The sequence below is a fragment of the Lactuca sativa genome, chromosome 5 (genome assembly GCF_002870075.4).
Source record: "Lactuca sativa cultivar Salinas chromosome 5, Lsat_Salinas_v11, whole genome shotgun sequence".
Classification (NCBI taxonomy): domain Eukaryota; kingdom Viridiplantae; phylum Streptophyta; class Magnoliopsida; order Asterales; family Asteraceae; genus Lactuca; species Lactuca sativa.
Window position 1 is genome coordinate 39,657,469 of NC_056627.2, and position 72,089 is coordinate 39,729,557.

Below are 72,089 nucleotides of genomic sequence, written 5' to 3' on the forward strand. Positions count from 1 at the left end.
ATGTCCATTGCAGTTTGGGAGTTTGACTTACCAGACAAATTTGCTTGACCAGCACGCCAAATCATTGCTGATTCAGCAGCTATGAGGGTCACGTCGTGATCCATCATATAGTACTCTCTAACGAACTCACTATATGATTCAGGAAGTGACTGAAGAACCCAGTCAACAGCCAACTCTCCAAAAACTCGACACCCAACATCCTTAACCTATCAATGTGTGACTTCATCTCTAAGACATGTGCACACACAGGTTTCCCATCTTCGTGCTTAATTTCGAACAGGGCTTGAGCGAGCTTGAACTTTTCAAGCCTTTGAACTTGTAAGGTAGGGAGAACAATTGGAGGAGGTGAAGCATGATCTCTTGTTCCTCGATCGAATCGTGGAATATCATCTTCATGTGGAAAGCTTGTTCCACGGGATTTGGTAAGACCATAGTTGTCATACTTTGACATCTACAAAACGATAGAAAATTAAAGTTAAGTTGACTAGAATCCTTGATGTGACATCCAAATGAAACATCGAGGCTAGGATCCAACACAATACTCTATAACCTAGATCTTTTGAGATTCATTGAACTTTTCAATAGCATGTTTAAATCTCGATATGCCCCTCGATTTGTGACTGGGATGCCGAGGATCACAAAACAGGGTGTGAATAACCATGCAAACTTACATGGTGCCCCCAATGTTATAGTCACCTATTCGATGTGCCGGTTAACCACACACGCTCCACCGAACTATGACAAACATTGAGTCACCCTTTGCTACCTTTTCTTAGAACCATTTAGTGTACCGGTTAACCACACACGCTCCACTAACGTCTTCACAAGGGCACAAAGTGTAATTTCATGAAATTGCATCAATTCACTTTTGCCTAAAGTAACTAGGATTGGGGATTTTGTAAAACATTTAGTTACTTTAAACTTCATTATACTTTTAATGGAAAGGGTTTTGTCCTATCCTACCCGTTCGGCTAACGACCCTCCAATAGTCAATAGTGCCGTGGGTAAGAGTGGATACCCATTCAATAGCCATTTTATAGGCAATTTCCTTAAACACCCCTTATAGACCAGCTTCATGAATGAGGCCTACTAACGGTAAGACTGACACCTTACTCATATATATATATATATATATATATATATATATATATATATATATATATATATATATATATATATAATATTAGACTTTTAATGTTACATATATATATTGTATAAGGTGTATTTTACAGGTTTAAAATACTAGGTGATCTAATTTAATAAATTATACCTTTAATTTAATTAAATGTAAACGAAAACTTTATGGGTTTATTAAATCTCTTTCAAAGTACTAGCATTTTAGAATTTAACATTTTCAAAATTAAACTTTTAATCAACTTTTAAATTCCAAAACTTGAGGGCATGTTTAGAAACATTTCAAAACATTAGGGTTTAACTTTTTTAAATTTCAAAAACAAAACTTTTAAGTTCAAATGTAAACTATAAAACCTAAAGGGAGTAATTTGAAACTTTTCCAAACTTTATCAAGAATATTCTAGATAAAAAAATTCAAATAAGGCAATTAACAATTAATTGGTGGTTAACTAATTTGACCTAGTCCAAATTCTTGCAAGATAATTCATCAAATAACTCAAATAATTAAACATTATCTTATAAGGCAACAAATATTTGATTAATTGGTAATTATCTTCTATTTTGGTAAGGTTATTGTAACGCCTAGGTTTCAGGGCTAAGCATTTTTGTCAATGTAATAGTCTAGATCAACTCTTGTAACTCTTTTTGAAGTAATAAAGATGAAATATTTGAGTATTATGTGAATTATTTGTGTTTATGTGTTTATTATTTAATTATAAATGTATAATTAATAAAGAATAAAAATAAGCATCAAAATTAAAGTGTGAGATAATCCCGATATCTCTACATAAAGATGTAGAATATGTCTCAAGGTTTCCGTACATATAAAGAACGCCGAAATCCGAGTTATAATGAAGAAGTTATGGCCCGTCGAAGTTTTACGGCAAAACCGACACGACACCGGGAAGCGTAAATAGTGAATTTACGATAGAGCGATATTTCGCCTTAGAAATCTAAACGAAAGTTGTAGAATATGTTAAACTAAGAGCGTCGATAAAAAGAACGTCCAAATCTGACTTCGTATGAGGAAGTTATGATTTTTCTAAGATTCGGCATAGTAGTGAACGGCCCGAAACTCGAATTTTAGTTCGAGTGGTTTTTGGCCTACGCGACCTAAATGAGAGTTGAAGATCTCATTAATAGGAACTCAACGGTACAAATATGGACGAAAACGGAGTTCGTATGAAGGAGTTACGAATTCTTCGCGGTCATTTAACAGTCTAAACGCCTCTTACTGTTAAATTTGAGATCGGTTGAGAATTAGCCGACGGAGTCTAAATGAAAGTTGTAGATCTTGTTTTTACCTTCGCGTGGATATAAAGAACGTCAAAAACGGAAGTCGTACGCGAAAGTTACGAATTTTTGAAGTTGTAACTTGAAATTGCGAAATCTGATGCTAGAACGATGACGTGGCAAGATCCTGACCGTCGCTTGCTGAACACGGTCCTCGCTTCGGATTGCGACATGCCACCCCTCGCTTACACCCCGCGTCCGAGGCCTGTACGCCTAGCGTACCTTCGCTCCTATTCTTCCGAGTCCGAGTGCGAGCTGGCAATCTTATCCGAGCTACGCCCAACGTAGTGCTGTTGGACGCCCCGCGTAGACAGAGGCTTCGCAGCCTATAAAAGGGTCCGAAGTCAGCCTCCATTTTCACACCAAAACCCTTTCTCTCTCTAGTTTCTTTCTCTCTCTACAACCCCAAACCACCCCTAAGCCATAGATAAAACCATTAGCACCCTAGGGAAGCCCCGAGGCTCCCGGAGTCCCGAGAAAAAGGAGTTTTTCGGTTTCGAAACGCTGCTCCAATTAAGTCCCGGTTTTCGATAAAATTCGCTATAAGTATGCTACGCTTACGCACTTTTTAATATAGCTTTCGAATAATTATAGGAATGTTATTAGGTCCTTAAAATAATTATTTGGGCTATTATTATGAGTTATATCGAGTATTATTAACACTTAATAATACTCGGACTAAATAATTTGTCGCGGTTATCATTAAACTAAACCCTAGTGGTATCAATACTAGGTTTTATCAAAGGAATATCGTTTTGAGAGTATCAAAGCGCTGTCCGAGTGCTGAGTCACCACCTAATCAGGTGAGTGCATAGTTACTTTCAACTTACACATAGATATGAAGTATTTTATATAAATTACGTGCTATGTGTGCATATTATCTAAATACTTGCTATCTATGCCGGATGAACATTGTTATACATGTTTTCAATGATTTAAACTGTATACGTATTTTATATCTACAAAAATATTGGGGTAAAACATGGGTAGATGTAATAGGTGATGTGTGATAAAATGATGAGAGGCCTCGATGTTGATGTTGTTGTTTCTGTCATCTAGTGGAGTATGGATGACGACCACAGACTCTTCTAGACAGTCCAGTGGAACACTAGCAGGCTCGCAACCTGTAGGTGTTTGTGAACGATGTGTTCACCGGTGTACTCCATCCCCTACATGGTTGCCTTTAGGACATTTATTGCCGAGGAATCCCCTTAGCAGTAGTGTCTGTCCCGATGATGATCCTTAGGCTAGGTCCCTTATGATAGGTGTTTAGGGACGTAAAGTGAGGATAACGGGAATGGGTAATCGGGTTACTGTTGATTGATGAAATTAATAAACTTATTTATTGTGGGTTGAAAACCCTATGTGCTCACCATGCTCCCAAGCCAGACCCACTCAGTTTTATGTATTATAGGTAGTGGCGCTTGAGCATAGATATGATGTTGGACGAGGGATTACAGATATAGGCCTGTAGATATGAAATAATGTGGTAAGGCTTATATTGTACTGTTTATGCTTTTGATCTGTACGAACATGACCTCCCAAGTCTTTTAATGAAATACATTTCTATGGAAATGCTTTTGATAAATCGTTATCATATTTTGTTTTGGGACAAATTCCGCAACACTTTCATTTAAAATGTTACTCTGATTTTTAAACAAAGCATAAACAAACCGGTCTTTTCTGGCCGTGATTTTGGGGATGTCACAGTTGGTATCAGAGCATTAGTTTAAGCGAACTAGGAATTTGTAGGATTTCTAGACTTAAACTTAGAATGCTAAGCGATGATTGTGAGGTGTGAGCACTAGCTTATTTTAGGAATTGTGCCTAAAATGCTTTTATGTGCTAAATGCTTTGTGCATAATATGATGTTAATTGTTCGGATCTATGGTCTGTTGCCGACCGGATCTGGAAACCTTATGTGTTTGGGATTCTAAACGTACGACTACGATATTAGAACTAGCATGTAAACGTTTCGGAGTGATAAGGACGATTTAAACGTCTATCCTAAATAAAGATCTAAATTCACCTTATTCGATGTATAGATCAAGATGGCAAGGACCGGTAGCGGAAACGTAAACGCAAATGGAGATAGGAACCAACCCCCAGTGGTTCAGCAAATACCTGTTGTTGAAGAAGTTGCACCGGAGCCAGTCACGATGGCCGGAGTGCAAGCGATGATCCAGACAATGTTGGATCGTCAAATGGAGGAAACCAGACGCTTGCTCCAGCAAAATCGAGAGGAAGAGACTATTCAGATCGAACAGCCCGAGTTGAACGAAGGGCAGACTGAGGAAGGAGACTACAGTGGAACTGTTGGTCAAGTCAACCCACCAATAGTCCAACAAAACAACCAAGGTGACGGAGTCGAGGGAAATGGATGCAAGTGCAAGGACTTTCTGACTTGCAAGCCATCGACTTTCACGGGAAAGGAAGATCCAATCGGAGTCATGGATTGGATCTCGGAGATGGAGTTAGCCTTCATGACATGCGGTTGCAGAGGGAAACTACAGACCACGTTTGCAATGCGTCAGTTTCGAGGAGGCGCTGTACGTTGGTGGAATACCTTGGGAAAGACTTTAAGCCCCAACAAGCCCCTGCAACTATCATGGGCAGAATTTCTGGTGCAATTCAAACGAAAGTACTGCTCAGCTCAAAACCTGCTCGAGCTAGAGAACCAGTTTCTAACCCTAAAGAAGGGGAGCATGTCAATCGACGAATACACGAACAACTTCACTAAAAAGATGGAATTTGCCTTGCGTCTTGTTCCGGATGAGCTGACAAAAATTGATAAGTACGCAAAGGGACTTGCATGGGAGTACGCGGTGCCAGTGCGTCAGGCACCTATTAAGGGAAGAGTTGCCAGCAAAGTAGACGTGGGAGAGAAAAGGAAATTTGATGGATCCTCAAGGTTTGGCAAGAAGGGTCGATTCTCGAAGTCTGGTTCGAGAGGAGGAGGATCAGAAGCGAAGTGGTGTGACAAGTGCAAGAAAAAGCACTCTGGGAAGTGTGACAGAGGGGTCACTTGTTACAAATGCGGAAAGCCTGGGCACTACGCCAACGAATGCACGTTCACTAAGAAGGTTTGTTATGAGTGCAACGAGTAGGGGCACATTTCAAGGGATTGCCCGAAGAAGAAGGAGGCAGGAAGACCCAACATACCACCGAAGTTGAATGCGAGAGCCTTCCAGATGACGCTCGAGGCTGCAAAGGAGGCAACAGACGTCGCTTCAGGTACCTTTCTTGTAAATGGTTTGCCTGCAAATATACTATTTGATTCTGGAGCCAACTACTCCTTTGTGTCACATAAATTTGGTGGCAAATTAGCATTGCCTGTAGAAAAACTAGATAATGCCCTGATTGTAGAAGTTGCCAGTGGAAAATTCATACCTGTTAGTAATCATATTAGGAACATCGTCATTGACCTAAACGGAAACGAATTCCACGAAGAGCTATTACCCATAGAGTTAAACGGTTTCGACATCGTTTTGGGTATGGATTGGCTTAGCACCAACGATGCTGAGATTCAATGCCGAAAGAAGATAGTAAAGGTAAACCCACCCGGAAAAAAATCATTTATGGTGTACGGGGACAAACGCAGAGTGAATTCTGGAATCATCTCCCTGATGAAATCCAGGAAATGTTTGTCAAAAGGATGTGCATCATACTTGGCATTTGTAATCGATGCCAAGAAGGAAAAGAAAGAGGTGTAGAATATACCGGTTGTGTGTGATTATCCGGAAGTCTTTCCCGAAGATCTTCCCGGATTACCACCTGATAGACAAGTGGAGTTTCGTATAGACTTGTTACCAGGAACGACACCGATAGCAAAGGCACCTTACCGATTAGCACCGACGGAGATGAAGGAGCTCATGACGCAACTTTAGGAGCTGTTGGACAATGGTTTCATTCGACCTAGTTCATCACCTTGGGGAGCTCCGGTGTTATTCGTGAAGAAGAAGGACGGAAGTATGAGAATGTGTATAGACTACCGAGAGCTGAATAAGGCAACGGTGAAGAACAAGTATCCATTGCCAATGATTGATGACCTATTCGATCAGTTGCAAGGTTCAAGCTACTTCTCAAAGATCGATCTTAGGTCAGGATATCATCAGCTAAAGGTGATAGAGCAGGATATTGAAAAGACTGCATTCAGAACAAGATATGGACACTACGAGTTCTTGGTTATGTCATTTGGACTAACCAATGCTCCTGCAGCATTCATGGATTTGATGAACAGGGTTTGTAAACCATTCCTCGATAAATCCGTAATAGTGTTCATCGACGACATTCTCATCTACTCGAAAAGCCAAGAAGAGCATGGCAAGCATCTACGGGAAGTATTAGAAGTATTAAAGAAAGAGAAGCTTTACGCTAAGTTCTCCAAATGAGACTTTTGGATACGGGAAGTCCAATTCTTGGGTCATGTTGTTAACCAGGAGGGATTAATGGTTGACCCCGCAAAGATCGAGGCTGTAATGAAGTGGGAACGTCCAAAGAGTCCCACGGAGATTTGAAGCTTTCTAGGATTAGTCGGATATTATCGACGATTTATCCAAGGCTTTTCTTCGATAGCTGCTCCATTAACAGCGTTGACCCACAAAGGAGCTACGTATACGTGGAGTGAGAAGCACGATGAGGCATTCGAGAAGCTAAAGAAGAAGTTATGTGAAGCATCGATACTTTCTCTACCCGATGGATTTGAAGACTTTGCAGTTTATAGTGATGCATCTGGAGTCGGGTTGGGTTGTGTTCTGACCCAAAGAGAAAAGGTGATAGCATACGCATCTCGACAATTGAAAGAGCACGAAAAGAACTACCCCACTCATGATCTGGAGTTGGCAGCGGTAGTTTTTTCCTTAAAGATATGGAGGCATTACCTCTACGGCACGAGGTGCAAGCTCTTCACTGATCATAAGAGTCTCCAGTATCTCTTTATTCAGAAGGAGTTGAACATGAGGCAACGACGCTGGCTAGAACTACTCAAGGACTACGACTGTGAGATACTTTACCACCCAGGTAAAGCAAATATTGTTGCTGATGCTCTCAGTCGAAAAGTCAATCTTGAAAGGAAAAGGCCAAGAGCGTTAAGAATTGAAGTCGTCTCGACGATTGTGGAAAGTATCAGGAAAGCTCAAGAAGAAGCTTTAGAGAAGAATGACCGAAAGGAAGAACATTTGGGAAGAACGTTAGTGTTCGGTAGAAACAGTCGAGGATTGAAGGTATTCCAAGATCGAATTTGGGTACATAAGACGGGAGGAATAAGAGATCTTCTGATGGAAGAAGCACACAAGACCATGTACTCGATTCATCCTGGTAGCACTAAAATGTATAGGGACCTAAAACCCTACTACTGGTGGCCAACGATGAAGCTCGATGTTGCAAAGTATGTGGCCGAGTGCGTAACATGTGTGAGGGTTAAGGCACAACATCAGAAACCGTATGGGAGTTTAGAACCTTTACCTGTACCCATGGGTAAATGGGAAGACATCACCATGGATTTTGTGACTAAACTACCCAGAACGAAGAGCGGACACGACATGATTTGGGTAGTCGTGGATCGTTTCACCAAGATTGCACACTTCATAGCAGCCAACGAGAAGTGGTCTATGGATAAGCTTGCAAATGCTTACGTGAAGGAAATTATATGTCACACCCCCGAACCAGACGGCGGAAACGTCCGGGGGCTGTCGTGACTTAATTGAATACCATAACATTGAATATATATGAAACATAACAACATTCGTCACCATTCATCAACATAGTACAACCAGTAGTGTTTACATATCATACATTGTTTAAACATTACATTCCCCCAAAAATTAATTTGTTCAATTCATACAAAAATAAACTGCAACCGTCACTGAATATGATTTCCCTTGATTCACTGGTTCCCTGAGAATACAAGTATTTTGGAAAACGTCAACATATAAAATGTTGGTGAGTTCATAAGTTGTATTTGAAAACAATGCTTCGTATCATTTGAAAACCACCAGAAAATCCGATATTTTCTGAAAATAGTATAGTCAAAAAGGTGTGAAGATCCATAAGTATGCCTGTTTGTTTTCTATACTTGTAAAATATTGTTTATTGAAATCCTATGTGTTCCGAATTTGTATGTATTGAAAACCCTAGGAAAACCCGATGTCTTCCTAATTCTTTGAATTCCATGAAAATTACTTGAAACTATTGCAACGCATGAAGTTGTTATTCCAGACGACATTGGATCATTGATGAGCATGACTATCCGCCACAGACACGCGTTACACAAACGACTAGTCTATAGCAATACCAACGATCCCGCAGGCGTCGTCCGTACTAGTCACGCTATCCAACCGTCCTGTTGTCCCACATCCGAAGAGAAGGAGGACACGAAGGCCTCGACGACTCCATTAGTCGGTTGGGGATAAAAGGTACGAGGGGTCCCAGACCCGCCTCGCAAAAAGGCAGACTTTACTAGCGACACTAAAGGACCCTTGGGGACCAGTAGTCTACAGCCATTGAAAGTCCGGTTACGTTGTGTCGGGATGGTAAAACCCAACACCTCGTAAGATGAAGTCTTTGGGCCTTAAGATCAGGTCGTCGGGCTAGCTAGGCTCAACGAACAAGATTTTACACTTGTGGGGCCCAAAGATAGTGCGTAGACGTCTGTGCACATGTATAATGTATTCTGAATCGTTATTTGTATGAATCATAGTATTGTAGTATCATAGTATCGTTGTATTTGTGGTTTCGGATTTTCATTGGTTCGAGACCGAACCAATTCGTTTGACAACGACTTTTGGTATTGTAGTGTATTGTATTTTGTCGATAGTAGTAGTACCATTATTTGATCATATTGCATGTATAGAATTAGTCTTGGAAATTTTCTGTTTTCAGCCCCTCCTCTTTTGTAAAATTTACCTTTTCAACCCTTTATTTAAAATATTTTCCGGTTTGGTATTTAAATCAATTTTCTTGACATTTTAACACCAAAAATTATTGAAATAATCATTTTCCAGCATATTTTCCATAGAAAACAGCTTAAGACCCTGAAAATGCAGTTTTCTTGGTTTTAATCCCTTCTTTTCGCAAATTTGACAATTTTGGCCCAAATAGAAAAATTTTTGCAACTTTGGTCCTTTTTAAATTTAAAAAGCATTTTAAACCTTTGAAAAGGAATTGGAACACTTATAGTCCACTGTTTTACAGAAAGTTACAGTTTTGGCCCTCCAAAACAGAAAAATTCGCATAATGGGCCTTATTGGGCCGAAATTTTCATTTTTAGCCCATTAAGCTTGAAATTCATGTTTTTAGTCCTCTAATTAAGGGTAATTCCAGAAATAGTTTTATGGAAACTGTTTTGGCACACTTCATCCATCAGAATCTGTGAAATGTCAATTTGGGCCCTTAATTTTGTATTTTTCACATTTTTGGCCCAAAATTTGGGTTTTTAGCTTAAAGAAAATTGTTACTAAACCATTTAGCTATCTTTCTTGAAACACTTTGTATATAGAAATACATTTCATGCTAAAATCATAAAACTTAAGTTATATCTCGGTTTGGAGGTGTTTTATGGCTAGATCCAACATTAAAACACATAAAAGCATACATATAAGCATGGAAATCATACAAGGCATACAAACACATATAGATCTACACTTTCACTTGTATTCCCCCCCCCCCCCCCCCCCCAAAACTCATAAAAACAGAAAATAGGGGGTATGAAGCTCACCTTGGGGTGTTGATTCGGTTTTGCAAGGAAGAATGGAAGGAAAAATGAAGTGTTTTTGGCCTTGGCTCCCTTTGATGAAGATCTCGAGTTTTGAGATGGTTCTAGGGTGCAAGATCACGATTTTTGCATAGGTTAGGAAAGGATTTTGACAACAAAAGAATTTAAACCATAGATCTATGCATAATCTTACCTTAGATGAAGAATTTTGTGGAGATTTCCTCTTGAATGCTTCCTAGAACTCGAGATTTTTGAGTGGAGAGGGAGAGTTGTTCTTGAGTGATCTAGAGAGTGTTTGAGAGATTTTTGGGGTGTGTAGGTGTGTATGGCCGAGAGTGAGAGAGAGGAAGAGAAAGAAGTGATTTTTGAAGTGATGCTTGCATGGAGGCATGAGATGTTGCATGGATATCCTATGGGTAATAATGATGTGTCACTTGAAAGTCAACTATCTTCAAATCCTCTTGGGCTTGGGTATTGGGCCGAAAGCATGGAGGAAAAAAAGAAATTTGGACCTTTTGCTCCTAAGCCCAATATTTGAGTTAGCCTTGGGTATGTTTTTAGTCTAAAAGAATGTAGTAGGATTTTTATATTTTTATTGGACTAGTTTAGGTTATTCATGTATCAAGGCTTTTAATTCATTTAATTCTAGGCCCCAATATGGCCCAAAATGTTAAAATAAATAAGTGTGGGTCCAATTAGAGCCCAATTAGGGTTCTAAGCCCATGATAGTCTAATTGGAAGCTTATTGGCCCATTTGGATCCAATAAGGAAGTTCTAGTCTAAAATAGACTTAACAAGAACTTCTAGGGTCTTCCAATTGTTTGATGACTACTTGTAGTGCTTGCATGATGTATTTGATTGAAGTTTTTGATTCACATTAACTTGAATATATATATTACATGGCTCAAAATTTACAGTTGTGACATCATCCCCCCGTTAGAGGGAATTTCGTCCCGAAATTCTGTTTGAAAGCTAGATTTGAGGATGCTAAAATAGTTGAGGGTACTTTTGCTTCATTTGATCTTCGCGTTCCCACGTGAATTCTGGCCCACGCTTTGCGTTCCACCGTACCTTCACGATCGGGATGCGACTCTGCTTAGTACGCTTCACCTCCCTGTCCATGATTTCGATTGGCTCTTCGACGAACAGGAGATTCTCATTGATTTCGATTTCGTCAAGAGGAATGACAAGGGTTTCATCTGATAGGCACTTTTTCAGATTAGAAACATGAAACACGGGGTGTACACCGTTTAGCTCCGCGGGTAGTTGTAGTCTGTATGCTACTGGACCTATTCGGGCGACGATTTCGAAAGGTCCAATGTATCACGGGTTCAGCTTTCCCCGTTTTCCGAAACGTATAACCCCTTTCCAGGGTGAGACCTTCAACAATACTCGATCGCCGACCTAGAATTCTAAGGGCTTTCGCCGTTTATCAGCGTAGCTCTTTTGCCGGTCACGCGATGCCTGTAATCGAGCTTTGATCTGGACAATCTTTTCTGTGGTCTCGCGAATGATTTCCGGTCCTGTCATTGCCCTATCCGACGTATGTGTTCTTGCTAGCTGGGTGTCACCTACTTCAGCCCAACATAACGGTGATCTACATTTACGCCCGTACAGTGCTTCGAAAGGGGCCACCTTAATGCTCGAATGATAACTATTGTTATATGAAAACTCGATCAACGGTAGGTGGGCATCCCAAGACTTTCCGAAGTCTATCACGCATGCACGAAGCATGTCTTCAAGCGTCTGAATGGTTCGTTCGCTTTGACCGTCCGTTTGTGGGTGATACGCGGTGCTCATATCAAGATGAGTTCCCATGGCCTTGTGGAGCGACTGCCAAAAGCGTGACGTGAACCTACTGTCCCTATCCGAGATGATAGATTTTGGCACTCCATGAAGTCTTACAATCTCTCATAGGTACAAACGCGTCAGCCTCTCCATCTTGTAGGACTCTTTGATTGGCAGGAAATGGGCAGATTTCGTCAGTCGGTCGATTATTACCCATATGGTGTCCAATCCGTCCGACGTCTTGGGCAGCTTGGTCACGAAGTCCTTAGAAATCCCCTCCCATTTCCACTCAGGGATTGCCGGTTGCTGTAACAATCCGGAAGGTTTCTGGTACTCCACTTTCACTTTGGCACACGTAAGGCACTTACTAACATAAGTTGCGATTTCCGCCTTCATGTTAGGCCACCAATAGTGCTGCTTAATGTCCAAATACATCTTGTCCGAACCAGGATGAATGGAGTATCGTGTCTTGTGGGCTTCCTTCATAACGGTCTCCCTGAATCCTCCGATTTTTGGAACCCAAATACGGTTCATGAAGTAGTATACCCCATTCTCTTTGACTTCCAGGTTCTTCTCCATTCCGCGTAATGCCTTGCTAGTTCTATTTTCTGCTTTCATAGCCTCTGCCTGGACTGATGCAATTTGAGCGGTCAGATGAGACTGAATGGTTATCGAGTGCGTTTTCGTACGGCGATTTGTGTATTCCTTCCGACTTAATGCGTCAGCTACCACGTTGGCCTTGCCTGGATGGTACTTGATCTCGCATTCGTAGTCGTTTAACAACTCTACCCATCTTCGTTGTCTCATGTTCAGCTCCTTCTGATTCAAGATGTGCTGGAGGCTCTTGTGGTCTGTGAAGATGGTGCACTTTGTGCCGTACAGGTAGTGCCTCCAAATTTTTAGGGCGAAGACCACGGCTCCCAGTTCTAGGTCATGGGTTGTGTAATTTACTTCGTGCGTCTTTAGTTGACGGGACGCATATGCTATCACTCTTCCACGTTGCATGAGAACGCAACCTAAGCCTTGATTTGACGCGTCACAGTATACTACAAAATCTTCCGTTCCTTCGGGTAGAGATAGCACAGGAGCACTACAAAGAGCTTGCTTCAAGGCTCGAAACGCAATCTCTTGTCGGTCTGTCCACTTGAATGGCACGCTCTTTTGTGTAAGCAAGGTAAGTGGCTTGGCGATTTTAGAGAAGTTTTGGATGAATCTCCTATAGTAGCCTGCTAGGCCTAAGAACTGACGAATTTCTGTGGGCGTAGTTGGAGTTGCCCATCCTTCCACAGCTTTGACCTTAGAGGGATCCACATGAATTCCATCTTGGCTAACTACGTGACCTAGAAAATTCACGCTCCGTAGCCAAAACTCACACTTAGAGAGTTTGGCGTAAAGCCTTTCCGATCGCAGCGTTTCTAGGACTTGTCGGAGATGTTGTCCATGCTCCTCTTTGCTTCGAGAATAGACGAGGATGTCATCGATAAACACAATGACGAAGTTGTCCAAGAACGGTCGACAGATTCGGTTCATTAGGTCCATAAATGCGGTGGGTGCATTTGTTAGACCGAAGGGCATTACGACGAATTCATAATGTCCATAGCGGGTTCGGAAAGCGGTTTTAGGAATATCTTCTTCTCGGACTTTGAGTTGATGGTACCCGGACCGTAAATCTATTTTAGAAAAATAGCTAGCTCCTTGGAGCTGGTCGAATAGATCATCGATTCGTTGGAGTGGGTAGCGGTTTTTAACAGTGAGTTTATTCAACTCTCTGTAATCGATGCACATTCTGAAAGATCCGTCCTTCTTTTTGACAAAGAGCACTGGGGCTCCCCACGGCGAGTAGCTAGGTCGGATAAATCCCTTATCCAGAAGCTCACTGAGTTGGCTGGACAATTCCTGCATTTCAGCAGGAGCCAGTCGATATGGTGATTTAGCGAGAGAAGTTGCTCCTGGAACGAGGTCGATTCGGAACTCAACCTGTCTCTCTGGGGGTACTCCTGGAAGATCTTCAGGAAACACGTCCGGGAATTCGCACGCTACCGGAATGTCTTGGATGTTAATTTCTTCTTTGGCCTTGTCCACTATGTGGGCCAAGAACGCTAAGTTGTTCTTTCGCAGATGTTTTTGTGCTTTGATGCACGAGATAAGACGAAGATTCGTGCTAGGTTTGTCTCCGTAAATTACTAGGGTTTCGTGATTCGGGAGACGAAGGCGAACGGCCTTCTCGTGGCACATAATCTCAGCATGGTGGGGGCTTAACCAATCCATGCCGATAATCACATCGAAACTCCTAATTGACACTGGCATCAGATCTATTCGTAAGACGTGTTGGTTGAGGGTTAGGGTACATCCGATGTAGATCTCCCTAGTGGATTCGGTTTTCCCATTGGCCATTTCCACCGTATAGGTTTCATTTAGCTTCTGGGGTTGTTGTTTTAGTAAATGTTTAAACTTCTCGCTCACGAAACTTTGCTCCGCTCCAGTATCAAATAAGATGCATGCATAAGTGTGGTTTAGGAGGAACGTACCGGTCACAACTGCGGGGTCCTGAACTGCATCACTCTGACCCATAGTCAGCATTCTTCCTGCTCCTCTGTTTCCTGAGTTGTTGTTGTTAGGGCAATCTCGACGGAAATGTCCCGTCCTTCCACACCCAAAACAGGTGTGGCTAGGCCCTGCATTGTTGCTGCCGGCATTGGCGTTGTTGGTATTGCGGTGGTTATTGTTGTTGTTTTGGTTGTTTCCCTGACTCTGGTTCTGAGAAGGATAAGTCCTGCAGAACCTTGCAGTGTGTCCCCTTCGGTTGCAACTGGTGCAATGGAGTTCCCTGCATTCGCCGTGATGGTGGAGGCCGCACTTATTGCAACTAGGAAGAGTGCCGGAGTAGGGTCTTGAAGCATTTGAAGCAGCTGAGGCTGGAGCATGTGATGTGACTGGTACCGGCGCAGTGACAGCGTGAACTGCCACCGTTTGCTGCTTTTTAGAGGTCTCGGGACCCTGACGCCCCTTCCTCTTGTTGTTCCATCCTTTCTTACCATCATTCTCCTTCTTCTTCTCAGTCTCTACCGGTTTCTCGCCCTTTTTGTGGTTATGATCATATAGCCTCTTTGCCAATCTCTTCGCACTGTCAAAAGTTTCAGGGTTCGCAGCTATCACATTCCCTTGAATGGGGGATGTCAGTCCCCAGATGAATCGTTCAATCTTCTTTCCCTCTGATGTGATCATACCCGGGCACAACAGAGATAGTTCGCTGAATCTCGATATGTAAGCATCGATGTTCCCATTCTGCACCGTGAGATTCCATAGTTCCTGCTCCATCTTTTGTATTTCGCCTCGGGGGCAGTACTCAGCCGTCAACATCTCTTTCATTTCTGCCCAGGGAATAGAGTTGGCGACAGGGAGTGTAATAGCTTTAATAACCTACTATGATAAGTCTATCCCTAACCGCGTTGAGCTGCGTCAGGAGGTGGTGCTGAAGATGTGGATGCTCCCTGAAGACGAGCCACTAGGCGTTCTGCGTCCTGAAGTCGAGATTCCCACCTTACCTGCCTCATGTGAAACTCCCGGAGGACGTCACGCGTCTCCTGTTCCGCACGCTCGACTCTAGTCCACAACTGGCGTACTTGATCAGCAGTGCCCTGAGCAAGGTCGCCGGTGTCCTGTAGTCGTCTCACCATGACTGGTAGGGCTCGGTCGGCCGGTCCTCCATCCCTCAAGTCAAAGAACTCACGTGACATGCCAAACGGGGATCGCTGTCCCTGATGTCTGCTCCATCTCCAAAGATCAATGCCCCAAGGAGGGGTAGGTCCAGTGGGTCCCATACGATAAGCAGGCACCCTGATCGGGTAAGGGGGGTCGATGACCTCGGACTCTGCGTCCGAATCACCCCCTTCGCTGTCATCGAGCTCCTCTTCGAAAGGTTCTTCGTCTTCTTCGGGTTCGACAGGCTCGCCCTCGACTTCCGCCTCCGGTTCCCCGTCAGATTCCTCTTCGGGGTCCTCCTCAGGTTCTTCTTCAGGCTCTTCCTCAGGCTCCTCCTCCTCCTCTAGCCAGCCGTTGTTTCCCTGATTAGGGAAGTAGGGGTCTCCCGGGTGATGAAAGCCAGCCATGCTGTCTGCGCGAGTACGTAAATATGCTACATTATCCTAGGATGCTATGACTATCATACATACTAAGCAAACATTCTCTTTTTGGGTGATAAAAGGTATAGTGTTAGGTTCCCTGGCTATCTCGATTTCATCAAGACGTGTGTTAATTTTACCTTGGAGAGAATGTAGTTGATCAGGCTACATTCACTCCTTGGTATCACTAAGAACAGTCCCGAATTAACCGAGATACCAGTGTTATTGTGTTTGATTCAGCGTTGGATCTTTATTCCTAATGCAAGCAAGTGTATTTTATTTACTTGTTCTGTTCAGAGTTATGTTAGTCCCTCTTTTTGGTTTATAGTTGCATATCAATGTATGGCTCGACATGCTAGTTCACTATAAACAAAGCTCTGATACCAACCTGTCACACCCCCGAACCAGACGGCGGAAACGTCCGGGGGCTGTCGTGACTTAATTGAATACCATAACATTGAATATATATGAAACATAACAACATTCGTCACCATTCATCAACATAGTACAACCAGTAGTGTTTACATATCATACATTGTTTAAACATTACATTCCCCCAAAAATTAATTTGTTCAATTCATACAAAAATAAACTGCAACCATCACTGAATATGATTTCCCTTGATTCACTGGTTCCCTGAGAATACAAGTATTTTGGAAAACGTCAACATATAAAATGTTGGTGAGTTCATAAGTTGTATTTGAAAACAATGCTTCGTATCATTTGAAAACCACCAGAAAATCCGATATTTTCTGAAAATAGTATAGTCAAAAAGGTGTGAAGATCCATAAGTATGCCTGTTTGTTTTCTATACTTGTAAAATATTGTTTATTGAAATCGTATGTGTTTCGAATTTGTATGTATTAAAAACCCTAGGAAAACCCGATGTCTTCCTAATTCTTTGAATTCCATGAAAATTACTTGAAACCATTGCAATGCATGAAGTTGTTATTCCAGACGACATTGGATCATTGATGAGCATGACTATCCGCCACAGACACGCGTTACACAAACGACTAGTCTATAGCAATACCAACGATCCCGAAGGCGTCGTCCGTACTAGTCACGCTATCCAACCGTCCTGTTGTCCCACATCCGAAGAGAAGGAGGACACGAAGGCCTCGACGACTCCATTAGTCGGTTGGGGATAAAAGGTATGAGGGGTCCCAGACCCGCCTTGCAAAAAGGCAAACTTTACTAGCGACACTAAAGGACCCTTGGGGACCAGTAGTCTACAGCCATTGAAAGTCCGGTTACGTTGTGTCGGGATGGTAAAACCCAACACCTCGTAAGATGAAGTCTTTGGGCCTTAAGATCAGGTAGTCGGGCTAGCTAGGCTCAACGAACAAGATTTTACACTTGTGGGGCCCAAAGATAGTGCGTAGACGTCTGTGCACATGTATAATGTATTCCGAATCGTTATTTGTATGAATCATAGTATTGTAGTATCATAGTATCGTTGTATTTGTGGTTTCGGATTTTCATTGGTTCGAGACCGAACCAATTCGTTTGACAACGACTTTTGGTATTGTAGTGTATTGTATTTTGTCGATAGTAGTAGTACCATTATTTGATCATATTGCATGTATAGAATTAGTCTTGGAAATTTTCTGTTTTCAGCCCCTCCTCTTTTGTAAAATTTACCTTTTCAACCCTTTATTTAAAATATTTTCCGGTTTGGTATTTAAATCAATTTTCTTGACATTTTAACACCAAAAATTATTGAAATAATCATTTTCCAGCATATTTTCCATAGAAAACAGCTTAAGACCCTGAAAATGCAGTTTTCTTGGTTTTAATCCCTTCTTTTCGCAAATTTGACAATTTTGGCCCAAATAGAAAAATTTTTGCAACTTTGGTCCTTTTTAAATTTAAAAAGCATTTTAAACCTTTGAAAAGGAATTGGAACACTTATAGTCCACTGTTTTACAGAAAGTTACAGTTTTGGCCCTCCAAAACAGAAAAATTCGCATAATGGGCCTTATTGGGCCGAAATTTTCATTTTTAGCCCATTAAGCTTGAAATTCATGTTTTTAGTCCTCTAATTAAGGGTAATTCCAGAAATAGTTTTATGGAAACTGTTTTGGCACACTTCATCCATCAGAATCTGTGAAATGTCAATTTGGGCCCTTAATTTTGTATTTTTCACATTTTTGGCCCAAAATTTGGGTTTTTAGCTTAAAGAAAATTGTTACTAAACCATTTAGCTATCTTTCTTGAAACACTTTGTATATAGAAATACATTTCATGCTAAAATCATAAAACTTAAGTTATATCTCGGTTTGGAGGTGTTTTATGGCTAGATCCAACATTAAAACACATAAAAGCATACATATAAGCATGGAAATCATACAAGGCATACAAACACATATAGATCTACACTTTCACTTGTATTCCCCCCCCCCCCCCAAAACTCATAAAAACAGAAAATAGGGGGTATGAAGCTCACCTTGGGGTGTTGATTCGGTTTTGCAAGGAAGAATGGAAGGAAAAATGAAGTGTTTTTGGCCTTGGCTCCCTTTGATGAAGATCTCGAGTTTTGAGATGGTTCTAGGGTGGAAGATCACGATTTTTGCATAGGTTAGGAAAGGATTTTGACAACAAAAGAATTTAAACCATAGATCTATGCATAATCTTACCTTAGATGAAGAATTTTGTGGAGATTTCCTCTTGAATGCTTCCTAGAACTCGAGATTTTTGAGTGGAGAGGGAGAGTTGTTCTTGAGTGATCTAGAGAGTGTTTGAGAGATTTTTGGGGTGTGTAGGTGTGTATGGCCGAGAGTGAGAGAGAGGAAGAGAAAGAAGTGATTTTTGAAGTGATGCTTGCATGGAGGCATGAGATGTTGCATGGATATCCTATGGGTAATAATGATGTGTCACTTGAAAGTCAACTATCTTCAAATCCTCTTGGGCTTGGGTATTGGGCCGAAAGCATGGAGGAAAAAAAGAAATTTGGGCCTTTTGCTCCTAAGCCCAATATTTGAGTTAGCCTTGGGTATGTTTTTAGTCTAAAAGAATGTAGTAGGATTTTTATATTTTTATTGGACTAGTTTAGGTTATTCATGTATCAAGGCTTTTAATTCATTTAATTCTAGGCCCCAATATGGCCCAAAATGTTAAAATAAATAAGTGTGGGTCCAATTAGAGCCCAATTAGGGTTCTAAGCCCATGATAGTCTAATTGGAAGCTTATTGGCCCATTTGGATCCAATAAGGAAGTTCTAGTCTAAAATAGACTTAACAAGAACTTCTAGGGTCTTCCAATTGTTTGATGACTACTTGTAGTGCTTGCATGATGTATTTGATTGAAGTTTTTGATTCACATTAACTTGAATATATATATTACATGGCTCAAAATTTATAGTTGTGACATTATAAGACTTCACGGTGTCCCTCTTTCGATTGTATCAGATCGTGATAGTCGTTTCACATCACGGTTTTGGAGGAGTCGACAAGAGGAGTTAGGTACAAAGTTGTGTTTGAGTACTGCTTACAATCCACAAACTGATGGTCAGAGCGAAAGAACGATTCAGACGTTGGAAGATATGCTGAGAGCATGTACCCTCGAATTCCAAGGGAATTGGGACGAGCACTTACCTCTGGTAGAATTCTCCTACAACAATAGTTTTCACTCGAGCATCAACATGGCACCTTATCAAGCCTTGTATGGACAGAAGTGTCGTACGCCGTCTTGTTGGCTTGAAGCCGGAGAAAAGCAGTTTATGGACCCCGAGATAGTCCATGAGACTGCTAAGAAGTTGAAGGTGATTAGGGAAAGAATGTTGGCAGATCAGGATCATCAGAAGAGCTATGCTGACAAGAAAAGACTACCGATAACCTTTGAAGTTGGGGATTTCGTTTTGCTTAAAATCTCACTGTGGAAGGGACTTATAAGATTCGGGAAACGAGGAAAGTTGAGTCCAAGGTTTATTGGACCGTTCAAAGTTCTTCAGAAGATTGGGAACCAAGCTTACAAGCTGGAATTGCCCGAAGAACTCAATGGTATTCATAACACCTTCCATGTGTGTTATTTGAGGAAATTCACGGGAGATGTTCCTGACATAATTCCAATCTCAGAGCTAAGGATGGATGAGAACAAAAGGCTGATCGAAGAGCCTGAGGCAATTGTTGACCGTAAGACTAAGAAGTTACGACGTAAGATGGTCGACTTAGTGCTAGTCCGATGGAAACATTCGAATGGGCTGAATCTCACTTGGGAAACAGAGGATGACATGATGAGTCGCTATCCACATCTGTTTGCTGATGCATGATTCCGGGACGGAATCATCCTAAGGGGGAGAGAATTGTAACGCCCGGGTTTCAGGGCTAAGCATTTTTGTCAATGTAATAGTCTAGGTCAACTCTTGTAACTCTTTTTGAAGTAATAAAGATGAAATATTTGAGTATTATGTGAATTATGAGTGTTTATGTGTTTATTATTTAATTATAAATGTATAATTAGTAAGGAATAAAAATAAGCATCAAAATTAAAGTTTGAGATAATCCCGATATCTCTACATAAATTTGTAGGATATGTCTCAAGGTTTCCGTACATATAAAGAATGCCGAAATCCGAGTTATAACGAAAAAGTTATGGCCCGTCGAAGTTTTACGGCAAAACCGGCACGGCACCGGGAAGCGTAAATAGTGAATTTACGATAGAGCGATATTTAGCCTTAGAAATCTAAACGAAAGTTGTAGAATATGTTAAACTAAGAGTGTCGATAAAAAGAACGTCCAAATCTGACTGCGTATGAGGAAGTTATGATTTTTCTAAGATTCGGCTTAGCAGTGCACGGCCCGAAACTCGAATTTTAGTTCGAGTGGTTTTTGGCCTACGCGACCTAAATGAGAGTTGAAGATCTCATTAATAGGAACTCAACGATAAAAATATGGACGAAAACGGAGTTCGTATGAAGGAGTTACGAATTCTTAGCGGTCATTTAACAGTCTAAACGCCTCTTACTGTTAAATTTGAGATCGGTCGAGAATTAGCCGACGGAGTCTAAACGGAGGTCGTACGCGAAAGTTACGAATTTTTGAAGTTGTAACTCGAAATTGCGAAATCTGGTGCTAGAACGATGACGTGGCAAGATCCTGACCGTCGCTTGCTGAACACGGTCCTCGCTTCGGATTGCGACACGCCACCCCTCGCTTACGCCCCGCGTCCGAGGCCTGTACGCCCAGCGTACCTTCGCTCCTATCCTTCCGAGTCCGAGTGCGAGCCAGCTGGTGCGAGCTGGCAACCTTATCCGAGCTACGCCCAGCGTAGCGCTGCTGGACGCCCCGCGTAGACAGAGGCTTCGCAGCCTATAAAAGGGTCCGAAGTCAGCCTCCATTTTCACACCAAAACCCTTTCTCTCTCTAGTTTCTTTCTCTCTCTACAACCCCAAACCACCCCTAAGCCCTAGATAAAACCCTTAGCACCCTAGGGAAGCCCCGAGGCTCCCGGAGTCCCGAGAAAAAGGAGTTTTTCGGTTTCGAAGCGCTGCTCCAATTAAGTCCCGGTTTTCGATAAACTTCACTGTAAGTATGCTACGCTTACGCAATTTTTAATATAGCTTTCGAATAATTATAGGAATGTTATTAGGTCCTTAAAATAATTATTTGGGCTATTATTATGAGTTATATCGAGTATTATTAACACTTAATAATAGTCGGACTAATTAATTTGTCGCGGTTATCATTAAACTAAACCCTAGTGGTATCAATACTAGGTTTTATCAAAGGAATATCGTTTTGAGAGTGTCGAAGCGCTGTCCGAGTGCCGAGTCACCACCTAATCAGGTGAGTGCATAGTTACTTTCAACTTACACATAGATATGAAGTATTTTATATAAATTACATGCTATGTGTGCATATTATCTGAATACTTGCTATCTATGCCGGATGAACATTGTTATACATGTTTTCAATGATTTAAACTGTATACGTATTTTATATCTACGAAAATGTTGGGGTAAAACATGGGTAGATGTAATAGGTGATGTGTGTTAAATGATGAGAGGCCTCGATGTTGATGTTGTTGTTTCTGTCATCTAGCGGAGTATGGATGACGACCACGGACTCTTCTAGACAGTCCAGTGGAACACTAGCAGGCTCGCAACCTGTAGGTGTTTGTGAACGATGTGTTCACCGGTGTACTCCATCCCCCACATGGTTGACTTTAGGACATTTATTGCCGAGGAATCCCCTTAGCAGTAGTGTCCGTCCCGATGATGATCCTTAGGCTAGGTCCCTTATGATAGGTGTTTAGGGACGTAAAGTGAGGATAACGGGAACGGGTAATCGGGTTATTGTTGATTGATGAAATTAATAAACTTATTTATTGTGGGTTGAAAACCCTATGTGCTCACCAGGCTCCCAAGCCTGACCCACTCAGTTTTATGTATTATAGATAGTGGCGCTTGAGCATAGATATGATGTTGGACGAGAGATTACAGATATAGGCCTGTAGATATGAAATAATGTGGTAAGGCTTATATTGTACTGTTTATGCTTTTGATCTGTACGAACATGACATCCTAAGTCTTTTAATGAAATACATTTCTATGGAAATGCTTTTGATAAATCTTTATCATATTTTGTTTTGGTACAAATTCCGCAACACTTTCATTTAAAATGTTACTCTGATTTTTAAACAAAGCATAAACAAACCGGTCTTTTCTGGCCGTGATTTTGGGGATGTCACAGATATTCACCCAAAATCAATAAAAATCGGATTTTATTTATCAAAAACGTTTTTGGTAATAATCCTAATCCAAAATAGCAAGAAAATCGCGAAAATCAGTTGGCAGACTCGCTGACTCGTCGAGTCAACACTGGACTCGTCGAGTACCCAGTGGACTCGGCGAGTTCAACTATGGACTCGGTGAGTTCAGCCATGGGCTCGGCGAGTCCAGCCCTAAAAACTCAAAATTTTCGATTTTCAGTTAATATTTAATCAAATAAGCATCAAATTCATTAACAAACAGCCCTAGGCTTTGATACCAATGATGGGTTATGAGCAATACGTCATTCCTATGGTGTACACGCAAACCCTAATAGCTTTTGGATCTAGTTTGTCTAATGAACATGCAATTGAATATCCAAAGCTATAAACCCTAGATCTAGCATACAATTAATCATATTAACATAAAATAGGGTTTAGATCCTACCTTTGATTGTTATATAGCAATAACAATCAATCCTTAGCTTTAGAAAGCTTAGTGCCTCAAATGTTGCACCTCTAATGGATTTCACAAACACCACTAAGCAACTTGGATGACGTGCAGAAGAGAGGAGGCTGCCCAAAACGTCTAGAAACCCTAAAGGGACTTTCATCTCCGTTTTTGGGGTATAGGGGCCCTTTATATACATGTAGGCTATTAGGGTTTACAACTAGGAAACCCTAATCTGGCTGCTTAAGCCCTAAGCAACCCATGGACTCGTTTATTATATCCCTTGGACGAATTCCTTATGGGCTTCCCATATAATTCGTCCAACCTATATTATTTGGTAATCCATAGCCCAATTGCAACTAGCTTATAATTACAAGTCCAGTCCTCTAAGTTTAATTAATCTCTTTTAGCCACAAAATTAATTCTTAATTAATTCTTGACTAATATTAATCAAACAATATGATTTCTCCTTTAATATTATTCTCATAATATATTATAAATCATAATTAAACCTTTCTCTCCTTAATTCATCTTACATATTGCTATGGTGAAGGCAACCCAAAAGGACCATGCTCACAATCGGGTCAAGTACATACCAAAATAGTTATGGACTTAGACACTAATCCAATAATTATATGATTAAAATATTAATTGGTAATATATAATAATTAATTTTAAATTAATTAGAAATGGTTGGAATTAATTAATTATTAATTAGAATTAATTTACAATTGATTCGATATTAATTGGAACTAATTAAAAATCAAAGGGTTAAATTGTAATTGTTATTAATTGAGTAATGAAGCAATATTCTAGAACCATATAGGTGTGGACGGTTTTTGCAAGGCATTTGGTGGATTTTGGTAGCTTGTTTAACTTATAAGGATTACCATATTTGAGTAAATAAAATAGTATTATTTTATTATTATTCAAATGTAGGGTATACTATAAAGTAGGACCCCAATGAGTGAAAATTTCGTTCATACCTTTTCTTAGAGGCTTATAGCCGAAAATTCTTCCTCCATCCTCTCACTCCTCTTCATCTAGGGTTTTGGATATGATCCATTAGAGGCAGTCACATTTTTGGTGCTAGCTTTCTAAGGATGAAGAAGGGATTCATAGTATGTTGCTATTAATGTATAAACACATAGATCATTTAAGTTGCATGCATCCTTAAGCATTTTAAGTGATTCTTCCACATGTAATTAAGAGTGCATGATAGATGAAAAAAAATCGAAGGGCGTGTCGCGTTTAAGAAAACATTTTTTTTTTCTATTTTGATTGCCTAATTTGATTGTATGCCTTATTTTGGTGATTATCTTATATTTTAACTATTAAAATCTGATTTCTATAATGCTTAGTGAAATTAAAACCCTAATCCTAAAATTAAGGCATCAAATAAGGAAACCTAATCATAATTATAAGATAATTGAATGTCATTATACTTTATGGATTTAAATATTAAATTCATCAAATATTAATCACAAGATAAATATAAACTCCATATTGGATTATATTTTTTATGAAACATTCCAAATAATATGACCTAAAAATTTCATTTATGATTTAAGTGAAAATAGCATTCCAAAACCTTGTTCATACAACTCAATAAAACAAGTATGTCAAACATCATAAAAATCAGAGTATGTCCCATAAACAGAATTCATATGGTGTGTACGATGCAGTCAACCCGTGCTCTTCCCATTGGAACCGAAAGTACCTGAAACATAAACTAAAAACCATAAGCACAAAGCTTAGTAAGTTACCCAAAATACATCATAACATACATATCATATAACGGACCTTCCCAAATGAGATACAGGCCCCACCCACACTCGCACAACGGGCCCCGTCCATACTCGTATAACGGGCCCCACCCAAAATAACATGCATATACAATCACATACAAGTATCACACAGACAACAAATATACTAACATAGCCAATCCAGGGTTGGCTTTGGTGCCTTAGACCCGCTAAACCCTGTGAGGAAACTCACCTCGAATGCTGAGTCTCACTGAAATGAATCCCAAGCTGCTGTCCTGATGACTCCTCGAATGGGTCCCAATCACAGATCTGGGTCATATTTAACATCTTAAACCATAAAGGTGTTAACTTCGTAGCTTTGCATGCCACAAATGGATGCAAACCCGAAATACAACACTCTACTTCCATTAAATGAACTGAAACTCATGCATGGATGGTTCTAAACTTTAAAGATGGAAACTTTATGAATCTAGGACCAAAAGAACACTAAGAGTAGCAACTCTAAGCTTCAGAAATGACAATAATCCACAAGATCTCATCTATGGGACTAAAAGGGTCCAAAAACTCAAACAAAGGACATCTAAGCTTTAACAGAACAAGTTCTAAGCTTTATACCTCAAATGAGTGCCAAATGATGATGATAACCTAGATCTTCAAACTCAAGCTCCAACAACTCTTCTTCACCAATTTCTTTTTCTTCCTTCCAAGGCTCCAAACTACCAAAAATACACTCCATAAGGTCAAGAACACACCAAGATGCTATATGGTTTGATATTAGGGTTTTTGGAAAATAGAGTCTGATAAAGAGGCTAACACATGGGATTTAATGATATTATATAGGGCTTGAACCCTAGAAATTAGGGTTTTGAGTTTGACTATGTATGCTGCGCGTACCACCTTGTATGTTGCTCGTACGTGCATGCCTCCACGTTCCTTGTGATCCATCTACGCCCTGCGTACACCATGCTTACGCCCAATCTACGACCTCGACTAAGCCCACTCATAAAGGCCCAATCCACTAAGCCCAAAACAACTTACATGAAATAAATAATACCTTAGTACCATCGAGTGTTACAATTTAATTAATTAGTTAGTTAAAGGATAAAGCTAAATCATATAAGGGTTTAAAAGATTAATCAATTAATTAATAGATAATTTAGATAATTAATATTTAAACCTTGAAATTTTAAAATGTTTAAAATACACCCTATACATATAAGAGTTTATTACTATATGACTCATTAAAATTTAGTCGAATCTCTAGTATGCCTCATTCACGAAGTCATGCTATAAGAGAGGTATAAAGAAAGCAAGTGTCCTTTTCACACACCACTTCTTTGTATAGTGGATGGTCGTTAGCCAAATGTATTTGATAGGACATAAATAACATTAAAAGTATAATAAATAAAGTAATAGAGCATTCTACAAAATCTCTCTCTAGTTACTTTAGGAAAAATATGAAATGTATGAAAAAACGCACATCATTTGTTTGCTAGTCGTTAGTGGATCATGTGTGGTTAACCGACATACTAATGTGAGACTACAAAGATGAAATGATGAAACAACTTGTGTTTCTGATTGTTGATGGAACGTGTGTGGTTAACTGCTACATCAATGGGAGATCATAAAGCGATCAAGGGTGTTTGAGCGGTTTTGCATGGTTATTCACATCTTAATTGTGATCCTTAGCATCCCAATCATAATTGGTAACAACATAATATAAGATTAAACATGCAATTGATGGTTCAATTAAAATCTCTAGATTTCTAGGAGTTTTGTATGATTAAAATTGGTGAAAAGTTTCTACCTACCTAAAATAGTTTTGTGATATAACTATGCCATCCCTCTTCATGTTACAAAATAAAAATATAGATCGTAGCCTTAATTTGATATTTGGGTTAATAATTAAGGATTAATATTAACTAGAATCAAGATAAAAATAGTCTTCCTCATTCTTATGGAAATGGTTTTCCTCAATCTTCTGGAGATGGTCTTCTATATTCAAGTCAAAGTGAAATTGTCTTCCCATCCTTAGGTAGTGGTGAAACTGGACATGGTCCATCTTCAACTCTTCCACCTCCTCCTCCTATGCCTCTCCCAACGTCACGTTTTCCTCAAGTTGAAAGATATGAGACTACTCTAGCCCTATTGGCATGTATACACAAAAATGAGAATTTTGTGTGTGCACATGTTCTTAAAAAAATCATACATTGACAAGTTGGGAAGAATGAGTGTCGTATTCCCAAAGTAGAAAGCCAAAGATTTGGTTATTCGATCGCTTTCAAATTCATATGGTCAGTTCATTGAAAACTTTCATATGTGGAATATCGATGTGGCCCTATTTGATTTGGCTTATATATTGATAACTATTGAAGCCTAACTGCTTAGGAGCACAAATGAAGCATAAATGCTTATAGGATCTAATCTTAAAAGTTACTCTGACATTGACAATGGTAATATTGGTGATTAAGAAAAGATTTATCTTCCTAATAGAAAGGGATCGGTCAAGGTCAAACTGTTTGATCGTATGATAAAGAGAAATGCTAGTTCTAAGATCACTCCTTGTGTTGACCCCAATGAGTCTGCTTGTTTCTAATTCCAAATGAAGGGACCTGTAACGCCTCAAAATACGGGCCAAAAATTTCATTTTTAATTAATTGATTTGCAAAACGTTTGTAACCAAATATTATACGATCGTATCATTTAATAAAAACATGTATCGTGACTGTGAACCAAAATGTAAAACATAATAATATCAGAGTACAAATCCCAGAATGTCTCATAATGCGGAAAACAAAGAGCGAGTGTGTGATATGCCGCTACCACGCCAGCTCCTTCTCCTTAGCTGAAGAGGTACCTAAAACAACAACTATAAACCGTAAGCACGAAGCTTAGTGAGTTCCCCCACTGTACCACATACCATATAACCTCATAATGTACATATATTGCCAGGCATATCTGGGTGCCCCACCTACCCCTTCGGTCCTCTCGACCGGATACTGACTAGCATATCTGGGTGCTGGCCTCCCCCTTCGATCCTCTCGACCAGATACTGACTAGCATATCTGGGTGCTGGTCTCCCCTTCGGTCCTCTCGACTAGATGCTGGGGACTATTTCAGCCCCTACTACTACCACATAACACATATCACATAATCTATTTAGCATGGTTGGGCATGACTGCCCCTTCGGCCCTATCGACCGATAATCTGGGAACTATCTCCCCTACTGTCACTAGCACATAGCATCATATCATACTAGCACATAAACATATCACAGGTAGTAGCAAACCTAGATGAATATCACAGAGACAATCATCTAATCATACAACTCCTACTAGTGGGCCGACATTGTGGCCATAGACCCACCGCTCCCAGAAGGTAGCTCACCTCAAACGTAACTGTTGAAAGTCTGCTTGCTAAGCTCCTGACTGCTGAATTGGTAATCCTCCGGCTATAAATCATAAACATAGATTAGTCACTCAGAAATACCCTTAGGCCAAATGACTGACCCACCCCTAGTCCAAGGTCAACTCCTTGGTCAAAGTCAACTTCCAGTTGACCGGACTCGCCGATTCATGGCACAGACTCGCCGAGTCCCTCTCCTGCTAACCCGATCCTACTCGTGAAGACTCTCTTCCCACTCACTGAGTCACCCTTAACTCACTACTTGGGACGATTGGACCGCCTCGTTATCCGACTCGCCGAGTCCGAGAACGACTCGCCGAGTCCCCACGAGCAGATCTCCTACTCGCTTCCAAATTCTCACCAGAGCATCCTTTATGAGGATTTGGGTTCGTGGGACTATTGCTACTCGTTAAATTGCTAATTTTGCATGCAGATACGAAGGGTTGGACCTTCAACACTTAAACCCCCCTTATTCAGTAACAGTTCATATGACTCGCCGAGTTTGAAGAACAACTCGTCGAGTTCCAGGCAATCTTCATAGGACTCGCCGAGTTGTTCATCCAACTCGCCGAGTCTAAGGCCATCTTCATAGAACTCGCCGAGTTCCACTTTGGGACTCGCCGAGTCCCTTCGACCCATTTCCCATACAGACTAAATCTGAGACATGCAACGCTTCCAAACCATAGATCTATGTTACTAGGGCATGCTTATCACGTAAAGTTGCAAACTTTACGTGCATGCATGGCCCTATAAGCTCAAAACGGAAAATCTAAGCTCTTTAAGAGGTCATACACTCAATGGGGACCTCCATAACTTCAACCACAGATACTTTATACTTCTAAGATGCCCATAAGGTCCAGATCTGAAGTCCTTTCGGATCATAGAGCACAAAAACATGGAATTTGGGGTTTTAGGGCTTGAAAACCACCAATTAGGGACAAAAAGGGGATCCAAAGAACTAGTGATCAAGATAGGAACTTTTCTACCTGAATGGAAGCCTCTTGCAGGGTAGATGTCAGATCTACTTCCCTTCTTTGCACTCTTCCACCTTCTTCTTCTTCTCTTAAGCTTCAAACTACCTTCACAAGGCCAAAATCACTCACAAGACAATAAGGGGGGCTAGGGTTCGTCCTTCAGCTTCTGTAGAAGTGTTTAGGGCAAGGGAGGCCAAGTTAGAGTGTTTAAATAAGGTGCAAACACCCAAGTTAGGGTTTTTGCCCAGACAGGGTCTACTCGCCGAGTCCGGGAACCGACTCACGAGTCCAAAGCTTAGACCCCGTGTCGTATCCCGCTTCTACTCGGCGAGTTCGTCCTTCAACTCGCCGAGTCCAAGGCAAAAATGCATTATTTAAAGAATATTAATTACAAGAAATACGTACCAGAAACCAGGTGCTATAGGACCTTAGATGCGAAGCTACCCAAAATACCTGAAGGAACTTAAAGATGGTAAAGTTAAGTCGTATGAGTCTACTTCAGGTGCATCCATTACCCCAACTCCATTATTTTAATAATAATTTCCTATTCATAGACTCTTAATACATGATGCGATGATTATATTTGATAGTATTTCAGGATTTAAAAAAATGTAGGAAGCTTGGGTAGGACGAGCTAAATCTGATCATGGGAAATGGACTTTTGTCGCATGGTTCGATGGTCAGAATTTTGATTTGCTACTAAGGAGTTAGGATAGTTTTAATAATTTGTTATTAATCTTCGGAGATGTCTAGAAACATAATTTTTCATTTTATGTGTTGTAAGGATAAATTCCAATTTTCATTTTAGATCAATAAAAGTGAAGTTTTGGTTTATATAGTGCCTTATTTTATATTTTCCTGCAATGAAATTGATTAGTGTGTCAATTATGTCTCTAACATAATCGATATTGACTTTTCTAAAATGCGCTTGTGGCATTTTCATATTTAACCAACTGAAAAGAAATCTCATCACCAAGTTTCAATTGGACAGAAACTTGGAGTCGTACAACTCGAATTGCATGATGCATGAGAATCTTGTTCTTTGGAAAATTATGACTAAATCATTATTCACTTGGTCATGTTAAGCAAGTGAAGGATTGATGGATCTAGCACATATTCATATGGACTCTTCAGATCCACCACAAGGGACAACAACTCTACTCGTCATGATTTACTAATGCTTTAGTAAATATGATTGTGTTTATAAGATTAATCATAATTATGATACTTTTGAAAAGATTCAAAGAGTAATAGAATGACATAAAAGAATCACCTAGCCAGAAAAATGAAGGTTCTCCAATCTGAAAGGAAAACAGAATACTTTAGTATCATGTATTATGATCATCTTAGTAATTGTGGAATTATATCACGATTAGATCCTCAAAGAACATCTTAGTATAATTTTATGACTAGGATGAGGAATCGAACGTTGTTGGAAATAATTCGATCATAGATGAGTCATGATTCATTCCAATCAAGTTTTAGAGCTATGCTCGAAGTAACTCTAGTATCATGTGTTGTAGCTCATTCCAAACTAAGAAGGTCGGCATCACATCATAAGATATGGACTAAGAATGCTTTCTTCACTCAAGCACTTTGAAAACTGGAGTTGTGATGTTTTCATTGATCAGAAAATAAAAGCTAAATAAAGTATGATTTTGTAATGTGTTTCTTACAAGAAATCCACATGAATTTTTGAACTTTGTTAAGGAATGTTCTTTGAGATAAAAAAATAATATATCAAGAAGTCATTAGGAGTAGTGTTGATCAAGAGAATGACAAGTGACAGTGGACAAGAATCCTTTTACTTTTCACTAGCTCGGGAATTGAGGTTGAAAAACCTATTGTGTTTTAACTGAAACATTCTTATTTTTGTGTACTTCCGGTTAAGTTGGTAATGCTTATAAGTTCTATGTTTTCAATTTAATTGCAAATGCAAAGCATGTTGGTGTAACACCTGTTTTCCAGATTGGTTTAGCTTCAACTTAGCGGGATAAAAAGATGGAGTTTTGAGGAAAACTCCATGCCACGATGTGACGCATGGAAGCCCACGACGTGTCAAGGTTAGCTTGGAATGCACATATTTAATGTGCTCCACGACATGGTAAAGGATGTCCATGACGTGGCAGCCACTGCAACCCTAAACCCAATATTTTTAGGGTTTCACTCTAGGTTATATTCCTCATCCTCCATCACTCTCAACCTCAGAAAACCTAACTCTAATTAATCTTGGTGATTCTTGGGTCATTTTGGTACTTTTGGTAAAAAGGTGTTCTAGTGTGTTGGTTCAACAAGAAACTATCGTCATCATCCTCTTGTACATTCTCTGGACTCTTGTTGTAACGACCATAAAATTCGAGCCAAATTAAAACATTTTAATTCATTCAAAAACCATTAAGTCCATACATTTGTTTTCAAAATAGTTTAAACATCAGAGTATTCCCCAGAACCGCATCACATAAATCATAAAACATGAGGAGTAGTACGATCACGCCTTTGCCTTGCCATGATCTCCAGATGTACCTGAAACAAAACACTGAACATTAAGCCTGAAAGCTTAGTGAGTTACCCCCAAAATACCAACCACATATAACCATACTCATATCATATCACAATACAGAACGACCATGCACATCGGGTCTACTGTGTGACTGGTCCGCCCGCATTGGTCCTTTAGTCCACCTGGTCCACCCCCGGAGTCTAGCCATGTACATCGAGTCCACAATGTGATTGGTCCGCCTACATCGGGCCTTCAGTCAGCCTGGTCCACTCTCCGAGCCTCGGCACGTTTGGTCCGCCCTCTTGGGGCCTTCAGCCTATCCGGAGCGCTCGTTGGGCCTTCGGGATATCCGGTCCACCCTGGGTATGTTGGCCTACAGCACAAAGCAGGACCCGCCTGAACCCAACTCCAGTGAAACAATCATGTGCACATAAAACAATTAATCACTTAGAAATTCCTTAACCAGACAAACAGTCTAACAGATCACATGGCATATCAACATCCTAACCAGGATTCCGACCTAACCGGTCACTAGCATAACATTACCCTATATACTGGGGTACCGACCTTAACCAGGTCACTAACATAATAGCATCCTAAATACTAGGATGTAGATCTATCAAATAAAAAACGTAGCAAACAATACCCGGATTTCCATCCGATAAAGGGCCGACCTTGGTGCCGTAGACCCTATCGATAGAGTGAGGTTAACTCACCTGCAATTGCCGACTGCAAAGATAAGACCAAGCTGCTCCGACCACCAACACGATCGTCGCCACTGAACACTACCAAAGAACCAATTCCATAAATACCAATATTACCAAAGTACGCTTGGAAGTCCAACTAGTCAACTCTTGGTCAAAGTCAAAGTCCTCAGTTAAAGTCAACCTTTCTGGTTGACTTTACTCGCCGAGCCACTCAGTCGACTCGCCGAGTTCCCATACCCAAAAACTCTCATAACACAACTTAACTCGCCGAGTCGCCCCAAGACTCGCCGAGTCCAACGATCTCTGATCCCATGCTGTCCGACTCACTGTGTTGCCAACCAACTCACTTAATCCAAGGCTTTAACCAAAAGAGGTTGGGGATCAGCGACCTGACTCGTTGATTCCAAGAACAGACTCACCGAGTCCAAGGCAATCTTCAACAGACTCATCGAGTTGTTCTTCTGTTAGGTTGAAGAATCGTTTTACTGTTGCGTCATTGGGCTCGGCTGTTTGTCCAATTATTTTGTACTCCAGTTTGGGCCTGTCCAACCGTGAGCCTGTTAGGTTTACTATATAAGTATATGCTTGCATGCATATTAGGTTAACGATTTAGAGATAACGATCTAGAATACAATAAGAGAATTACGATAGCTTTGATTTTCTTCATCGTTCGTGTAAACCTTCTAACCCTCTACAGTTGATGTTCTTGATCGAGCTCTTCTGAGGGTTGTTTTATAATCACTCGACACGTTTGATTCATTCTTGAGTTGTTCTTTATTTTTGCGTTCTTGCTGTTTAATCTTTATTTACCTGTTTGAGATCTAATCGATCTTCAAGATTAAGTTTTAATCTCATCAATTGGTATCAGAGCAGGAGGCTGTGTAATCGATACACTTCTTTTCTGTGAAAAGGTTTCAATTAAGGTTTTTCCGCAATTACTGATATTTATTGAGCCGTCATCTAATTATTGACGTATCTTGATATTTATTGTTTTGCCCTAATCTGATTTATTACAAGTCTGATCTTTCAACAGGTTATTTGATCATTATGGACGAGTCGCAATCGAATCCCACCAATATTTCCAACAGCATTGGATCAACCACGAAGATTCCAATCCTATACACCCATGATTATGAAGTCTGGGCGCATCACTTTGAAGACTATGTTATACGATCTGAGGATAATGGATACCTCATCTGGGAAGCAATTATTAATGGACCATTTTCTCACTCTGCAACGTCAAGGATTATTAAAACTCAAAAGGAGTATAATGATCTACTGAAGGACGTTAAAGATATTGCGCAAGATGAAAAAGATAAATTCCAGTGCAATATCAAGGCTTTAAGATTGATCAGATTCGCCCTTCAGTCCGACACTTTCAGGTTAGTAAGTTCATGCACGACGGCAAAGGAAGTTTGGGATAGACTTTGTGAACTGTACTCTACAGACGAGGATCTTGAACACTCTATCCAAAACTTACTCTTATATGAGTTTGGAGAATTCAGGCAAGGAGCCGAAGAAACTGTGACCCAAACATTCGATCGCTTCAATCATCTTCTCAGCAAGATGATCAAACATGACATCGAAAGGAAGCTTATCGAGCAGAAGGTTACGTTTCTAAATGGTCTAAGATCAGAGTTGAGAGCAGTGGTGTCTACAGTTAATGCCCATGAGCAGTTTAAATCATATTCTTTGGCGAAACTGGTGGGTATTCTCAAGTCTCAGGAGAAAATTGTGCTGCAGGAAAAGAATGTTGTCTCAAGCCTAGGTTCGCTGGCCCTCCTGTCAAAAAGTAAAGCTGTGATGGAGGACGAAGACCTCAACTTGGAGGAGTATGACCTCACGACTGAGGATTATGCTATGATGGTGTCTAACCCCAAGAGGTTCATTAAGAAGAGATTCCCCAGCAACAAAAACCGAAACTAGCAGGGGAGTTATAGTTCAGAAAAGGTTAAAGATGAACCGAAGGTTGATGAGTCTAAGAAGGAACTGAAGGAAGAGGGTGATTCTGGAGTAAGTTGTTACTACTATGGAGGGAAAACCACTATGCTAAGGATTGTGTCCTCAAAAAGATGGCTGAAAAGGATGAGGAAAAGGATGAGGAAGCTTTGCTGCAGAAGAATCTTGATGAGATGAGGAAGAAGAAATCTACCGCTAACCCTTCCATGAATGCTCTAATTGTGCAGGGTTCGGTTGCTGATGACGAGTTTGGTGGCGTGGAAGTTTGGTCAACCGACTTTGAAGACGATGAAGTGAGGAAGCCTTCTCATGGAAAGGCTTGTGTGGCAAAAGAGGAGAGCAGTGGAGGACGGTGCTTGATGGTGTCCGAAGTATCTCAGATGAGGGGATACAACACTGATGGTGGAAGCAACGAACCAAAGGAGCAGCAGGATATGTGCTTTACAGCCAAACCGCTCAGCGTGCAGTTCAATGAACTCGATGAACTGATCAAGAAGGTACAATCGGTCTTTGTTTCATTTAAAGTACCACAATGCTCATATGAAAAAGAACTAAAAAATGTTAATTCACGAATCTCTCATCTAGATAGTAGTTTAACTCAAACTCGAGTCACCAATTCTAATCTAACTGATCAATTAAGCAGGGTGTCTTCGAAGAGTGAGGAGCGGCGCATGTGGATCGAGTTGAAGGAGTTAGAATTAGTTAAAATAAAAGATGAAAACATTTATTTACAAAGAGACAATTTAAAGCTGTTAAAACAGCGAAATGTTTTTTGTTTGATTGCAAAACGTCTTTACACTAATATTACTCAGCTTCACTTGAATTGTGAAATAGGACAAAAGATTCATCGCATGATTTTGCCCTTCCTTGAGTTTAAGGAGGATGAAATTGATGTTGAAGCTTATAATTGTGAGAGTGTGATATCATCTGATGACGTCAATCCGACCTATATGTATGGACTGGACAAAATAGAATCTTTCATTAAATCCAAGGACCATAAGGACATGCTTAAAAACCTTTTGGATGAAAATGATAGACTTAAACTGAGAACCGAAACCATACAAAAATTTGACTCTTTAAACGCCAATTTGAGCTCAGAAAACAAAATTGATGTTGAAAATGCATCTGAGCTTAATGAGGATGACAATATGAGTGAAATTTCTATAGAGGACACGGTTGACTGCTCAGAATTTGTGAAAAGCGAACCTGAAAACCACAAGAATCTAATTTCAGAAAATTCAGTGGAGTTCGCTCGATTGTCCTAACAAAAGTCCCCGATCTTTGCAGAGAAAGCGGTTGTATATCAAAAGGTCAGGACCACTCCAAATCAAGTGTACAAGGTCACAGGAGTAACCGAACATCAGACTGCTGAACTCACAACAATTGTAAACGAAGACAATGCTGATGGCTACGATGAGTTCTTTTGGTCAGCTCCAATCAATAATGTAGATGAAACGGTAGGCTTATCAGAAAGGACCTCATGGATAAGTAAAGGTAGATACATACCAGAACCCTTGAACAAGCCAGATAATTTTGATGTACCAAGTACCAGTGGTACGAAAGACATTCCTCAAGAAAATGGAAATTCGGCAAAAGAAGACGTTCCCTCTAGTTCCTCAGTTCAAAGTGAAGCTTCCACAGTTCAAAGTGAACCAGCCAAAGAGAAACCGAAAATGAAAGCCAATATCCATCATCAACCGAAGCAGATGAGGAATCAGAAACGTCAAAGGAACCAGAGATACAGGAAGAATCTCTCTGAAAGGAAACAATTCTGGCAATCCCAAAATGCATATTTCTCACATCAAGTCAAGAATCTGAAGTTTGAGAATAATCCTGTTAAAAGGCACGAAAGCCACAACAACCGAAAGCCAAGGTTCGGTTCGGAAAAGAATACCAACCGAAAGCAAAGGTTCGGTTCAGAGGATGACTACAACCGAAAACGAAGGTTCGGTTCAGAGAACGACTCCAACCGAAAGCAAAGGTTCGGTTCCGAAATCAAAAGAGATCAAAACTCTAAGGTCAGTCCCACCAATGATCAAAAGCAAAAGGGTCACCTAGAGTCTCCTAACAAGAAGTCATCTAAGCCCTCTCCTTCTCACTCATCTAATTCATCTAATTCTTCTAATTCTTCCAATTCATCTCCATCTTGCTCTAAAGTTCACTCAGTTAATTCTCAAAAATCCCATTCGTCAGCTGAACAAAAGGGCAAACAGAAGGTTTCTGCATCCAAACCAGAGTCTAAACCGAACGCACCTAATCCTAATAAAATCAAAGTTTTTACCATCAAAAAGAAAGATGAAACAACACTAATAAAACGAACATATCTTGTTGACATCTCTCTTACTATTCCTGTACCTGTGAAAGGCTCACGAGGACCCAAGAAACTTTGGGTTCCTAAATCTGCTTAATTTTTGCAGGTTATAAGTGACGAGCAGTTTGACAAAGAATGGTACATCGATAGTGGCTTCTCGCGTCACATGACAAGGAGGAAAGAAGAGCTCAGGGAATACAGGTCTCTTTCAAATGGTGGCAACGTCAAGTTTGGAAACAACTCCTTCGGCACCATAAAGGGATACGGAATGATTACTAATGGTGATTTTACTATAAGGAAGGTGGCATATGTGGAAGGACTACAACACAACCTCATCAGTGTATCTCAGCTTATTGGAGGTACAGGTCTCAAAGTCTCATTCGATGATGAAGGTTCAGAAATTATTGAGAAGAAGACAAAGAAAGTAATTCTCAAATCAGAGCGTAAGGGTGAAATGTTTCCTCTAAACCTCAAACCCATCAAAGGAAACCCAGCTATATGCCTGTTATCAAAGGCACAATCTGACGAAAGCTGGTTGTGGCACCGAAGACTCTCTCATCTCAACTTTAAAGATATCAACAAACTTGTCACTGGAGGTCATGTTCGAGGTCTTCCATTGCTCAAGTTCGACAGAGATCATTTGTGTGCTGCATGCGAAATGGGGAAGCAGAGTCGTCAAAGTCATCCATCTATAATTAACACTAAAGTTGTTGAACCACTCGAATTACTTCATATTCATTTGTGTGGTCCATCATCTATCGAAAGCATCGGTGGTAGCAAGTATATTCTTGTTATTGTTGATGACTTTTCGCGATTTACATGGGTGTTCTTTCTAAAGCTCAAATCTGAAGCGACTCATAAGCTGAAAGTGTTCATCAAGCAGATTAAAGTACAGCTCAAGAAGGTTGTTCGCAACATCAGGAGCGACAATGGTCTGGAATTCAAAAATAGAGAATTTGAAGAATTTCTGGCAGAAAAGGGAATAAGTCACAACTTCTCAGCTCCCTACACTCCTCAACAGAACGGAATTGTCGAAAGACGAAACCGATCTTTGTGTGAAGCTGCCCGAACAATGCTAAGTTTCGCTTCCTTACCTCTTTATTTTTGGGCTGATGCTATTTCTGCTGCTTGTTTTACATAAAACAGGTATATCTCAACAAGCGATTCACGCTCACACCTTATTAGATTCTCAACAACAGGAAGCCCAATGTGAAATTTTTCCACGTGTTCGGCTCACGGTGTTTCATCTTTAACTCTAAAGAACACCGCAACAAGTTTGATGTCAAAGCCGACGAGGGAATCTTTCTAGGCTACTCTCTCACTTCCAAAGCATACAGAGTTCTAAACAAGCGTTCGAGAAAAATCGAAGAGACTTATTACGTGACTTTCGACGATAGCTATGTCAAAACGCTACAGGCCAAAGAAGACACAGCTGGGGAAATCTTTCCTCATACTGGCCAAGTCACAGTCTCGATCGCTAATCTATTCGAGAAGTTTATGGAGCTATTTGACGAACCAGAGAAAGCTACTCTCTCAGAAGCAGGCGCAGCAGACAACAAGGTAGACCATATGAAGCAAATTGTCGAAGAAGATGCCAGGAGAATGAACGAAGGAGAATCGAATTCTGACGAACCTCCATCAAACGATGCTTCAGTCGAGGGGGAGGATCAACCGTCATCAACTCAGCCGACCTCACATGTGGAGGGGGAGCCAAGCTCTCCAACTGCTCCCGAAAGTACTTCTTCAACCGAAAGTGCTTCACCATCCGAAGGTGCATCAACGCCTGAAAGCCCAGCACCACAAGAAACCTCTGATCCTCAAGTTTGTCAAAGCATTCCAGAAAGCTCATCTTTCGAGGGGGAGCAAGCTGATCTGTCATTCGACTACGAAAGCCAATCCGAACCAGAAGAAATGATCAATGCTGAACTGGACCCAACCTTTGATCCAAACTACCCTCCTCTTACCAAATGGACCAGAGATCATCCTATCTCTCAAGTTGTTGGTGATGTTTCTGAAAAGGTTCTAACCCGATCACAACTCAAGGCAAAACAGACATCCTTATTTTCCAAAGTTGAATTTTGCATGTTTAACTCATTCGTATCAAAAGTTGAACCGAAGACAGTTAATACTGCTCTCGATCACTCCGATTGGGTTCAAGCAATGCAAGACGAACTGAACGAATTTGAAAGGAACAAAGTATGGCGCCTCATTCCAACTCCTCCAGATGCCTCGGTTGTTGGTCTCAAATGGGTCTTTAGGAATAAAATGGACAAGGAAGGGAACGTTATAAGGAACAAATCTCGTCTGGTCGTAAAAGGATATTGTCAAGAGGAAGGGATTGATTATGAAGAGACTTTCGCTCCTGTAGCTAGGCTTGAATCCGTCAGAATATTTCTTGCTTATGCTGCCCACAAAAACTTTGAAGTTTTCCAAATGGACGTCAAGTGTGCCTTTCTTAATGGAGAACTCGAAGAAACAGTGTATGTGGAGCAACCTCCTGGGTTCGTGAATGAAAAATATCCAAATCATTGCTACATTCTGGATAAAGCTGTGTATGGACTCAAACAAGCTCCGAGAGCCTGGTATGAAACGCTAACTAAATTCTTAAAGATGTCCAAATTCAAACAAGGTTCGGTTGACCCAACCTTCTTTCGCAAAAAGGAAGGTAACCACCTTATGATCATTCAAATTTACGTCGATGATATCATCTTTGGCTCAACGAATCCCAGCCTAACAGCTAAATTCAGAAAGCTGATGGAGACTAAATTTGAAATGAGCTCAATGGGTCCTATTAACTTTTTCCTTGGTTTAAATATTAGACAGGGACCCGAAGGCATCTTTATCAATCAGGAAGCTTACATGAAGACTCTCCTAGCAAAGTTTGGTATGATGGGAGATTCCAAAGTTAAAGTCCCAATGGCATTCGGCACCAAGCTAACTCCATCCCTAGACAAACCGGCTGTTGATATCACTCTCTATCGTCAAATGATAGGCTCACTAATGTATCTTACTGCTAGCAGGCCTGACATCATGTTCTCTGTGTGTTACTGTGCTAGATTTCAGGCAAACCCACGCGAACCTCACATGCTTGCAGTGAAGAACATTTTACGATATCTCAAGCGAACTGCCTCCTTAGGTCTATGGTATCCTTCCAACTCAGGCTTCTTCGTTCAAGCCTACTCAGATGCAGACCTTGGAGGATGTGGACTCGACAGAAAAAGCACCACTGGCGGCTGTCAATTCCTTAACGGGAAGTTGGTTAGCTGGCAATCAAAGAAACAAACGTGCGTGTCGTTGTCTACTGCCGAAGTTGAATACATAGCCGCTGCATCCTGCACCTCCCAAGTGATTTGGATCCAGAGTCAACTTCGAGACTATGGACTCAATATGAAGAAGATCCCACTATATTGTGACTCTGAAAGTGCAATTAGGATATGTCATAACCCAGTGCAACACTCTAAAACCAAACACATAGCACTGAGGTATCACTTCATCAAAGATCATGTGAAAGATGGAAACGTTGAAGTACACTTTGTTCGAACCACTGATCAACTGGCTGACGTCTTTACCAAAGCTCTTCCTGAAGCATCATTCAACAAAATTTTACAAGGGCTAGGTATGATGGAATCAGAGTCAGTACCTCAAACTACCTCTCAACCTCAAACGTAAGAAGCGAAACCGAACGTTCAGGTTCGGTTAAATCATCTGACTCGCTCATCACTACAAAGGTAGATTTCTTGGTTGTATATTTCATGTACAAAGTTGTTTCTCTTATTGTTAAAGGTATTTTCTTATTGCAAGCCTAAATTCCTTGGTTTTCTAAAAATTTTCCAAAACCGAAACCTACCGAAGGTTCGGGTTCAGTTTCTCAAAATTTTCCAAAACCGAAACCTACCGAAGGTTCGGGTTCGGTTTTTCAAAATTTTCTTTAACCGAAACCAACCGAATGCTCGGGTTCGGTTTTCCAAAATTTTCTTAAACCGAAACCAACCGAACGCTCGGGTTCGGTTTTTCAAATTTTTCTCAACCGAAACCAACCGAACGTTCGGGTTCGGCTTTCCAAATTTTTCCAAAGTTTTTTTCTTTTTTCTCTTTCTAAGTTTTTTTTCTTGCTTAATTTTTTTTATTTTTTCTTTTTAATTTTTTTTTATATATATCAAAAACTCCAAAAATATTTTCTTATTTTTTATGTGTTCGTTCGTTTATGGGGATATAATTGTTGGATTACTTAAGTGTCCCTAGAAGCATGCTGCTGTATGTGTCCCAAGCCTCATAAGATTCTGAATAATCGCCTTAATGACTTGGTATAAACAAACCTTGTCTTCCCAATTAGGCTATCACATTTATTCTAATCATGAGCTACCTCACTCTCTTGTCACATGAGATAAGAGTTTTCTGCTTGGTCCTTATTTTCGCAGTAGAGGTACTTTAATTTCTTACAACCATCTCCATTACATTTCTCCATTACATTCGTTTCATCAACGTAACCCTTGAGACTCTCAGAAATTACCACTGAGGTTTATGGTTACACAAAAACTGTGTTTATGATCTTAGTTCGTGCCACTACGAGCTGAGTGAAACCCAACATTCAACACCAAATCTGAATTGACAGTGAACAATAACTTTGCTCAAGTTTTCACCAAAGAATTGACGGATGTACCTTGATGAAATCTCAAATTTTATTTTGTGTGATTCCTATGAAATTGTTAAACCCCATAACATTTCTTCCCTTGGGATCCAGTTTTTTTATTTTTTTTGAGATTTTATATTTTCCAAGCCAATTTAAAACTAATTCCTACCTACTTGTTCAACAGACTACACCGGTCTCACAAGTACTTTGTTCACTTTCTTTCTTATTTCAAGATTAGAATTGTTGCATCAAAGCGAAAGCCACCCTTACGTAGCCTAACTAAAAGAAGCCTTTCAACATTTATTAATAAGTGTTTGATCATCATTCAACGGGAATCCACATAAACACTTTAAGGTCTCTCTTGATCTTGAAGGAAGAGATTCGTGCCCGGGATCATTTCTTTCGTGTCATTATTGACATCACATTTATTCCTAAAAGGAGTTGATTTATTTCTTTTCTTTTTTACACTCTTAGCACGAAAATCTTTGATTTTCCAAAATTCTGGTACTAATAATTACAGGCTGTATTATTGCTTTGGTGGTTAATTATCGAGTTGTGGTCAAAAATCATCCACGTGGGAAATTAATTCAAAAGATGCCATTTCAAAGATAAGATGAAGGGTTGCTGACTCAGGCGGGAGATCAAAGGATTAAATTTCAAACGGCGGTTAAAAAGGGACGCGTGCGAATTTGAAACGTCCATTTTTTTACTGACATAATGGACGCGTGTGCGAATTTCAAGCGGTTCCTCTCTGGCACTTAAAGGCGCGTGTGGATTTGAAACGGTTTCTTCTGAAACGGCGCTTGTTGGGCGGCGTGTTCCTAGGAATCTGACACTCTCTCTCCTACGTGATCATCGCATGCCTTAACTGTCACGCATCTGTCATTCCGGAAAACCTTTTCGTATTTTCGTAGAAGATTTGAACCGATTTTTCTCTCTCCTTTCACCCACTATAAAAGGCAGTCTCCACTCCCATTTACCTCTTTACTGCATCCGGATTTCCAAGAGAGCAAAAATTCACAAAAGCTTTCCTGTTCATCTTCTTCTTCCTACCTTCAACAATGGCAGAATCATCCTCAGTCCATGCCACATCACACATCCTTCCTATTCGCCCTCATCAGTGTTTGGTGATTGACCTAAACCCTCTGGCATACGATTCTTATATGTCTCCGATCATTGAGTGCCTGAAGTACTCACAAATCGTGCCTGCACTTTCTAGGGTTGAGTCTGTGCCCATGGAGCTCCTATCGCAGGTGTATGCGACTGCACATTACGGTAAAGCAGTCGATAGGGTGTTTTTCGAGGTTTCTGATCACAAGACCTCCATTTCTAGACCACGATTTGCCACATTGCTAGGGTTTGCTGCTGACCCTTCAAGAATTAATCCGGAGACGATTCCGATTGGGCATCTTTACAACATGTTTTATAATATGGGGTACACGGAGGCGCTCACCTCCGTCGCAAAGTTCAAAAAATCCTGCTTGCCGCCATAGTGGAACGGCATGTTTACAGTCCTCTTCAAGGGCTTATCTGAACGGAGCTCAGGATCCGATGGTTCTAGTCGACTGTTCTTGTCGATTATGTATGGCGTCTACAACGGAGTCAATCTTGACTATGGGTTTGTTCTCTGGAAACAACTCATCCAGAGCCTGTCTTCTTCTTCACAACACTCTGAGGTGTCGTATGCCCGGTTCTGGACTCTCATCACAAAATGGGCGATGGATAAATTTGATGTCCCCACTGCTGCTGGTGCATCGATGTCTTCGATCAGTTCTTTTCATACCACGAAGATCATCGTATCTGATGCATCCAAGTTTTCTTTCATTGGCTCCATTCCGGAGACAATGTACGGCGATGTTCCATCTGACAGCAGGCTCATCCGAACCATTAAGGAGTTCAAGGCGACTGGACCTAGGGAACTCACACCGGAAATGCTCAAGTCCATCCATGATGCTGACAAACCTGTTAATAGGGGCAAAAAGGCGGATAAAGGGAAGCAAGTGACCAAAGCTGCTAAAGGTCCTTCTCCTAGGAAGAGGAAACCAACCAAACCTGCACCATCCCCCAGGTCGAAGAGACGGAAGACTCAACCGAAGCGAAAGCTTGTCATCGCTTCCTCTTCGAGTGACTCAGACGGCGAGAGTTCGGGTTCGGACGGCTCTCAAAGAGGCGAAACCCCTCCAAGAGGCAACACACCACCCCGATCACCTACCCCAAACATGGAAATTCATGTCTCACCCATTCCCTCTCCTACTCAAACAATCCCTACTTCCATTCCCACCATAAACCCCACTACCACCATTCCTAAAACCTCTTTCCCTATACCACCACCCATTTTCACAGATACTACTACAACAACTGCAAAGGTTACAACCAACGTATCTGATACGGGGGTTCATACCGATGCAACCGAAACACCACCTGTAACCGAACCACCTCATATAACCGAAACCCAGCATACAACCGAACCTATCCACACTAAACCACCACCCGAAACTACCCCCACCAACACTCAACCTGGCCCTACACAAACCACTACACCCCCAGCTTCCCCACCCCCACCATCTCCAGATCATGCCTCTGATGGAGATAACCCTTTCCTTGGAGGGGAAAATATGACCTTCGATTCGGTCTACTTTAGTCCGTTTCAGGTTCAAAGCGACGACGAGGACGATGCTCCAGTAACAAAGAAGCATCTTAAGGAGCTAAACGAAAAGGTTGACTTGCTTCTTGCTTCATCCTCCAACACTCAGTCCTCTCTCTCTTTGAAGCCGCTCTTCAGAAGATTGTTGATGCCTTCTCCAGGGCTCAGCATGATTCCGTCGCTTCAGCCACTGCAGCAATTGACGCCTCCACAAAAGCTTGTGAGGCTGCGACCGCAAAAGTCGATAAACTATTCTCTGAAGCATCTTCCCTGTTGAAGTCCTTACAGGAGAGCGCTGATGCTACAAAGACAACGTTGGAACCAATCGTTCAACAATTGGCCACGTTCGTCTCAACGGAGTTGCAGTCGTTCGCTTCCCTTCGCCAATCCATCAGCGACGACAACTCGGCCCTTCGTGCCTCCATTGACGAGCGCCTCGCTAAACTTCAAGAGGATCTCGCTGCCGAAAACTCGTTAATGGACGTTCTGGCAAGTAAAACCACCGCCCTCAAGGTCAAGAGCACTCAGCTTTCAAACTCTCAGCAACAGATTGAAGCTCTTCGATCCGAACGGGAGGTTATCAAAACATGTGTTTCGGATGTACACTCTGCCCTATCCAACATCCTGGAAGCACACGATCCGATTCTCAATCATTCGGTGAGGCGAACCCTTGCTGAAAAACTTGCTCCTGCCCTGGACCTCCTCAGCAAAATTGAAGGGCTACCTAGTTTCATGTCCAATCCGAAACAAGGGGGAGAAGTGAAGTCCGGATTGAAACCACCTCCTTCCTCAAAAGCTGCTCACACAACCGAACCAACTCCGACTGGTCAAACTTCGGGTTCGGGTGTGAAGGATAAAGGAAAGAATATAGCTGAGGAAGAAGATGAAGATGATAAAGAAACCATTGCTTAAACGCAAAAACAGTCGCAATGTTGAAAATGATAATGTTCGTGTGGCGCGAGAAGCTGAAGAAGCCGAACGCAAGAAGAAAGAAGCCCACGATCTCCTTGAGAGCAGGAAGACTCTTTTCCCTGCTTGGACTCGGGAGAGAATGATAAAGGAGGCCATGGATACTCCTAGCATACTATGGCTCGAACTGGTGATCTCCTTCGACTGCTACAATTCTGTCGATTCGCAGTTCGATATGCCCTTGACTCGAAAGGCGTTTATCTTCCACGCCTTCTCCAACATTTTTGAAGTCCCTCATCCTAATCTTGAGGTCGATAGAGAGCTAATCGAATTCTATCTGAAGGCTGCTCAACCACAGTACCAAACATGGAGCACTCAGAAGATCGTTAATGTTCGAGTTTTAAAGCCGTATACCGAAGGGAGATTCATCAACGTTCGGTTCAGGGTGATCGGAGGGTCTGCAAGAACCGAACATCTTATATCCTTAGCAGATCTACCGAACCTCAACCCTCATGATTGGATCATTTTGCATAAAATTCTTTTGACGAATGAAGCTGAATATGGTCCAATTATAGACCATCTCAAAAGGATGTTAGTCTGTTACATCATGGAGGTCGCCTTGATGGATCAGGAGGTAGCCACTGTCTTCAAGAAGAAACCGAAGATATCTCCTGTTGGATCGGCTAGTGATCTCAATCAAATGAAGAGGGGCAAGATCGACCCGAAGCATAATTCGGTCATGTTCACTAGAGCAGAAGGACAGAAATGTCTCTTTGCTTTAGCGGATAAACATCTTTATACCACTGCTTGTCTTGAGCATGTGTTGTCGATCATCTGTCGGTGTAAAGAGAATGCAGCGGATGATGTCAAATACTTCAACGATATGATCCAATGGTACATCAGATTCAGACAGACGATACTTGCTCTTATCTCTCATCTGTTTCAGACTGTAAAGAAGAAAGTACCTGTCGCTGCTACTGGCCCAAGTAACAAGTGAAGATCTCGCTCCAATTGACGCAAAGGGGGAGATTGTTGGGTTGAAGAATCGTTTTAGTGTTGCGTCATTGGGCTCGGCTATTTTGTCCAATTATTTTGTACTCCGGTTTGGGCCTGTCCAACCGTGAGCCTGTTAGGTTTACTATATAAGTATATGCTTGCATGCATATTAGGTTAACGATTTAGAGATAACGATCTAGAATACAATAAGAGAATTACGATAGCTTTGATTTTCTTCATCGTTCGTGTAAACCTTCTAACCCTCTACAGTTGATGTTCTTGATCGAGCTCTTCTGAGGTTTGTTTTATAATCATTCGACACGTTTGATTCATTCTTGAGTTGTTCTTTATTTTTGCGTTCTTGCTGTTTAATCTTTATTTACCTGTTTGAGATCTAATCGATCTTCAAGATTAAGTTTTAATCTCATCATCTTCCATTCGCCGAGTCCATGCACATGTTCATACAACTCGTCGAGTACACCCATGTGACTTGCCGAGTCTCTCCAGTTCTTAATCCATTCAGAGGATTTTCGAGCCATGCAGGGGCTCCAATCCATAAATCCACCCTTCTACAATCTAACCCTCACATAAAGTTGCAAACTTTACGTGAAACCAAGGGGGTATAGGTCCAAAACACACTAGGGCTTAGGTTTTAGACAAAGGGGCTTCACTAACAACTCAATGACTGAAACTTTATGACATTTCGGACCATCACAAGCCTAGATCTGAAGTAGCAACCTCAGATCTAAGCCTCTAACTCAAAATAGCTCTCAATCATACCAAAAATGCCCCAACTCTCAAATGATAATAGATCTAGATACAAAAGAGCCCAAGCAACATATTATCACCTCCAATATATGCTCCAACTGAAGTAGATCCCGGATCTACACCACTCCTTTGCAGCAAGCCTCTTGATCTTCAAGCCCCTTTCCAAGATTTTCTCCTCCAAAGCTCTATTCTCTATATTAATGGAGGCTCACTCGATTGTAGGGTTTTTGGATGTCAAAAGGGTAGCAAAGAGGCTGAGGGTGGGTTATAATGTGCTTTGTATAGGGTACAAACCCCGAGATTGGGGTTTTCTCTCTTCAACACCAACTCGTCAAATACAGCTTCCGACTCGGCGAGTTGGCAACTTAACCCGCGATCAATCCAGCTCCGACTCGACGAGTAGCATACTTACTCGTAGAGTGGCTTCCTTAATTTACACTTAGCATCCTTCAACTACTTGTTTCCGAACATGGGATGTTACACTTGTAAGGGTTCAAGATCCAAGATTTTTGCTCTAAGCATCTAGATCTAGGTTTCTTGTCCTATTTATTCATGAATATGAAAGTTTGAAGGAATAGACTCTATAAAGTTTGCAACTTTATAGGTCCATTAGGTCTCTTTATGATCATCTGTTGTAGATCTAGAGTATCTTGTAGTATTTGGTCCCATGCAAAAGTTTATGTTCATTTCTCCCATGTTTTGACCTAAAAATAGAGTAGAGACAAGCATTGGACATGCATGTCCATAAAGCACTAACGCTTGTGATCCAATTGGTGTGGGAAAGCTTTTAGGAAAACCTAGATGAGCGTCTTTAGTGATTAAGAACTTAATGGGTAAGCCATTCTTGTTGATGTCTTTAAGAACCTAGGTTTAGAGATCTTGTCTTATTGAAATGTCTTAATGGATAAAGTTGGAAACTTTATGTTGGGTTTTGATCATTCTAACACTCCTATGGTGTACATCCAACCCTATAAACCTTGGATCTATGTTTTCTCTATAATACATGCAAATAAGAACTTTCCAAGGCTTTAATCCTAACTAGCATATTATGAAGTTCTTATACTACAAGGTACTAGTTAGATGACATACCTTTTGATGTAGCTTGATGTCTTCAAGCTTTAAGAGCTTAGCCCCAATAGTGTGGAAGCCTCAAATGGAATCACAAATCACCAAAACACCTTGGAAGACTTTAGAGAATATGGATACTTGGTTCTCTCTAGTGAAATTGGCTAGCCCTTCTTAGTGTACCACACTAGTGCCAATTTCACCAACCAAGGACATCTTTATATAGTGTGGAGGATTAGGGTTAAACCCTAATACCCATGACCTTTCATTATCTAGGATCTATGGGTTAAACACTCCATGGTTTATCCATGAAAGCTTTGCCCAACCTAAATGAACTTGGCCCATTCCATATATATAAGAGTCCATATTTAATTAGTTCCTTTTGATCACTTAATTAATTATAAATTAATTCTTGATCAATACTAATTAAATAATATGATTCCATAATAATATATTAGAACTTATAATATATTAATATTAATCATAAACATACTATTCTCAAAAGATTATCCATATAAATTGTGTCGGTGAAGTGCAACCCAAATGGACCATGCCGGGTCGGGTCAAGTACATACCAAATATAGTTATGGACTTAGACATTAATCCAACACTTTATTCATCAAGACCTTGGGAAGGATCAGATCTGAGCTTTTGAGCTCTTTGAATTGTAAGAAAATAGCTTAAATCGTTAAGTTGTTCAGACCCAGTTCCTACGACGTGGCCTTTAGGCTACCACGACGTGGCGATTGGGGGCAACTCGAATGTTTTTGATTTTGTGACTATGACGTGGCTAAAGGAAGGCTATAAAGTGGAGGCTTCCTGATGTAAGTTTTTGACGTTAACTTGGAAGTTAAATGTAACATCCCAAAATTCAAGGCCAAAAATTTCATTTTTAAATAATTTATTATAAAACCATAAGTATAAAAACATCCATAGTAACATCTCATGTCAAAACCAAAGTGTCAATTGTTAAGCATGTTATCATAGAATAATATCAGAATGTAATGCCAAAGATCTAATGTTTAGAAAACATAAGGTGATGCTCTGCGATCGAGCCGACTCCTTTCCTTTGAAAATGCAGTATCTGAAACCAAAACTGAAAACCGTAAGCACAAAGCTTAGTGAGTTCCCCCATCATACCACATACCACACAACAAACATATTGCTGGGCAATTCAGGGGTGCCCGACCTACCCATGTCAAGCAGTTCTAGGGTGCTGACCAATCCATGTCAAGCAATTATGGGGCACTGACCAACCCATGTCAAGTAGTTCTGGGGTGCTGACCTACCATTTGGTTTATCCGAACCGGCACCGGCGACTATTTCACCCGCAACCACTACCACACAATAAGATATCATAATCATATTGTCATGCATATCTGGGGTGCCCGACCTACCCTTCAGCCCGAACGACCAAACTTGGGGACTATTCCCCTCTTACCACCACTATCACATATAACATATCATAGACATACTGCAAGGCATGCATGGTTTTGACGACCACTTCGGTATCTTCCAGCCAGTATCCGGGGCCTATTTCATCCCTACTACTACTAACATGTATCACAAAGCATCCTAGCACACAAACATAACAGGTAATGGCATACCAGATAATTATCACAAAGACAATCATCTAATAAACAACTCCTACTAGTAGGACGGCATTGTGGCCGTAGACCCACTTCTACTGGAAGATAATTCACCTCACACTACTGAAGTCTCGTAGACACAATCCCAGCTGCTGGATGACAGATTCTCGAACTTTCAATATCAAACATCACCTAATTAATAATTGGGTCCTAACACATGTTCATAAATCCATGTTGGGGTACAAGATTGCTTTACCCTTATCTTGGCTTGATTCAAGCCCAAGGCCTAATCCAAAGGCCCAAAAGTCAACTATGGGTCAAATCCCAACACAAGGCCTAATTTACCAAATTAGGGCCAAACCTTTGTAAGGTCTTATCATAAGGCCCCACCGTTTAGTCCAGTCCAACATTCAACATGGCCCAATATCATATAATCATAAAGGCCCAAACTATGTCCCATTTGTGGCCCAGTTTTCCAAACTGGGACCAACTCCTCATATGGGCCTTACCTCAAAGCCCATTAATTATTTTAGTCTATTTGCTTGATCTTGGATGGCCCATTAATAACCCAATCATCAAGGCCCAATAGAAAGGCCTAACAATAAACCCAAGTGCAATTAGGGAAGGCCCAACAATAAACCCAAGTGCAATTAGGGTTTCACATAAAATGACGATTAGGGTTAAGTGTTTCTCACTTAACCCATTAAGGACTTAATCCATTAAGTCCATCACTCTTCTAAATAAATCATATGGTGTGATTGGGCTTAATACATACTTCCATTCCAATGGCCCAAATGTGGGTCCCGATAATTCCAAGCCCACAAATCCAATATTAGGGTTTAATTTGTAAACCCTAATTAGGGTTTCCATCCCCATCTTAGCCCAATAGGCCCAATAGTTAGGTCTTTTGATCAATTAGGGTTCATTAAGCCCATTAGTTACATGTTTGGGCTTTTAAATCAATTTGGGCTTCATTGGGACCATTAGGGTTTCATTGGGCCCACTAGGGTTTATTAGGCACACCGCCACCCAACATGGCGGCCAGTGGCGACAGCACGGACAACAATAATCATGACTGCAATGACGCCGCACGGTGGCTTTTGGCTTTGACGACGATGGCGACGGCTAGTTGTTGATGGCGATTGATGAAGTAGCAGTGCCTGGAGGTTGGTCGACGGTGCTAGGTGGTCGGAGAACGGACGTGATGAATGGTGGCGTCTCCCATTCAACTCCCACAGCCTCATCATCCAATGTCCTCAACTCGTAAACTCATCCTCGCCAGCCGCAAGCACGATGGAAGTCCGATGGTTACGGTGGTTGCTTACTGATCGGGGATGGGATGGTAGTGGCGCCGGTTGGGAGGTATAATTGTGGGAGGCGGCTGTGACATGGTAACTAGCGTTAGGGTTCGCATTACATAAATACCCGACACACACTCAAACTTCCTTCCATAATGTCACAAATGGTCCCTCCCCATAGGATTCTTTTCACAATAAGTCCATAATTTACTCTTCCCACCCCTACTCACATAATTCCTTTCATATTTAGTCCCATAGTTACCATTCAACACCTCCTTTACAAATTATTTTAAATAAAGTCCATATGTTACCCTTTTAACCCCTGTATTCATAATTAATTACGAAACCAGTCCGAAACTTACACTTTTAACCCCCAATCTCTAAAATCATGATAGTTAAATCCTCGAGACCAACACCTTGCTATATAATTATTAATTTTAGGGCTACTACTCATTCATTAATTTGATTATTTATTTATTAAATAAATGGGGTGTTACAACTCTCCCCCACTTAAATTAGATTTCGTCCTCGAAATCTTTCCTTACCATTTCTTATGCGCCAAACCACTCAAGTAACATGGTCACCATCCTAGGCACACCCTAGCCTTCCCAGGGTATCCGTGCCCAATCTTCGGAAAGCCGTAAAATCCACAAGTGAACGAATTCCTTGCAACAAATTCATATCTACTTGGTCTAAAATTTGTTTTTTCAGGATGGTCTGAATCCCTGACAGACAAATCATACTGAATCATTATACTTGAAGAGTCTGTTTATCCCTCAACTGACTACTCAACTTCTGATAACCTATTGATCCCATTGGAAAACTGAGACCACAGACCCAATTATCCTTGCAATTCATTTAGCATAACCCAAACAATCTGGTATTTCGTACGAACTTGCAACCTAGAACACAAATACTAATACTGCCAAAATGCTGAAACTGCCCGAACACCGAACTGCCTGAAGTAGTATGTTGCCACATGGCTGCTTTCCAAAACCTAACGAGACCTCCCTGGTCTCAATTAGCTCACCAATCATCTGAAATACCAGGTTCCGACCCGGTTGCGGAGCCAAAGGTGTAACATCCAAAATTTCAAACCAATTTAAACTTTTTAAACATATCAAGTTCATCAAAACATTACAACTTTGTTTTCAAAATGTTGATTATCATAGTTTTTCCCAGAAACATAAACGTAATAGGAGGAGCTGTACGATCATGCCTTCGTCTTGTCGCGATCCTCTGATGTACCTGAAACAATAAACTAAAACTGTAAGCCCGAAAGCTTAGTGAGTTACCCCCAAAATACCAATACACATACAGTCCTCATAGCAATACCAACATTAGCATATCATATCAATAAAAACAGAACAGCATATACTGGGTCTACAGCTTTAGAAGCTCGACTACCTTTGGGCCCTCAGTACGAGTCTGAAATGCTTAACGGGCGCTCAGCTCATATCTGGAATGCCATTGAGCCCTCAATACGAGTCTGGAATGCCTAACGGGACCTTAGCTTGTATCTGGAATGCTCCTGAGTCCTCAATATGAGTCTGGAATGCCTACCGGGCCCTCAGCTCATATCCGGAATACTCCCGAGTCCTCAATATGAGTCTGGAATGCCTACCAAGCCCTCAGCTCATATCTGGAATACTCTAGGGTTTGTTGGCTACCGAATGGAGAGTACACCCTCAACCCAACCCACATAACATATAACATAACTTCTGAGCATGCAATAATCATATAACATCACAGGTAGTACTACAAGTCTACCTAACTGGCATAACCACTAGCATGCAACACTAACTCATACTCAACATTTAACACTACTAGGAATACATATTCAATGGGCCGGCCTTGGTGCCTTAGACCCCTTAGTATAGTGAGGATAACTCACCTCGTAGATGTCAGCTCGGTAAATAATCAAAACTCTCCGATCACTTGTCAAAGACTCCACCACCTATTACCATAATATGACATGCTCATAGGTCTCTGTCCTCATAGAATAGTTAACCCTGATCAAGGTCAAAGTCCTTAGTCAAGGTCAACAGTACATGTTTACCTCAACTCGCCGAGTTTACTCTGCTACTCACCGAGTCCTTTAAATCAAATCCAACTCGCCGAGTCATCGGGGTGACTCGTCGAGTTCCTTCAAATCTCGATCAAACCTTAAGGCCACCCGTCGAGTTCCTTCCTTGAAACTCGATGGATATACATGCAAACGTGTCCTGGTTAAAACTCATCGGACTCGCCGAGTTGTTCTTCAACTTGTCGAGTTGTATGGCAATCTTCATCGGACTCGCCGAGTTGTTCGTCCAACTCGTCTAGTTTAATGCACGTCTTCATGTGACTCGCCGAGTCAGCTTTGCGACTCGTCGAGAACCTTCAGACATTTTATCATCCAGACATTTTTAAGCCATGGCAAGGCCCCAAATTGTAGATCCAACTTCCTTAGGCCTGCTTATCACGTAAAGTTGCAAACTTTATGTGCATGCAAGGCTCCATTGACTCAAAAAGCCCAAACTATGCTTGAAATGGGGTTTTACACTTAGGGAGGGGCTTAAACTTGCCAAAGCTAAAAACTTTATGGTCCTTCAATCCAAAGAGAGTTCAGATCTGAAGTTACAACTTCAGATCTTGGCTCATACTCAGAAAATGACTTTATAACCCAACCAAGAACCCTAATCTCCAACCAAGGAGGTCAAGAACGAAATAGAAAGGAGGATAACGGCTTGATACCTTCACAAGAGATGAAAACTGGAGTACATCCGGATTTCCACCAAGCTCCTTGCTTCAAATCACTTGCTTCCCAAGCTCTTTTCACCAAAATCCTCTTCCAAGGCTTCAAACACTCAATGGGCACACACACGTATTAGGGTTTGTTAAGAGACTGCAAAGAGGCTGAAAGAGGTTTGTGTTTCCCTTAAATATGGTGTACAACCCCAAGATTTAGGGTTTCAGCTGCCAACTCCTACTCGACGAGTCCTAATATGGACTCGGCGAGTAGGTCACTTAACCCACGATCCTTCCCGCTGCTACTCGACGAGTAGGTCAACCAACTCGTTGAATAGGGCTTAACCCAATAACTTATATTTAGACAATACCTGAGAATCGGGGCTTTACAACTCTCCCCCACTTGATCTAGATTTCCCCCTTGAAGTCTGCTGGAATAAACAATATCGGGTAATGCTCACGCATCTCTGACTCCGGCTCCCATGTCCACTCGGAGGTATTTCCTTGTTCCGCAAAATCTTCTTTTTCTTTTCTAAGATGGCCACAGGTCTTTCCACACAGTTCAGGCTCTCATCGACTTGTATATCATCTAGTAATACTACTGCCTCGTGGTCCGTGATGCACTTTCGTAATTACAAAACATGGAATGTGTTGTGAATCCAGTTGAGCTCTTCCGGAAGCTCAAGCCTATATGCCACCTTGCCAATCCTGGAAATGATCTTGAATGGCCCAATATATCGAGGGCCCAATTTTCCCCTCTTCTTGAAGCAGATCACACCCTTCCAGGGCAAGAGCTTCAGAAGTACCATGTCACCTACCTGAAATTCCAACTTAGATCGGCGTCTGTCAGCATAACTTTTCTGCCGACTCTAAGCTGTCTGCAGTCTCTGCCTGATCTGCTGAATCTTCTCGGTAGTCTACAAAACCACCTCCGTCAGGCCCATTACCCTGTGACCCACCTCGCCGCAACAAACCGGGGTGTGACACCTCCACCCGTACAACAGCTCGAATGGCGGGGCGCCAAGACTAGAATGATAGTTGTTGTTGTAGGCGAACTCTGCAAGTGGTAGGTGAGAATCCCAACTCCCACTGAAGTCGATGACACACGCCCTCAACATGTCCTCGAGGGTCTGAATAGTCCGGTCGCTCTGGCCATCTATCTGCGGGTGGAATGTTGTATTGAAGTGCAAGCGCATGCCCAACTCCTCATGAAACTTCTGTCAGAAACGGGAGGTAAACCTGGCATCCCGATAGGAGACAATGGAAACGAGAATCCCATGGCGAGATATGATATCGCGAACGTACACTTCGGCTAACTTCTCAGCCGATGAACTCTCCCATATGGCCAAGAAATGGGCACTCTTGGTCAATCGGTCCACGATGACCCAAATGGCATCAAACCCCTTTGCTGTCCTTGGCAGTTTTGTGATAAAGTCCATCGTGATATGTTCCCATTTCCACATGGGAATCTCCAGGGGCAGCAGCTTGCCGTGCGGCATCTGATGTTTGGCCTTGACCATCCTGCAGGTCAAGCACCTCTTGACGTACCAAGCAATCTCGCGCTTCATACCTGGCCACCAGTAGTTCAAACTCAAATCTTGGTACATCTTGGTGGCCCTCGAGTGAATGGAGAAGTGGGACCTATGAGCCTCCTCCATAACCATCTGCCTAATCCCGCTAGACATCGGAACCCAAACCCGACTATATCTGGTTAGTAATCCCCGACTGTCCTGCATGAACCTGGCGTTTTCACCCTTGATCCTCTCCCACTTCAAATTCTCCGGTCACATGCCCTTTATCTGGGCATCTCTGATCAAGCTCATAAGCGGGGACCCACAACTATTTTCATACATATTGCGGGGATGGAAGACCTAGCCGAATTGCGGCTTAAAGCATCCGCAACCACATTTGCTTTACCAAGGTGGTAAAGGATCTCGTAATCGTAGTCCTTGACTAAATCCAGCCGCCTGCGCTGCCTCATGTTCAGGTTCGGCTGATCCATGATGTGTCTCAAGCTCTTGTGATCCGTGTAAATGGTACAGCGGACCCCATAAAGGTAATTCCTCCATATCTTGAGGGTAAACACCACCGCCCCCAGCTCCAAATCATGCATAGGGTATTGAGTCTCATGCGGTTTCAACTGCCGCGATGCGTAGGCTATCACCTGTCCTCTCTGCATGAGGACCGCCCCTAACCCTGTGATGGATGCATCACAGAACACCACAAAATCCTCAACCCCCTCCGAGAGTGTCAGGACTAGTGCCTCACACAGACAATGACGGAGGGTCTCAAACGCTCCTTACTGCTCGGGACCCCACCGGAAATCCACCCTTTTCCTCGTGAGACAAGTGAGGGGTACTGTAACCTTGGAGATATTCCGTATGAATCTCCGGTAGTATCTCGCCAAGTCCAAAAAGCTCCTAATATCCAAGGGGGATTTCGGAACCTCCCACTGTATAACCGCCTCGATCTTGGCCAGGTCGATCAAAATCCCTTCTTGGTTAACGAGATGTCCAAGGAACTGGACCTATCGTAACCAAAACTCACACTTCGAGAACTTGGCTTATATTCGTTCCCACCTCAGGACCCCCAACAGCTCTCATAGATGCTCCTCATGCTGTTCTCGGGTCTTGGAATACACCAAGATATCATCTATAATTACTATGACCGAGTGGTCAAGCATCGATCTGCAGACTCGATTCATCAGGTCCATAAACACTGCTAGCACGTTGGTGAGCCCAAACGACATCACCACGAACTTGTAATGTCCATAACGATTTTGGAACACGGTCTTCTCCACGTCCTCCTCCCTGACCCTGACTTGGTGGTACCCGGACCCCAAATCTATCTTGGAAAACAAAGATGCGCCCTGCAGCTGATCGAAGAGGTCGTCTATCCTCGGGAGTGGGTAACGGTTACTCACCGTTAGCTTGTTCAACTCTCGGTAATCAATGCACATCCGGTGTGAACCGTCCTTCTTCCAGAAGAAAAGAATCGGTGCTCCCCATGGAGAACTGCTAGGTCGAACGAACTGCTTGCCCAACAGTTCCCGTAGCTGCAACGATAGCTCCTTCATCTCAGGCGGGGCCAATTGGTACGGCGCCTTAGCGATAGGGGCCGCACCTGGCACCAGGTCGATCCTGAACTCGACCTACCTCTCCGGAGGTATCCCTGGCAACTCCACATCTGTGAACTCCCTGACCACTGGTACATCGGAGACCGAATTATGGTCCCTGACTCGCGTATCTACCACGTACGCTAGATAACTCATACACCCATGCTGAATGTACTGCCAAGCCCTGGCAGCTGAACAAAAACCTGAGCCTACTCTGGTGCCCTCACCATATTTAATCAGTTCTCCCCCACTTGGGGTTCGAACTACCACTCGCTGGCCCTCGCAATCAATCATAGTACCGAACTTACTGAGCCAATCCATGCCTACAATCACGCACACCTCCCCCATGGGAATCGGAATTAAGTCTATCGGAAAAGACACCCCAAAAATCTCCAAGTCACATCCTCGATAAACCGAAGAAGCAGAAACCCCGTGTTCATTGGCGATAGATAATCGTAACGGACACTCCAACTCACCCACAGGCGTACTGAACTCCCTACTAAAAGACTGAGACACGAAGGACCAACTCGCCCCCGAGTCAAATAAGACCAAAACAGGCAAAGAGTTCACCAAAAACATACCTAATCACAGGTACAACAAATAAGCATATAACAGATAAATAAAACAAGATGAGGATAGAAACATACCAGCGACCACATCTGGTGCTGCTCTGGCCTCCTCCTCCGTAAGCTGGAAAGAACGACCCTAAGCCTTTGGAGGGTCTGTTATGACTGGTCTCCCATCTGTGATCCTTAAAGTAGCCGGTGCTACAGCCTGCACCGGCTTAGCGGCAAGTAGCGGACAGTTGGCCCTCATGTGGCCGACCTAGTTGTAGTGATAACATAACCTCATACCCTGGACTGGGGCAGCCTGGCAACAATCCTTCGTGTAATGCCCTTCCTTGCCACACTTGTGGTACCCACTACCAGCCCGACATACACCAGAATGTCCCTTGCCACACTTCCCACAAGTGCGGCCCTGTTAACCCCCGGTCCTAGCATCGACGGTCTTAGGCCGCTTCGGCGCCAGCTGTGACAGTACCGAGTTCGGCCGCTGCTCCCTTAGCTGCAGCTTAATCTCCAACTCCCGCCGTCTGGTGGCCTCCTGCAACTCCAGAAGAGTATCACATCGCTGGGTAGCTATAAACTGTCGGATATCAGTCTTGAGCATACTCAGATAACGGGTCATCTGAGATTGCTCGAAGCCAACTCTGGGCAGAACATCGCCCGCTCAGTGAACATACGGGTGATCTCCGTCACCGACTCTCCATCTTGCCTCAAATTCAGAAACTCTTGTGCCAAACGTTCCCGCTCAACCCTCGGAATGTAACGAGCACGGAACATATTCCTAAAATGCTCCCAAGTAACAGCAACTCTCTGATCATCAGTGTAAGTCCCAGTCGCAAGTCTCCACAGTCCTTGGCTCCGGTCCTAAGCAGGTTCAGAGCACACCTGACCTTTTGGTCAGTAGGACACGAGCAGGTGAAGAAACACCACTCCACATCTGAAATCCATCTCATAGCCTTGATGGGATCCTGTGTCCCATCAAAAGTAGGGGGCTTCGTGTTGTCGAAGTCCCGGTACTGAAAACCCCTACCTACTCCTCCCCCTGCGGTAGATACAGCTGATGCAGCTGCTGCGGCGGCTGTCTCTGTGAGGGTTGTGTAACGCTCATCGAAATACTCCACCATGGCGTTCTTAATCGACCCGAACATTTCCGGCAACTCGGCTCGGAACAATGCAGCAACCTCGCATGCAGGACTGCTCGAATCCTATCATCCATCTCATTTGGCCTCATTTGTCCGATCGTCTCTGGTGCTGTCAGCTCCTCCTATTCGCCCTCTCCTGATCGCGATCCTGATCCCGACCCGGATCCAGTCACAAAGCGCCTGGTCATCACCATTCTGAAACACAACACAAGGTATCAGATAACCCATACAACAACTGGGGACCAACTCCCAACAAAAGCCTAGGAGTTGTGACTTCCTTATCACGCATATAGGTCCTGTGCTTTCAGTAGTACGGGCCCATACTACCTTCCACACCTACCCAAATTTGTTCCAAGTATCACCACAACGCCCTAACAATACATATAATCATATCGAGCACTCAAGCCTTACTCCTATAGGAATGCTAGATGCCTCGAAGTCAGCGGACTCATCCAAACAACCTACCCTATGCTAGCCATACATAGTGTTGGACCCAATAGGCTTTCGAATATTCAATTCTACCCTAAGCTCCCAATCAAACAAGAACATAACATAAGGCTAAATCAAACGTTGTCAGGCTATAAGATCTTAATTATGTATAACCGTGATGCATACACTAAATCACTACAGTAATGATGTTAATTTAATATAAGGGAAACCCTAGGCTAGCAAGCACCAGTTAATCAGGCAATTCTATCATCCAATTCCTGAAGATCCCTAGCCTAGTACTAGCATGTTGTTCTAGCATATCATATAATCAAGCAACTGTATGGTATTTTGGGGTTTACTTACTGGCTCCGGCTGATCGTACACCCTAAATCCTCCTTTATATATTTTGAAAAACAATTTCTTAAAACATTTTTGAAAACCTTTCCTTGATTTGAGACTGGATTCACACGAATGTTCCTCCAATTCACTCAAACCAAGGCTCTGATACCAACTTGTAGCATCCAAAATTTCAAACCAATTTAAACTTTTTAAACATATCAAGTTCATCAAAACATTACAACTTTATTTTCAAAATATTGATTATCAGAGTTTTTCCCAGAAAGATAAACATAATAGGAGGAGCTGTACGATCACGCCTTCACCTTGTCGCGATCCTCTGATGTTGTAAGTCCCTAATTTGCCTGTGTATCAATCAAATCCATTTGATGGTGCGGAATCCCAATCAAACGGATGATGTCAGATCAAATAGAAGAGAAGGACAAGAAGAATATTAAAAATCTTGATTGTATTGATGATATGAATGAAATTCCTTACAATAGGTTCTCTTACACAATATGCTCTCTCTTCCTCTCTCTCTCTCTCTCTCTCTCTTGGCTGTACAATCTCTACGGTTCATCAATCAGTTCCTCACACCCTAACACCTATATATATATATATATATATATATATATATATATATATATATATATATATATATATATATAGAAGGGGAACATGGGCCGGATAACATGGGCTGTAAATGGGTTTACGGCCGTAAACTCAACCGTAAACTCCAAAAATATTACAGAAAAATACATTTGCCTAGAAAAGTAAAGTATAAACCATATTTTTGACCCAACAATCTCCCCCTTGGTTTATAGCTTTATTTTCTTAATTGACCCAACAAGCCCCCCCTAAAAACTAGCTGGCTCTTCTTGTTAATCTTCATTGGGAGATTGGCTTCAGCTTTAACCTTTGATTTCTTCACAGCATCAGGATAAACATATGAATCTTCAATGAATGACTTCATCTTGAGCACTTGAGGTTTTGATGTGTGTTAAACGAACTAGTTTTAATCCTAACAAACTCAAATGTAGACAAACACACGCAGGCAGTGTACCTATCGATAGTAGTTTAGTTTAAGCAAGTAGGGTATCGAACACAGGGAACGGTAACAATCAAATTAAATACTAGTATTACCTAATTAAAAACAATTAATAAAAGAGGGGGGTTTCTCTAGTTTTTCAAGACTAGAAACTTAATCAAGCACTTTAAAACTCAAACAAAGACAATTAACAACGAAGAAGAATAAGAAAGGACAGCTAGATTCAATGATAAAAGAGACTTCTGTTTAGATTCGATTCACTTATTCCTATTGTTGATTTCGTAGCAAGTGAAATGAATTAATACATCAATGATTACCGATTCCTAATATGATTGGGTTCATGTTTATTATTACCAATCCTTTAGTAGACAGGTTAATTCAAACAGTGATCAAGTGATTAAATTAACATGTTTCCTAGTGTTCAATTCGTATCAAGCAAGACTTATAATAATAGTTAATCAAATTTGTTCAATTCAATCAACTCATGTATAGATGTTCATCACACATGCTCACACATTGATTTACATATTTTATAGTTAACCCTAGTTTCATATTCACTATTTCTAGGCATACAATCTTATATTTATAAAACTATATGAATCAAGTAATCAAGGAGATATTCATGCAACTCAATCACTTATTTGTTAACTAAAAACATTTATCATCAATACATAAGGATCTTTAATAAGCTTAACAAGATGAATAACCAAATTAATATCAATTCAACCACTCAATCAAACCATGTTCATAAGATTATCTCATCCAAACAGAAGTAAAAAGCTTTTAGAAAAATCTAAAGCAAGTAATAACCTAAAATCAAACTCTAATGATTCAAACATGGTTCAAAACAAAGATTAAGAAAAGAAGAATGATTATTTGCCTTTGATTCTCTTCTAAATTGTCTCTTATGTTGCAATCTCGAAAATAGCAGCTCCAAGAACCCTTCTGGTCTTCAAAAGTCGCAGCTAGCCTCCACAAAAAGTTAGGGTTCGAATGAGAAGAGTTTCTATATATAAATTCTGAAAACAGCGTCAACTCGACGATTTTTTAAGAATAACTCGTCGAGTTTTTTCGATAATCCGCATATACAGCGTGTACGACAAGGCCTCTTCGAATCTGGAACATTCTAACCAAATCGTCGAGTTTTTGGTAAAAACTCGTCGAGTGTACTTGGAATCAACATTTTCTCAAAACACAAAAGTCGTCCGAAATTGTGTCTAGTTTTTAGAACATTTTGAATCTCATCAATCGGAGTTACGGTTCATGAGATATGGACAAAACACTGACGATGGGTCAAACTGTCTAGCAACATCGTTATTTCTTCAGTCTTCAATCTCCAAGCTTCCAATCACTCAAATCCTCTTCCTTTTTCACCCGAGCATGTCTTTTATTGCTGAAATTGAAATATTAAGCTAATTAAGTACCTTTTGTCCATTAAATGATATAATATCAACAATAATTAATAAGATAATGAATGATTTCTATGACTAAATAAGCCCAGATCAGGTTTTCTTCAGAATTTGGCATTGAACGCACATTGGGTGAGGAGGCTTGACATACTGTTTCTTGAAATATGGCGCTTTCAGCTTGAGAATCATCAGAGAAAACATCAGAGAGATCAAATCTTTTGGATCACTTCAGCAGGTTCATAGATAGCAGCAGACTGATTGAGGAGGCTTCAATGCAATCTGTCACATAATCTTCAATTTCTGCTTCACCTTGCTTCTGGGGTTGAAAGATTGAATGTTGAAAGAATGATCTTCATTTCTTCCTCCTTCAAATGAGAATTCTTCGATGCTCACGGACGAGGCTTTGGCTCAGAAATCTTCAACACAAACTCCATGAGTTTCATCTTCACCTGAAATCACTTTTCAAGACAAAACAAAACTAAAAGAAAACTTAGAACAAAAAGTAAAACAGAAATAACACTATTTTTGATTTTGAATTTTTTTTGATTTTTTTTTGATTTTTTTTAAAATTTTAATTCTCCCCTAATATTTAAATTAGAAGAACACTATGAACAAACTTAAGAAAAACAAAAATAATAGCTAACTTTAAGAGTGATTTGGGATCAAAGTTTTTAGACATCCTTTATCCGTTTATCAGTACCTTCTATCTTCACGTCTTTGTATGATCAATCGCCAGTATTGTGGTCCACTTAAACACGAAAAATTTGAGACAATTTTGGACAATTTAACAATGACATGATACATGCATATATCTAATTTTAACTTTATTATCATGATTGCTCCTAATTCTTAAATAAATTTACCTTATGACCATTTAACTGACTACAACCAGGGATATTGTTGTCCACCTAAATCGAGCAGCGAAATCTACAGACAATCTGTATGTGTTCAATTTTAAATGTACCAGAACGTGTTTCCCACTTCCTGGCATGCCCCATCCATCAAGAACTTCCAGAGTACTCCTTCACCGGGTGAGCAGACAATTATTAAGAGAGAAGATAGATTTAGAATGCATATGTTGTACATCCAGGTCGGATCTCTTCCAATCACGCAAAGGATGAAACATATAAATAGCTGAAGTTTCAGAGGGATTGAGAAGAGAATGGTGCATATACTGTATACCAGGTCGGATTTTGAGTCACGCAAAGGAGACAGTATATGGCTAACAGATAGAAAGAATTGCATAGAGAGAAAAATGCAGAGAGATAGAGTTGCATATGTTACAGTCTAGGTCGGATCTCTCGATCACATAGAGGAGGCAACATATGACTAACAAACAGAAAGAAAACAATTTTCTACAGACCTAATTTATTGGAATTTACCAGTCTCCCCATCCAACCGGAATTAAGGACAGAATCTGCACATTGAGGAAAAGTGAATCCGCAGTTCTAGATACAGGTTCAATTAGTGTGACCGGTAGATTCTCATGTATATCTCCCTGCTCAACCTATCCGAGCGTCGTGAAATCAGGTTAAACGGATCTAACTAGGTCAAAGTTTTTCAGGTCCTTAAATTCATTAGGTTCAACTTTTCCTAGTCAAGTCCATTAAAAAATTTCGTGCCTACCAGTGCATCGAGCACAGAGCGTAGACAATTTAACTTAGGTACGTTACGCCGATTCATATTGCCCGTTATCACTTGCTAATTTTATTTCCCAAAACATCTCCTTCAAGCACATTCCATAACCAACATTTTTTTTGATTTTTTGATTTTCTAATGTTTTTGGATTTTTTTTAAATTAAAATTTTCTAATTTTTGTTTTGTTTTTATTTCTCCCCCTAAATTTGTGCATAGGAGAGAAACGAAAGTAAATACGCAAATTTAAACTATCCTAAAACAAAAATTAGTCTTTAAAGCGAAGCAGCTTAAGAAAAACTCAGGAGTATAGAGAAGAAAATTCAAACTGTAAGTCACCGATTGAATTTGCATTCAGAAGGTCTGAGAACAGCACACGTGATCGCAGAACAGATCCAAAAATTCTTCACATCGTTAAGCACTAACCCCATGAGAGATCCCTTCCTTTCTTCCCTTCCCGCAAAAGGACACATACTCTCAAGCAAAGGTGAAAATGTTGCACAGTTGAGAGATGTCCCCTATCATGTGCCTGGAACAGCCACTACCAACAAACCAAAGTTTGATGATATGCCTCCATAGCTGCCCCGACACAGAGCGGGATCAGTCGATCTTTGGAACCCAGTCCATTTTGAAATTGGGTCGACCTTTGTCATCATTGCAAGATACTTTCTCCCATGACATGTCCTGTTTATCACAAACAGAAGATGTAGAAATATTAGAGTCATCAGTAGATTTGGGAGAGTGAGCCTTCGAAACCCATCTATAGTCAGGTTTAACCCATTTTGTTGTTTAAGCGGATGGGTACCTCAATACTTGCTTTTGAACTGGATGTCGGCCGTTGAGATGAATTTGACCTAACCGGTCTTTGTTTCACTAGAGCATCTCTTGGATTGGGCTTCCTGGCCGACATTTCCTTCTTGCTCTTGGGAGTTGGATACTTGGCCTTGGGAGTTGGATGTTTGGCCTTGGGAGTTGAATTCTTGGCCTTCATGGCATTCCAGTCGGCATTGTCTGAATGTGACCTTGAGGGGTTTCTTTGAAAAATCTCCCTCTTGCCGAGCTCTGCCAGCCTTGTGCATAGTAGGGAACATATGCGCGATTAGGACAATTTATGGCAATGTGTCCAGGTGTTCCATAGTGAATACATGTCTTTTTCTTCACTGTGAAGTTGTTTCTTCCTGCCCCTGGTGGCGTATCCTTGCCTTGTCTCTTATTGATCCCAGATGCACACTTGCAATAGGCACTCTGTTGCGCTGGAATTGGAGGCCTATATTTCTCAACGACGGGTTTGTTAGGAGTAACAGAATTCGAAGCAACAGATTCTGAGTTCAAAGAGTCATTGGTTTGTTCAGTAGTGCTCTCCTTGTTCTCATCTTCTGCTACTTTACCTGCACATGTAACAGAAACATCAGTATTTTCAACCTGAATACCTCCTGACACAAATCCAGCTGGTTTTCCATATTTAAGATGTGTCTGCCTGTCAATTTCTTCCTGTGTCATAGGGATGGATGTGTAGTTATGATAGAAAGGTGGAGGAACACTATCATACCCTAGACCCTTGTTTTGATTATCTTTGAATTTTAATTGGGTTTCAAACAAGGACTCGACTGTCTGACTTGACGCAGTATAATTTTTAAAACTAACATCTGTTTTTCCACACTTAATTTTCAAAGTGTCAAGTTCTTCAGTTAAAGCAGCAAGTTGTCTCTTAATATAGTCATAATTTTTACACTTGTTGCTATACTCTTCCTGAAGCTTCTTAAAGTCCTTGGTTTTTGCTTCTAATTCAGCCTTCAGGGGTTTCTGTCCTTTCCTGAGTTGATATCCTTCATATCTCAGGTCCCCAATTTCTCTTTTTAATAAATCAATTTGTTCCCGATGAAATTTAATCGTAGTTTCACAAACTAGAGTACATGTAACTTCAGTGACCGGAATGTTTTCATAACTCATTGTTTTTCTACACTTCAAAGCATCAAGTTCTTCAATTACATCAGCAAGACTAAGATGATTGAGATATTTTGTCCTCTTGATGATAGCCACGTTCATATTCCACGTTTTCGGAAGTGAACTCAGTAGCTTTTTGTTTATCTCAAACTTAGACAAGAAGATCCCAACTATATTCATCTCAGTAGTAAGTGTAGTAAATCGCTACAACTGAGTTTCGAGGGTTTCTCCAGGGATATAATCGAACATGTTGAAATTCTGTCTTAACATATCCTGAAGACTCTCTTTTATGTTTTCAACTCCCTCATAAACCTTAAAATCAATTAAAAAACACAACTAGAAGCCAAAATCAAACTTAAAAGTCAAACCCTTTGATTATAAACCTCAAAAGTCAACCTTAAAAGTAAAATTTAAAAAAAAAATTAAACTCAAAAGTCAAACTTAAAAGTCAAACCGAAAAGCTAAATTTGAAAATTTAAAAGTTAAACGAAAAAGTCAAAGTTTAAACTCAAAGGTCAAACTTGGAAGTCAAAGTCAAAATTTAAGGTCAAAAGTTAATAACTAAAAGTCAAAAATTAAAATATAATTTTATTTATTAATTTTAATTTAATTTAATTTTTTTTATTTAGTATTATTATTATTTTTTTTTTTTTATAATTTTTATTTTTTATTTTGGATGAAAAAGGAATTTAAAATTAAAAGGAATTGAATTTTGGGGTTAAAAGTGTCAAAAATACGAAACTTGAAGCGAAAAAGACGGGTTATGAATTAAATTCGGAAGGAGAGACACAAAGAGTCTTCTAACCGAGTTGGTAAGCTGCGAGGTTAAGTTGGCAGGAGACCTGGGTTCGATCCCCGACGCCTCCAAAATTCCGAATTTTTTATCTATGCGAGGCCGAGAACTCAGATGCCAGAAACCTGCGAGACCGAGCCGCAAACTACTGAGCCGTATACTCCGAGCCGAGGCCGCAAACTCCGAGCCGCAAACCTCGGGCCGTGAACTCCTCGGAAACCCTAGCTGCTGGCCGCCACCCCCTCGCAAGTTACGACCAAAAACAGTGATTTTTGCCCTTTTTTGCTCCAAAACTCGATCAAAAACCTTTTTTTATGAAAAAACATGAAGAACAAACCCCCCCCCCCCCCTTATTTTTCAGATATCTATCCAAAAACGCAAGAATATTTCGAAAATAAGATCAAATAATGCTCCAAATCTGACAAAATTGACTGATACAACCAGGCTCTGATACCAATTGTAAGTCCCTAATTAGCCTGTGTATCAATCAGATCCGTTTGATGGTGCGGAATCCTAATCAAACGGATGATGTCAGATCAAATAGAAGAGAAGAAGTAGAAGAATAATATGAATCTCTGTATGAATTGATTAGAATTAAAGTTCCAGATACAAAAGATTCACACACACCTAAAAGCTCTTGTTTCTCTCTCTGGCTGTAAACTCCTTATGTTTCATCAATCTATACTCCTCACCCTAACACCTATATTTATACAAGGGGAATATGGGCTTGGTGGACATGGGCCGTAAATGGGTTTACGGCCGTAAACTCAACCATAAACACCACCTGACCGTAAACTAAACTGTAAGCTCATAAAATATTACACAAAAATATAATTGCCCAGAAAAGCAAAGTATAAACCATATTTTGACCCAACAATTTCCCCCTTGGTTTATAGCTTTCTTTTGATGGTGCGGAATCCCAATCAAACGGATACCAATTGTAAGTCCCAGATTTGCCCTTGTATCAATCAGATCCGTTTGATGGTGCGGAATCCCAAGCAAACAGATGAGGCAGATCAAATACAAGAGAAGGAGAAGAAGAATATTAAGAATCTTGATTGTATTGATGATATGAATGAAATTCCTTACAATAGATTCTCTCACACAATATGCTCTCTCTTTCTCTCTCTCTTGGCCGTACAATCTCTAGGGTTCATCAATCACTTCCTCACACCCTAACACCTATATATATATATATATATATATATATATATATATATATATATATATATATATATATATATATATATATATATATATACAAGGGGAACATGGCCCGGATAACATGGGCCGTAAATGGGTTTACGGCCGTAAACTCAACCGTAAACTCCAAAAATATTATAGAAAAATACATTTTCCTAGAAAAGTAAAGTATAAACCATATTTTTGACCCAGCAGATGTACCTGAAACAATAAACAAAAACTGTAAGCCCGAAAGCTCAGTGAGTTACCCCCAAAATACCAATACACATACAGTCCTCATAGTAATACCAACATTAGCATATCATATCAATAAAAACAGAACAACATATACTGGGTCTACAGCTTTAGAAGCTGGACTACCCCTGGGCCCTCAGTACAAGTCTGGACAGCCTAACGGGCCCTCAGCTCATATCTGGAATGCCATTGAGCCCTCATTATGAGTCTGGAATGCCTACCGGGACCTCAGCTCGTATCTGGAATGCTTCCGAGTCCTCAATATGAGTCTGGAATTCCTACCGAGCCCTCAGCTCATATCTGGAATACTCCTGAGTCCTCAATATGAGTCTGGAATGCCTACCGGTCCCTCAGCTCATATCTGGAATACTCTAGGATTTGTTGGCTACCGCATGGAGCAGTACAGCCTCAACCCAACCCACATAACATATAACATAACAACTGAGCATGCAATAATCATATAACATCACAGGTAGTCCTACAAGTCTACCTAACTGGCAGAACCACTAGCATGCAACACTAACTCATACTCAACATTTAACACTACTAGGAATACATATTCAATGGGCCAGCCTTGGTGCCTTAGACCCCTTAGTATAGTGAGGATAACTCACCTCGTAGATGTCAGCTCGGTAAATAATCAAAACTCTCTGATCACTTGTCAAAGACTCCACCACCTATTATCATTAGACTTGGCAATGGGGCGGGTTTGGAGCGAACCGACCTTGATTCAAACCCTTTTAACAAATTTCAAAATCCGATCCAAACCCACTACGTAACCCGTACGGTTTTGAATAATCAAATTCATACCCTTATCCACCGAATCAACGGGTATCCAAACCCGCCCCATAATCCATAGGCCTTTTGAATTATCAAACACATTTTACTTAATTCATAAAATAATATTTCTTAAATAAAACAAATGTTGATTTAGAAAACACATCACGTACTCGAGGACTTTCGATTGGAATTGAAAATCACTAGTGTAGTAACTTCTGATTTATTTTTTACTGTCAATTGTAGTGATAAAGAATAGCAATGACAAACTATCTTTCAATTGGTGAATGAATTTATTGATTTATGAATGAAATAGGATGATTGTTTGATGAAATATAAATGAAATGACATCATAATTCTTAGTAGAAGACTGGAAGTCTAGAAGTTGACTGCTTGGTTCTTATGTATAAACAGTTTGGACTTTGGCATTTTCCCTTTGGACTTTTGATTGAAATTAAAATTAAACTTTAAGGAATATAAAATATAAACCAACAATTCAAAAATTATACAGGGCGGGTTATAATCGGAGCAGATCAATGATGATCCATACCCGACCATTTTAATAAAAGGGTTAGCAAGTATGGGTCGTTAACGGGTAAACGAATCAAAGACTATGCTCCAAACCCATATAATTCTTAAGGGTTTTGATCGGATCATGGTCAAAACCCGCTACATTGTCAGGCCTAATTACCATAATATGACATGCTCATAAGTCTCTATCCTCATGGAATAGTTAACCCTGATCAAGGTCAAAGTCCTTAGTCAAGGTCAACAGTCCATGTTGAACTCAACTCGCCGAGTTTACTCGGCTACTCACCGAGTCCTTTGAAGCATATCCAACTCGCCGAGTCATCGGGGTGACTCGTCGAGTTCCTTCGAATCCCAATCAAACCTTAAGTCCACCCGTCAAGTTCCCTCCTTGCAACTTAACGCACAACATGCAAACGTGTCCTGGTTATAACTCATCAGACTCACCGAGTTGTTCTTCAACTCATCGAGTCTTATGGAAATCTTCATCGGACTCGCCGAGTTGTTCGTCCAAGTCGTCGAGTTTAATGCACGTCTTCACGTGACTCGCCGAGTCCCTTCATTCATTTTATCATGCATACATTTTTAACCCATGGCAATGCCCCAAAAACTAGATCCAACTTCCTTAGGCCTGCTTATCACGTAAAGTTGCAAACTTTACGTGCATGCAAGGCTCCATTGACTCAAAAAGCCCAAACTATGCTTGAAATGGGGTTTTACACTTAGGGAGGAGCTCAAACTTGCCAAAGCTAAAAACTTTATGGTCCTTCAATCCATAGAGAGTTCAGATCTGAAGTTACAACTTCAGATCTTGGCTCATACTCCAGAAAATGACTTTATAACCCAACGTGGAACCCTAATCTCCAACCAAGGAGGTCTAGAACGAAATAGAAAGGAGGATAACCGCTTGATACCTTCCCAAGAGATGACAACTAGAGTAGATCCGGATTTTCCCCCAAGCTCCTTGCTTCAAACCACTTGCTTCCCAAGCTCTTTTCACCAAAATCCTCTTCCAAGGCTTCAAACACACAATGGGCACACACACACGTATTAGGGTTTGTTAAGAGACTGCAAAGAATCTGAAAGAGGTTTGTGTGTCCCTTAAATAGGGTGCACAACCCTGAGATTTAGGGTTTTAGCTACTAGCTCCTACTCGTCGAGTCCTAATATAGACTCGTCGAGTAGGTCACTTAACCCACGATCCTTCCCGCTACTACTCGACAAGTAGGTCAACCAACTCGTCGAGTAGGGCTTAACCCAATAACTCATATTTAGACAATACCTGAGAATCAGGGCGTTACAAAAGCACTCCCACTTAGTTGCCTCACACGATTTCTGAACGAAATCCTTCTCGGGAACTAGTTGCAACTAGTTATCATGCTGCTGTGACTCTAACAACTTTCTGATCTAACCATCGGTTCCATGCGTCGAATTCTGACGTCACCAAACCCAAGGCAAAAAGTGATTACTACATTGTGACAACCTGAAATTTCCATTCTGAACAAACCATATCAAGCCAATAGAAGTAGAACAGTTACAGTGAAAATTCAGACTCCGAGTATAAGTTTGGCAGTTTTCAGGATTTACACTTAAGGTGATATTAGGAGAGTGGATGCACTATGGTTTTGTGCAACACTGTTATTCCAATACTCTAGGATATTAGAGTTCATTCCGGGAATAAAAATATTTTCTGCCAAAAATCCCAGGACTACATATAGAAAACTGAACCAAATAGTTCATTAGTTACATTTCCAATTAGAGAAAAGCCAAAATTCTCTCTCACAGATGTAACAGCCCGGATCTCCAGGTATTTTATTGTTTTAATATTTTGAGTTTTGAGAAGGGACTCGGCGAGTTGGAGCTCAGACTCGCCGAGTAGGGTCGCGATTCTGGACGCGGGATTCGTTCGGACTCGGCGAGTCCAGGATATGGACTCGGCGAGTCCATGCTGTTTAATGAAACCCTAATTTCTCGGGTTTGGGACCTATTTAAATGGCCTTATGGCCGTCATTTGCATCCATCATTCCATAGAGAGAAACCCTAAAAGTGCTTTAGCGATTTGTGAGTGAAAGGAGGCAATTCTTGACATTTGTGTGTTGTTTAGCAAAGAAGAAGGAGGCTCTAGCCAAGAGGAGGCAAGGGGGACTGCTATTTGGTGGATTGGAAGCTTGACCCTTCAATCTAAAGGTATAATTTCGACCCATCTCCTGTTTTGTGAAGTATAATCGATTTTAGGGTTTCTTGTGGCTTTGTTGAGTTGATTTGATGGCCAAATAGTCCCATGCTAGTGATGAGACTTCGGATCTGGATCCATAGAGGTCCAGAGAGCCTCATCCTTCAAGCTTTATAGAGAGCAATGGAGGTCATGACCTTGTGTAGTGAGATTTGTTGAAGATTCTTCATAATTAGTCATATAGAGGTTGTTCATGCATCAAGACTGGGACTTTACGTGATGAATCAGTCTAGGAGGGCCAGATCTATGAATTGTTGGAGTAGATCTGACCTTAGAAGCAAGTTTGGGTGATTGCATGGAATGGACTCGCCGAGTCCGATGAGCAGACTCGGCGAGTAGCTTGAAGATTGCCTTGGACCGGCCAGTGAGTGGTCCAGACGAGTCAGGAGTTGACCCAGTGAGTCAGGGCGAGTTAGAGAGGATTGTCATGTGGTCTGAGTCGAGCTGGGACTCGCCGAGTCGTTCTTGAGACTCGGCGAGTTGAGTCGGAGTGGTCCCACGATTCTTCCAAGTGGAACTCGTCGAGTCAGGGGGAGTACTCGACATGTAGAAAGGGAATCCTAGAGAGTTGGTGAGAACGTCTAGACTCGCCGAGTTGCCGCGGGCACTCGCCGAGTCCGGTCAAAGTTGACCGTTGACCGTTGACCTGTGTTGACTTCTTAAGGATAGTCAACCTTAGAGATAAAAGTGTTAATTAGAGTCTTGTGATGTTATAGGAGGATTAGAGCTCGGAGGATCGAGTACGAGGGATTTCCAGGGATCGTGAGATACTGAGACACGCGAGGTGAGTCTTCTCACTATACTTTACCTTGAGTAGGTAACCAGAGTCATGTGATAGAGTATGTGTATGTTATGTGTATGCTATGTGTTGTACTGCATGATGTCTATGTGATTTATGTTGTGCATGCTTATAGAGTTGGAACCGGAAGGTTCCTAGAGCCAGAACCTGAGGGTTCACAGAGTTTGGGTGCACGGACCCATAGAGTTATAGCCTCGAGTGGCTATTATGTGTTTATGAGTGGTATTTTGGGGAACTCACTAAGCTTCGTGCTTACAGTGTTAGTGTTGTTGTTTCAGGTACTAGCGATGACCGTGGGAAGGCGCCGACTTGATCTGTACACACGTAGAGGAATTTGATATAATTATGTGATCTTGGGATTTGTATGATACATATTGGAATTTGAAATTTGATGTTTATTGAAATTAAGAGAGAAATGTTTTTATAAATTGTGAAAAATAA